At 45.2% G+C, this 72,089-nt stretch overlaps 2 protein-coding genes and 2 non-coding genes across 4 annotated transcripts; 1 reads left to right on the top strand and 3 right to left on the bottom strand.

The window, feature by feature from the left end:
- Nucleotides 1-26,319: 26,319 nt before the first annotated feature.
- Nucleotides 26,320-34,627, bottom strand: LOC136477174 (kinesin-like protein KIN-8B). Its single transcript, XM_066475241.1, has 16 exons — nt 33,943-34,627; nt 33,762-33,839; nt 33,561-33,677; nt 32,662-32,747; nt 31,625-31,769; nt 30,704-30,799; nt 30,155-30,246; nt 29,673-29,774; nt 29,446-29,592; nt 29,218-29,368; nt 29,010-29,072; nt 28,701-28,937; nt 28,298-28,402; nt 28,111-28,224; nt 27,456-28,022; nt 26,320-26,744 (listed from the first exon to the last, which is right to left on the bottom strand). The coding sequence occupies exons 1-16, from the start codon at nt 33,988-33,990 to the stop codon at nt 26,718-26,720; spliced, it is 2,175 nt and encodes a 724-aa protein (XP_066331338.1). The 5' UTR covers nt 33,991-34,627; the 3' UTR covers nt 26,320-26,717.
- Nucleotides 34,628-45,000: 10,373 nt separating this feature from the next.
- Nucleotides 45,001-50,168, top strand: LOC136477166 (probable LRR receptor-like serine/threonine-protein kinase At2g16250). The gene is made up of 4 exons (XM_066475232.1): nt 45,001-47,034; nt 47,846-47,974; nt 48,633-48,655; nt 48,790-50,168. The coding sequence occupies exons 1-4, from the start codon at nt 45,407-45,409 to the stop codon at nt 49,374-49,376; spliced, it is 2,367 nt and encodes a 788-aa protein (XP_066331329.1). The 5' UTR covers nt 45,001-45,406; the 3' UTR covers nt 49,377-50,168.
- A 440-nt stretch (nt 50,169-50,608) lies between these two features.
- On the bottom strand, nt 50,609-50,805 carry LOC136511413 (U2 spliceosomal RNA). Its single transcript, XR_010772697.1, has one exon. It is a non-coding gene; the product is annotated as a U2 spliceosomal RNA (small nuclear RNA).
- A 10,507-nt stretch (nt 50,806-61,312) lies between these two features.
- On the bottom strand, nt 61,313-61,508 carry LOC136511697 (U2 spliceosomal RNA). The gene has a single exon (XR_010772806.1). It is a non-coding gene; the product is annotated as a U2 spliceosomal RNA (small nuclear RNA).
- Nucleotides 61,509-72,089: the final 10,581 nt, after the last annotated feature.

Genomic DNA, 72,089 nt, shown 5'->3' with positions numbered 1-72,089 from the left:
CCATGCATTGAACTTGCGAAGTGATGGAGAGATATGGGTTTCGAAACCAAAGGCACACCTAGAGAAGGCAAATGAAAGGACTAGCACACATGAGGTTATATGCTTTGACCATGCCATAAGAACTTATCAGGTCGAGCATAGGGGCGGCACAACGTCCGACGATGAGGTTCGAGAGTCGAGGAGGTCCGAGAGTCTAGGATGCATGTGATAATCCTCCAAGTTTCACATGCACTTGTGGTAAATCAAGGCAGTACCACTTTCTATGTGTCCCATTTGGTGGTAGCAGCTAGGCATCATAACTATAATATCGAGAGCAGGATACCTCACGAGTTTAGTGTCGACATGCTTGTGTACACATAGAGCCCCCGCTTCGTGCCTTTCTAGGACCCTAAAGAGTTGCCTCCATATGATTTGCTAAAGTACATTGCAGATCTAGCTTATCTTTAGAATAAGCGTGAATCAAGGAAGAGAACGAGGCACGGGATGGTTATGGATTAGATGCCCGGAAGAACGAGGCGTGGGAGAGGAACCCCATTTATTACTGACCCCGAGCAGTACGAGTACGGCAAGTGTGGTAGACTGGGCAACAATTCACGCACTTGCCTTTCGTAGATTAGTGAGGTACGACTATTGGTTGTTTTCATTATTTCATATTTATCGTATTCATTTAATTAATTATGAATGTCTCAATTTATGCTTGTAATTGTGTCAATTACTTATACATTTCTAAGCTCATGTTTTATTGTATATTGAATTTCTATTTCATTGACTTTTTTTAGGATGGCACAATTCCACGTGCTCGATCCGACGTATGAGGAGACCCACCGATGATGTCTCATAGCGGAAGGGCAGGTAATAATCTATACGTTTTGTTCAAATTTTTATGAGCGTACATGTGTTCGTGAAGTAACGGGAGGCTATATTTTATTCCATGCAGAACCATCCGCTCCTTCGTCCTAGAACCCACAATGGGTTCTTGGACATGCAATACGACAATAGGTACACTCTTTTCCTGCAAAGAGCTGACCTGGATGTCATCTCTTTTCAGGTTTATCGTGGGTTGCCTAAGTTCAACTCAGCGGTCATAACTACATTGGTTGTCAGGTATTATCTTCAATCATTGCCTCTATTTATGGCCATTTGTTCATGCGCTGGCTTTTTTGGCATATAATCTTGCTTTGTCTAAAATATAGGTGACGGCAGAAGACTCATAGCTTTCACTTATCTTTTGGAGAGATGACAGTCACGCTCTAGAACTATCAGAAGATGCTAAGTTTGAGGATTCACGGCAACACCGTGACTGGACAGTGCAGGTCAGAAGGTTGGAGAGCACGAGTAGAGGCCTTCCTTGAACGTGAGGTTGGCGAGCAAGGGGCTAGCACTTCTGGAGTTCTAATCTCATGGCTCCAGCAAGAGTTCGCATAGTGTCCCGAGGAGATAGTTGGGTGCTGCTGCAGGTCGTGGATCCTACACCTATTTGCCTGCGTTTTCTTCCCCACCACCCCCACCACCAACAATAGGAGGCTACTGTGGAGAAGGTGCAACACAATTTGCTATATGGCCACACTACTAAGACGACCCTATCTTATTCACATGGTATATCCATGTGTTTGTTGTTTGGTTTAATTATCTAAGGCATGTTAGGTTTAGTCGAAGGAACTATGTACTCTTGTTTGGTATATATTCTTACATGCCATTTCTTGTGCTTATTGTTCGCTACAATTACCTAAGGCATGTTTGGTTTAGTTCAGGACCTCTGTACCCTAGTTCGGTACATGTTCGTACATGTCATTTCATGTGTTTTATGTGTCGAATTATATAATGCCCTATTTCGTTAGGTTTTATTTGCAGCACGCGATCATATTTCACTACGTCCGTAATATTAAACTGAATATTATGACCACAAATAATAAATACAACTACGTAATAAAAAGTCTAATAATATGACACATTAAACAACACAATAATACTAGAAGTACATGCCGACAAAGTAAATAACGCAGTACATGACCTAAGCATGCCCATACTTAAAGTGCATTACATGACAACACAATGAAAAGTCTAACAGTAGACAATATTGTTCATGAATAAACCATAGAACTAGCAAGTCATAGAGACTACTGAGTGCAACGAGGCTACTTTCTCTTCCTTAGGACATCGGGGTTCTCCTTCATCGCTGCTTTCGTTCGGTGTACACGCTTAAGCTTATTCTCTCTCTCCTCCCTATACGCAGCAACACGCCTCATTTTCTCCTCTTTCTTGTGCTCCTTTTTTGCAGCCTCCTCTCCGCGTCTCTTCTCCAGCATCTTCTTGTCCTCTGCCTCCCACCGCAAGAGTTTTTGCATCCATTCCTGGTCTTTAGGCTTGATCTCAGTATCGATCCACTGCTCAAAATCACAGAGCGGTGGAGGGGTCTGCAAAAAATACAATTGTTACAAAACAAAAAAAAATCATGCAAGATGTCATATGACACAAACATCAATTCATCACCGTCTTGTTAATACGGCGCTGACGAAGTGTAGGCTCAAACGTAAAATTGGAACACATCCAATTCATCTGCCTATACGTGTCCTCTTCATCAGACTTGGCTACCTTGCAAGGATCGTCGCAAAAGCACATGGACACTAGAACACCACTAGGCAGAGGCAATTGGTCAAAGGCATTTTCGGTCATCCGTCCATAACTATAATTTAGCTATTTTCGTTCTAAGAACTGAAATCAATTAACATTAAACCCTACACATAGGGTTTCCCATTTGATCGGACAACAATAAACCCATAACATAATAACGTGCGATGAGGTTACCTTGGTTTGCTAGTTTTTTTTCACGCCTTGACATCCTACGGATGTATAATATAAATATTAAAATTGCATGAAACTCTAAGTAATGACGATTCTTAAGTTGAAAAATTCGACTAATATATACCGAATCTATATGAAAAAACTAGGAGGGAGCGAGGATACCTTGCCCTCGAAGATCTACGGATCAAATCAAAAGTTTTCAAGGTCCAATATGTCGATTCGTGAGGTAGGGCGAAGTGGGGAGATAAAAAATCAGAGAGAGAGAGAGGAGAAAGAAGAAGAAGACTTGTGCAGGAAGGTTGGGCGCCGGGTTAAAACACCACCTCGACGCCATAAAATTTGACGCTGTTTTCGGCGTCAATAACCACGGCGCTAAGCTCGGCGCTAAGATCTACGGCGCCGAGCTGCCTGCCAAGTCATTGCCACGTCTACGTCGATCCAAGACCTAGACGTCAAAATATATGGCGCCGAGACGTATAAGCTCGGTGTCACCAACGATGACGCCGAATTAAGGGTCTAAATTTTGAAATCATACCTTCAGAGACATATTTGTAATTTTTTTTAAAAAAAAAGGGGCTAAAAACAAAAAAAAAAAAAAAGGGTGCGTGGGTGATGGGTCGTCCGTCCTCGCGTGGTGGTCCAGGCGTCCCAAGAGCCAGCACCAGGCTGCGATTCCCCGCCGGCGCCCGTGGCGTGCGCGTGGTCCGTGCGACCGTGGCGCTGCCGAGCCGAGTGGAGCAGCGGACCCCCGGCCGCCCCGCCCGGCCCGGCTCAAACTGCTCGAGCAGGCAGCAAAGACCGGAGATGCAGCGCGCGCTCGCGCTCGTTAATCGCATCGCATTCACGGCGGCTTTCAATAAAACCTCACCAACACCTCTGACTCCCAGGACAGGATTCCACTTCTCCGTCCACGGCACCGATACGTATCGCTACGACTGCGTACGTGTGCGGTCTACGAGTAAAGTATCGACACTGTGCTGCTGGTACCTGCAGTGCCCCTAGCTACGCGTGCCTGCGTATCCTACCAGCCGTATGGCGACCGTCGGTGCGTTGTATACCGGTGGTGCATTCAGAGCTACGCTTCATGGCTCACCTGCAAACTTGACCCTGCAGCCGGAGTGAATAAATCCGCCTGCTCAGCTCGAGATCTTTCCGCGGTACACTACACTACTACTACTACCCCGGTACCAGTCTTGTCCGATTGCTTGTATTTTCTCAGCCTTTTTATTACGCGCCTGCGTAGGAGTATCTAATACCGTAATTAAGGGTACATTAACACCAGCAATTTCATATCCTCACCAACAATGTTGACTCGCGGCTCGCGGGAAGGAAAGAAGCAGCGACGACAGGAGAGTGAAACGCCGTACTGTACGTGGCGTTCAGCTCTTCGTCCCTCCGGTCCGGCCCACGTTCCATCAATTTCCCACAGTCAACTTTGCATGGTTGCATGCACCGATGCACGCACAGCTCGATGATGGCGCGTGCAGTGCAGTGCTCCACCATCGATCATATTGCATGTTAATAAGGGGGTGTTTGGTTCTTTAGTTGTTTCTAAAATTTATGTCACATCGAATGTTTAGATACTAATAAAAAATATTAAATGTAGATTAATTATAAAACCAATTATATAGATGGAGGCTAATTTGCGAGATGAATTTTTTAAGCCTAATTAATCCGTCATTAGCACATCTTTACGTAGCACGACGTTGTCAAATCATGGACTAATTAGGTTTAAAAGATTCGTCTCGCAAATTAGACGCAAGTTGTGCAATTAATTTTATAATTAGTCTATATTTAATACTCCATACATGTGTCAAAATATTCGATGTTATGGTAATTTTAGGAGGAACAGCAGAAACCAAACAGCCCCTAAGTACGGTTTGGGACATTCGGCCAGGTGGTGATCATTCGTTTCCTCCCTGCGTGCGTGCAGTGCTGTTTTGTTTCATTCGTAGCACGCTTGCTCCCCGTCGCTGGGCAAACAAGGCGACGACACATCATCATTGTAGCCTTGTAGGGGTAGGGGTAGTGCACCCCTGACTCCTGTCCCTATCCTCCTGCTGCCTTCGTTGCTGCCCTGCCTGACAGTGTGGGCCCCAGCTGCTACTTGTGACGCTTGAGGACACAGTCAAATCGCCGAAGCGGTGGAGCAGCACTCGCTGGCTGGTGGCTGCTGGGGCACAAGCCGGAAGCCGTACCCGTACCCTTCTTCTTCGGCGCGTCGCTCCAAGATGTGCCAGCGTACTCGCTGTTCCATTCTCGTCGGAGCTTAATTATGCGCCTCGTAGTGGGAGAGGGAGACTGCCACTGCTACGAGGGACTGCCGTACTAGTACTACCTTCGTCCCACAAACAAGGTAATGTTAGAGTTTAAATCTGGTCCCAAAATCTATCATACACCATATAATACATCAGTTAGAATAAATCTACAGTCATACAATAAATGTCTGCTCCACAGTCATAATCTATGCTATATCCACACCTATGAATACACCAAGAAAATATAACACTATAAAAAATGGATGCACCAGATTATCTCTTAACCATTCTCTCTTATTACTCATCCAAATCCGACGGCTTATGTGTGTCTGCTGCAATTCATTCGTCCCCCTTCCGTCCCGTCCAAACTCCCTCCATGACAGTAGGGACTAGGTAGAGAGAAGAGAACGCCGCCACAGTGTCCTGTCGGTGGACGTCTGCCCTGCTTTCGGCTACCGGATTCCCCTGCACTGCAGTTACGTTACGCCGACGATCTCCTTGGGTCAAGTCAAGTCGGGGCCTTTCTCTTTGCCAGGTTCGTTCGCTCACTCGCTCGTTCGTTCATCTCCTCTCGACGGCTTCGCCATGGCGGCTCGGTTTCATTTCATCCGATCCTTTCAGAAGGGGAAGGAGGGATTTCACAGCGATCGCCCGCTGAAAGATTCAATTTTTCCTCTTCTTTAGCTTTTCAGTTGGTCGTGCGTGTTGCTATCTTTCCCGATTCCTCTGGTGTTCTCTTCTGTTCTTCATGGCTTTTCTTCTCTCCGGCGATGGTGGCAACCGAATAATCTGGCCCATTCTCGTTCTAGCAGCCATTCGATCTAGGACTGTGAGGAGGTGACTGGTGAGGTGCACCTGGTTTGCGTGATCTCAGACGACAAGCCCATTGATGGCGCACAACACGACGGCCTCCTCCACCATCTCCGCCAGCAGGACCTGCTACACCGGCGTCCCGGCCCCCTCCGCCGTCGCCGCAGGCGCGACGCCCAAGGGCACCTCGGCGCTCATCGCAGAGCGCGGGCGGCACAAACGAGGCCGCGACTATGTTAACACCCCAATCTCCTCTGAAGAGCCCGGTGCAGTGGTCCGTGGGCCAAGAAGAGGCGGAAGGAACAAGAAGCCCAACAGCAGGATTTTCGGAAATGAATGGGCTTAAGCACCTGCGTGTGCATGTCCGGGCCCAGGCCCTGTAAGTGGCTGAGACGTATAAGTCTAGCTGAGAGCTCATGAGGGATTTACCTGATTTGTAAAACCAGACACATTCAACTTGCCTAAGATTCCTCTTCACGCCACCCCAACTCCTCTCGTTGTTGTTCGTCCAACTCGTCCTCGATTTCTTCTGCCTATTCTCGATTGCTCTTCCCCAATTTCCCTACTGCTAACAATTGGTATCGGAGACACCAATTCCTCGGCTGATTTCCTCTTCCTTCCATCGGTTGTTTGAGCAAATGGATTCGGTTGGCTTGATTTGACTTCGAGCAACAAGCCTGATCGAGTTCGAATCGTCGTAATTCCTATCCACGCCTGAGCAATTTGTGGTGAGGAACACTCTGGATCGGCCCGCTCCCGAGCCACTACCGCACGACCATTTTACTCACCGTCAACATCGTCTCGGCGTCATGAATCCCGACACGAAGTTGATCGAGATGCGCAAGAGCTTCGCCGACAACGACATCAAGTTGTGCGACCAGGAGGACCGCTGAAAGCTCTAGTTTGGTTTTGGTGAATTGATGAAACCCTAAGTGCTAACCTAGTTTATCAAGTGATCATGACATAGGTAGCACACTTCAAGTAGAAGAAGCTAATGAAGATCATAGCATGACAATGGTGATGGCATGGCGATGATCAAGGGCTTAAACTTGAAATGAAGAAAGAGAAAAATAAAAAGCTCAAGGCAAAGGTATAAACCATAGGAGCTATTTTGTTTTGGTGATCAAGACACTTAGAGAGTGTGATCACATTTAGGTTTGATAGCCGTACTATTAAGAGGGGTGAAACTCGTATCGGAATGCGGTTATCAAAGTGCCACTAGATGCTCTAACTTATTGCATATGCATTTAGGATCTAGTGGAGTGCTAACACCCTTGATAACTTTTGTGAAAATATGCTAACACATGTGCACAAGGTGCTTGCAGGGTTGAGATGGGTTTGGGTCCCTCTCTCCCTCCCGCCGAGCTTGCGAGGCGGGATTCGGCGCTTTTGGAAAAATGAAATGTCTATTTTCTATTGCGCCGGATGCAAAATTCTTGGTGATTGGCTCATTGGAGCAAGGGTGAAGAAGTTAGAAGTGAAAACGAGTTGGTCGCAAAGATGCCAGCGTCGGTCAACTGACCGGACGCTAGATCTGAATGCACCGGACGCTGGCAGGCTGCGTCCGGTCGTGCTGACGTACGGTGACACAGTAGCTGGAATGTGACCGGACGCTGGCTGCGTCCGATCGCATTCGACCGGACGCGTCCGGTCATGCTCGGGAGCTTACTGGAAACGACCGGACGCTGGGCCTTCAGCGTCCGGTCAGTTTATACCGGAGCGTCCGGTCAGGTCAAGTGACCGTTGGAATCAGGACACGTGGTCGTCTGCGAGCGACCGGACGCTGGGGTCCAGCGTCCGGTCAACACGACTGGAGCGTCCGGTCAGAACGCGTTTTGCCCAGTGAAGGGGTATAACGGCTCTATTTGATGGGGGCTCTATTTATAGCCCCATGGCCGGCTCAAGGGATAGTTCTTGCACATTTTCATTGACATAGCAACCTTGTGAGCCTAGCCAAAGGACTCCCACTCATCTACATCATTGATTCATCATCATAGTGAGATTGGGAGTGATCCAAGTGCATTGCTTGAGTGATTGCATCTAGAGGCACTTGGTATTCGTGTTTTGCTGCGGATTTCTCTTGTTACTCTTGGTGGTTGCCGCCACCTAGACGGCTTGGAGCAGCGAGGATCGTCGAGCGGAGGTGGTGATTGTCTCCGGCTCCGATCGTGGTGATTGTGAGGGGTTCTTGACCTTTCCCCGGCGGAGCGCCAAAAGGTACTCTAGTGGATTGCTCGTGGCTTGTGTGATCCTCATCTTGTGTTGGTTGTGCGGCACCCTATTGAGGGTTTGGCGTGTGAAGCCAATTAGCGCGTGAACCTCCAAGTGAGTGAATCGCCACAACGAGGACTAGCTTGCCGGCAAGCAAGTGAACCTCGGTAAAAAATCATTGTCTTCATCATTGATTCCGAGGTGATTGGTCATCATTGTTATTCATCTTCGTGATTGATTGGTTCATTCATCTACACGGCGGTATAACCCTCTTAATCACTCTCTTTACTTTACCGCAAACTAGTTGACAAGCTCTTTAGTGTAGCTAGTTGTGAGAGCTTGCATGCTTGGTTGGTGTGGCTCTTTAGTTAGCCTTTGAGAGCACACTAACATAGGGTAGTGTCATTGCTCTTGTGTGAATTGACACTATCTAAACTAGAATTGTGGTAGGTGGCTTGCATTTTGAGTAGGCTAGCGCAACACTCGCTTCGCCTCATAATTGTCTAACCATTTGGTTAAGTGGTGTTGTAGAAATTTTTATTAGGCTATTCACCCCCCCTCTAGCCATTAGGACCTTTCAACCGCCTCAGCCACCAGATCCAGGACTTGGAGAAGGCACAGGAGCATCATGTCGTGGCCCTAGAGGACGTGGCCCGCAATATGGATGAGTGGTGCACCATCATCGACGGCACCGTCAATGACTTATGTCTCCAAGTGAAGAAGCTTTCACTCGGCTAGGAGCGCGCGAGCATCGAGAACCCCCGCGACAAATCCGGTGTGTTTGTGTCGTCTCCCTCGGTAGCTCCACACCCATCTGTGGAAACAGCTGCCGCATCGCCCGTCGTTGGGCACCTACGCGAGAACAACCACCGGGCGAGTGGATTTGGGGATGTTTCCACCCTAATCCATTCCCCGATCAAGGGTGAGCACACCAGTCCCAATTTCCAATTCGTGCCTTCCTATGGTGTTCCTGATGTTCAATTGCCTAGAATTGCTTCGCATTCGAAAATTCCCAAAGTAGATTTTCCAAAATTTGATAGTGAACATCCCAAGCTGTGGCTGCATGATTACGTGGATTATTTCAGTTTATACCATGTGGAGTCTAGCTCATGGGTTCGTATTGCTCGTCTGCATTTTGTAGGAGCTGCCAAACATTGGTACAATTCTGTTGAGTCTCAGCTTCAAGGCTGTAGTTGGGAGCAGTTATCTGAACTCATTCTGAGTAGGTTTGGGTTAGAACATCATGAACTCCTGTTGCGGCAATTATTCCAGATTCGCCACACAGGAACAGTAGATGAGTACATAGAGCAGTTCTCTTCTATTGTTGATCAGTTGGGGGCTTACCATAAAACCACTGATCCGTTATTTTACACTGCACGCTTTATTGATGGCTTGAAGGATCATATCAAAGCCGTAGTTCATTTGCATATGCCACCAAATTGGGATACTACTTGTGTACTTGCGAAATTGCAGGAGGACATGGTGGCGTCCCATAAGCCAGAGGTGCGCAAGTGGGATGCGGTTACCGGTGGTCCGCCGTTCACACGTATGGCACCACCTCTACCTCCTCCACTACTTCGGCCTGACAAACCGAGGGGTCCTGCTGAGCCCTGGCCTGCTATTGATTTGGGTCGGGCATTGTCTGCTGACAAGCATTAGGCGACTCTGTGGTCGTACCGCCGTGCTCAAGGCCTGTGCATCCGTTGTGGTGCCAAGTGGTCTCGTGATCACCGATGTGCTCAAACTGTCTAGCTTCACGCCCTTGAAGAAGTGCTAGCAATATTCTCTGATGAAGAAGCCCCTGCTGACCCTATGCAAGTGGACGACGCTGAATTGGTAGTTCTTCAGGTATCCCTATCCACAGCTGCTATCTCTGGTAAATTGGCTCCTCGCACCATGTGCTTTGAAGGTCAAATGGGTGAACTTCCCATTCATATTCTTCTGGATTCTAGGAGTACACATTCCTTTGTTAGCTCTGCGGTGGCAGCCAAGTGCTCAAGGGTACAGACGCTCTATCCATCGTTGAAGGTTCAGGTTGCTAATGGTCAATAGGTTATCTATTCCCAGCATTTACCTGATGCTTAGTGGGCTATTCAAGGTGTTCAATTTCATTCTAATTTCAAGGTACTGCCATTGTCTTCTTATGACTTGATATTGGGCATGGACTGGTTATCTATACATAGCCCCATGAATGTACACTGGTCTCAACATTGGCTAGAAATTCCATATCAGCAGAGCACAGTATTGTTACAAGGCCTGTGGGCTGACCTCTCAGTGGGATCAGTGCTGTAGTTGAATCTAAATGAGAATACACATCCAGATATCGTTTCTGAATGGCCTACTAACATACAAGATTTGGTCAAGCACTATGCCACATTATTTGACCCTCCAACTGAATTGCCACCACCTCGGAGCTGTGATCACGCTATCCCTCTCTTACTAGGGGCTAGTCCTGTGTTCACTAGACCTTACCGATTTTCACCTGCCATCAAAGATGAAATTGAGAAACAGGTCCATGAAATGTTGCAATCTGGATTGATACAGAAAAGTTCCAGTCCATTCTCCTCTCCTATACTCTTGGTGAAAAAGAAAGACAAGACATGGTGATTTTGTGTTGACTACCGCCAACTTAATGCCATCACACTCAAGAGCAAATATCCAGTACCTCTGATTGATGATCTTTTGGATGAGCTGGGAGCAGCAAGGTGGTTTTCCAAGCTAGATCTTTGCGCAGGGTTTCATCAAATCCTGCTGCAACTAGGAGAGGAGTTCAAGATAGTGTTTCAAACACACTTCGGGCAATTTGAGTTTGTGGTGATGCCATTCGGTTTGACTGGTGCTCTGGGTACTTTTCAGGAAGCCATGAACTCTACTCTGGCCCATTCCTCTACAAGTTTGTCCTGGTGTTTTTTGACGATATCTTGATCTACAGTCGTACATATGAGGAACATATCAAGCACATCTCCCAGGTATTGCTGCTACTCTCTAAAAACCACTAGAAGCTGAAATTATCCAAGTGTGCATTTGCCCAACAGTCTATCAGTTATCTGGGGCATATCATATAGGGTGATGGTGTTTCAACTGACCCAGCCAAGATATCCGCTATTGTGAATTGGCCTACACCAGCATCTATCAAGGATGTCCGCAGCTTCTTGGGGCTAGCAGGGTACTACCGGAAGTTTGTCAGACACTTTGGTCTTTTGGCTAAACCACTCACCACACTCTTGCATAAGCACACTGCCTTCCAGTGGGCATTTGTTCATGATCAGGCATTTTAGGCCTTGAAGACGGCTCTTGTTTCGGCACCAGTGTTGGCGTTGCCCAATTTTGCTCGGCCATTCGCAATTGAGATAGATGCAAGTGCTACTAGAGTTGGTGCCGTGCTGACCCAGGATGGTCACCCCTTGGCTTACATCAGCCGTGCCCTCGGTCCTAAATCTCGTGGCCTCAGTACATATGAGAAAGAATATATGGCCATTCTTCTGGCAATTCAACAATGGCGCTAGTATCTATAGTGCTGAATTCACTATCTTCACTGATCAATAGAGCCTAGTTCAGTTAATGGATCAACGTCTTCACACCCCATGGCAACAGAAATTGTTCACTAAGTTGCTGGGTTTGTAGTACCGCATCGTTTACAAACCTGGTAGTATCAACAGGGCAGCGGATGCTTTGTCATGGAATTCTGCTCCTCTCTCGTCCTGCGCCGCTATTTCGGCAATCACCCCTAGTGGATCCATAAAGTGGTACAAGGATACTCCTCGGATTCCCTCACTCAGGCTATGATCGCCAAGCTGCTTATTGATCCTGCATCTGTTCCTCAGTTTGCTCTGCGTGATGGTGTCTTGCAGTATCAAAACTATATCTGGATAGGTGCTAACCCAGAACTTCAACAGAAGATTCTTGAGGCATGCCACTCCAGTGCAATTGGAGGCCATTCGGGTTTTCCAGCTACTTATGCTCATATGAAGCAGCTTTTCACATGGACTGGGATGAAGTCAGCTGTCCGCAAATTCGTTCAGACCTATCTCACCTGTCAACAAGCCAAACCCGACCGTGCTCGTTTACCAGGTTTGCTTCAGCCCCTTCCGGTACCATCCTCTGCTTGGCAAATTGTTTCATTGGATTTTGTCGAAGGCTTACCTCGCTCAAAGCATGGCAACTGCATCCTAGTGGTGATGGATTCTTTCATGAAGTACGGTCATTTCATCCCTCTTTCACACCCATTCACTACTACCCGCGTTGCTCAACTCTTCCTCAATCAGGTGTACAAGTTGCATGGTTTACCTGAGGTTATCATCTCTGATCGAGACCGAATCTTTACAAGTGCTTTCTGGATTGAATTATTCTGCTTGGCTGATGTCCAGCTCAACTTGAGTTCCAGTTATCACCCGCAGTCTGATGGGCAGACCGAGCGCCTGAACCAAACCATGGAGACTTACTTGCGTTGTTTCGTCAATGCTTGTCCATCCAAATGGTCGGCTTGGCTTCCCTTGGCCAAATTCTGGTACAACTCGACACCACACTCGGCTCTGGGGTGTTCCCCGTTCCAAGCTTTATACGGCTACCGCCCACGACACTTTGGCATTCAGGCTCTTGACTCTGTATCTGTACTAGAACTAGGAGCATGGCTGCAGGATCGCCAGGTGATGTCAGACCTCATACAGTAGCACCTCCATCGCTCCAAGGAAAGGATGAAATGACAGGCCGATAAAAACAGGTCAGAACGCCATTTTGCTGTGGGTGACATGGTTTTTCTGTGATTACAGCCCTACATTCATACTACTCTTGCTCATCGCGCCAATTAGAAGTTATCATTCAAATACTTCGGTCCATTCAAGGTGATTGCTCGAGTGGGATCAGTTGCTTATACCCTGGAGTTGCCTGCCACTTCTACCATTCACCCGACGTTTCATGTGTCTCAATTGAAGAAGGCAATCCTTCCTGGTACTCCGGTATCCTCTTCCTTTCCCAATTATATTGAACTGTCTCGTATTCCTGTTGCCATTCTACAGCGTCGCCAACACTATGAGGGTAACTCTTCTACTGAACAAATCTTGGTGCAATGGTCTGGCTGGCCTAAGGAGTTAGCTACATGGGAATCTACCGATGCAGTCTACCAAGCTTTTCCTAGAGCACCCGCTTCGGGGCAAGCGGGATCACAAGAATCGGGGAGTGTTAACACCCTAGTCTCCTCTGAAGAGCCCGGTGCAGTGGTCCATGGGCTAAGAAGAGGCGGAAGGAACAAGAAGCCCAACAGCAGGATTTTCGGAAATGAATGGGCTTAAGCACCTGTGTGTTCATGTCCGGGCCCAGGCCCTGTAAGTGGCTGAGACGTATAAGTCTAGCTGAGAGCTCGTGAGGGATTTACCTGATTTGTAAAACCAGACACATTCAACTTGCCTAAGATTCCTCTTCACGCCATCCCAACTCCTCTCGTTGCTGTTCGTCCAACTCATCCTCGATTTCTTCTGCCTATTCTCGATTGCTCTTCCCCAATTTCCCTGCTGCTAACAGGCTGGGGAGGGGAGGCGGCGGCCGGCTCGGAGGAGGCGGACCTGATGGTGTTCTCCTCTGTTCTTCATGGCTTTTCTTTTCTCTCCGGCGATGGTGGCAACCGAATAATCTGGCCCATTCTCGTTCTAGCAGCCATGACCGTGAGGGGGTGACTGGTGAGGCGCACCTGGTTGGCGCGATCTCCGACGACAAGCCCGTTGACGGCGCACCACACGGCCTCCTCCTCCACCATCTCCGCCAGCCGAGCCTGCTGCGCCGGCGTCCTGGCCCCCTCCGCCACCGCCGCCGCAGGCGCGACGCCTAGGGGCGCCTCGGCGCTCATCGCGGCGCGCGCGACCCGATGGCGCCCGCGGAGCGCGGGCGGCGCAAACGAGGCCGCGGCAAGACCGCCCTTGCCTCTCACCGTCACATGCTACTCCTGTAGCTTTTCAGTAACTTCGGTACTCTTTAAGACATGGTGTAAGTTAGCTTCTATTTTGATTTAGTTATATGTCTCCAGTTCAGATTACACAAAACCGATACAAAAAGCGTTCTGGTTTTAGTATATCAATAAGAGTATCAAGTTAGCAGAGTTGTTTCCCCTCACGTTCTCAAGTTTAATGATTATTACTTAGTCCTCCTGCCTTTCCAACAATGCCTGTTCCAATCATCATGACATATGGCCAAATTTGGATTTTTTGGTGCTACAGGTCCATAACTAGGCCAAATCGTTGTTGATTCCTCATATTAGTATTGCGAAATCATTAGCTTGCAGATTAAATCTCCCTCAAGGCACCACCGTCGGTAAGTTTGCCATTTGCTACCTGGTTAAATTGGATAGGCCAAATCGTTGTTGATTCCTCATATTAGTATTGCGAAATCATTTGCTAGCAGATTTAAAAAAACAGGAAGACATGGCATCTCAGAAATCAGAGCGCACTGCGTTAGGCGAAATAACAAACAACACAGGTATTCCACTCTCATAATTCAGAGCGCACTACTGTCATGGCATTGCTGTCAGTATCTTCTAACCCTCAGTTTGTATTTCTAAACAAATATATAAACACTTGCAGCACCTATGGATGAGGCCGAGCGAAAGAGGCAAGAGAGAATAGAAAACAACGAGAATACCGAGCAAACAGAAAGGCTGAGGAGTCCGAAGAAATAAGAAAAGAAAGGAACAAAAGGCGTCAGGAACAACGATTATTCAATAGGACAAAATCATTAACAAATAACTAGTATAATGCCTGTGCTAATACAACAGATTTATCTTGAAAACATACATGAAAACAACCAATGTTTTTTTTCCATAGTTCAACTTTTACACAATATCTTTGAGCATGTATACAATCCGGGAAAACTAAGAAGTCGTAGTAAAGTTTTTTCTCGTATAACTATTTAAGTTACATTCTGTCTAAGTCCTTAATCATAACTTGGAGATCTTCAGAAAAGTTGTCAAAACATTCGTTTGCATGGCTCTTAAAAATGTCCCCCAAAAATTCCATCCTCACTGAATTTGATAGCTATGCATGGTAGATATAATAAGTTAAGTTATTAATTTTGTATGTAGTGTACGGAATATAGTTAGAGAATATATGCTTACAGTGTTAATCGGTGACAATCTTACACCATCCCATGACTTCATAAAATTGTATACAAGCAAGCCTCCTAATTTCCTGAAGATGAGCATTTCTTTGATTTATTGTACATAAATCAAATTACTATTTTATGATAATAAGAAAGATGAAACATATTATAGGTGATTACCAGTCTTTATGTTTTTGAACTTTTGTAACACATGCATGGAATATTCGTTTCGAGTAATAAATATTACCGTCCCACTTAGAATTTATCAGTTTCATAGCGAGATTGAACCTTTTAGCAATAGTGTGAAATGTAGCTATATATGATATGATTTGAGCATAACCCTTGTAACATACATCATCTGGGAGTGGATCCATAACTATATAAAAACATGATATACATGTGTGCAAGATGTACTGTAAAATAACCAGGCTTTGTAACATGGGACAATACAGTATGGTTGCATGAAGAAATACTAAAGATAGGAACCGCAGGAATGGAAAATATTGTGCTCTATAGATAGAATATCAGTGATCCTGTTATATAGATATTTATGTGTGAGGATATGTGAGCTGATTGAGAGATTGTTACGTACGACATCCTCGTGAGCACGCTTTCGCTTTCTGTCCTCGTCTTGTTCTAGTTGAACTATTATTTCGGCATCATTTGTGTTCGACAATTTTTCTTCACCACATGTATCCATTTTTTTTGTTAGAGGCTGATTACATTTCCTCATCGACAACTATCTGTGCATCCCCGATAGGTTCCATTATTGGTTCAATCTTTATATCTGTTTTCTTCTCTTCTGTATCCAGATGATCAAAGCATAAATAATAAATAATTTTGGAGACCAAATTTATGTATCTTCATTGATGGTTAATATATAATCAAACATATCTTAATTGAATAAAAGCAGTAATCAAACAACTTAAATTGACTTAAACTATTAAATATAGCATTGAGCCTAATTTAAGATGAATTAAGCTGAGTGGAGGCTACCTTTTTCTTCTGGTACTATCTCATGTGTTGCCATTTTGGCAGCAAGAACTTCCTCTTGCACCTCCATAGGTGGGTCAACTAAGGCACATTCACGGTCGATTTTATTGCGCTTGGAGGCAATGTCTTCCACTCCCAGACGTTCTACGAGGGTTTAGGGTGGGTTGCCCTGAAAGCACAACCAAGAACATCGCAATTCACAAAGTATATTTACTTTGTAATGATAGTACATAAAAAAAAGAACAGGGCCGTCTCTGTGGGAGTGCGACCTAAAAATAATTTAGTTAGTAATTAAAGAGCAAATAGAATTAAGTGCTGAGCGAGAAGCAAGAATGACAATAGACAAAGTATTAGTCTATAGCACGGGGATGTGGAGATCCTGCTGGAGCAGCCCACCATGATGTTCCACACAGTCTCTAGAGCTTGCTCACGCCACCACGACGAAGCAGGTCAACTGCAATGTGCTGGGCGCAAGAAGCAGCACGCGTACCTCTCGCCGAGATGGAGCCGTGGGCCAAGGTGTCTGGGTTCGAAGAGGTGGACGTCGCGGCTAGGGATGCGAGGTTGAGGAGGTCGGCGATCTGTTCTGCGCCGTAGCCGGGAGCGGTCACGTCGCTTCTCGCCAGGGGTGCCGTGGCCTCGATGGGGCGTCGATGCGGCTCTCGCGTCGGGCGTCGCTAGGGCAGGGGGCTCCTGAACGTGGCGTTGCGGAGCCGCAGCTCCGACTCCGTCAAGCGCCTCGTCGCCGAAGAAGGGTTGCACGACAACCAGGCGCGTGGCCACGTTGCGACGCTAGGGCACGATCTCGCGGGGGAGCGGGTGTCGGACTCTTCTTCCAAATTTTTGTGTAAACAATGAGCAAACGTGCCATCCTGTCTACCACAAATGAACATGTGGATCAGCTAAATGCAAGTATGATTGACAAATTTCTAGGTGAGAAAAAGGTTTATCATAGCTTCGACTCTGTCGATGATGACTCAAGGAATAACTATCCTAATGACTTCTTGAACTCCATCACTCCAAATGGTCTCCCCCGCATGAGCTCAAAATAAAAACCAACTGCCCTGTGACCCTTCTCCGCAATCTTGATCCTAACAATGGCTTGTGCAATGGAACAAGACTAATGGTTAGAGCATTCCAAGACAATGCAATTATTGCAGAAATAGTTGGCGGGCAACATGCAGGGAAAAGGGTGTTCATACCTAGAATCCCTATGTCTCCATTGGATGATATTTCACTTCCTTTCAAGTTGAAAAGGAAGCAATTCCCAATTCGTTTGAGCTTTGCGATGACAATAAATAAAGCTCAGGAGCAAACCATCCCACATGTTGGGATCTATCTTCCAGAGCTAGTGTTCTCACATGGGCAGCTCTATGTTGCCTTGTCGAGGGGTGTGTCCAGGCAAACAACAAGAATATTGGCCAAACCAAACAAGGAATTAGATCCAACAGGGAAGTGCACCAAGAATATAGTGTATAAAGATGTACTGCAATGGTGACAAGGTGGTAAGTAATGTCCTAAATGACTATATATTTTTAATATTTTTTAATCTCTATAATACCTCTCCTGGGTCTCCATTGAAGGGATTGATATGGCCCTGCGAGCGGCATGTGGGAAACTAGAAAAGCTAAAGCTGCTGGGTGGGTTGAGGTCTGTGCTCTCCACCGAGCTGCTCCAGATGCTACAGGCCTGTGGCTGCCGTGTCTGCTGGGTCGACAAGCCACTTGTCTACAAGGAATGAGCTTGAACCGACTTGGCAAATCAAGGAGACAGCCATCCTTGTGATCAGAGGACGACGTTGGTCAGTAACAGCTGAGACTGATGGTGTCTGTAACCTGTCCTTCAATGGAGTGTGTAAACTTTCAGAGTTCTCAAAATATGATGACTGTCTATTTTTGGAACGCGTCTCTGTAACTGGCATTTGAGGCCCAATCTTCGAATGATCACCTGCACCTGAATTCAGAGTTTATTTACCCATATTTTGGTCCATTTGTTGCCTAAATATTTGCAAACACTCCCCAAAGTTTTCTAATTAGTTCCCTAAACTGGATCGTATTTATTCTAACTGCATATAGCCACGTATTTTTCATCCAACATTCTGGTTGGAATCACAACTAATAATCACAACCAAATAATTAAAATATTGCCCCTGCTTATTTACAAACACCAGGGACAACAAACATTTTCATAAAAGGACGGATTGCATACATAGAGCATTCTAGATATGGCTGGCTGATATCAGGGACAACACACACACTATAGTTGCGATCTCGACAAATGTAGGTCTCGGCCCATATCAACTTGAGGTCGACTGTGAATTCTTTTGGATTTGCATGCCTTGGTTCCGCTCTAAATTATTATGCTCTTGGGCCAAGCCCAGTAGGGAGCACGAGCTTGGTGATCTAAGGATGGGCTAAGGCGCGCCACGGACGATCAGCGCATCCTCTCTCTCATCGCCCACCCTAGCCGCGACGTCCCCCATCTCCGAGCTCGCGTCCTCGCATGATAGCACCCCCAGTCATCGCAACCCGCGGCAGCGACGTCCGACATACGCTCCCCCACGAGATCGCGCCCTAGCGTCGCAACGTGGCCGCGCGCCTGGTTGTCTGCAACCCTTCTTCGGCGATGAGGCGCCTGATAGAGTCGGAGCTACGGCTCCACAATGCCCCATTCAGGAGCCCCCTGCCCTAACGACGCCCGACGCGAGAGCCGCATCGACGCCCCCATCGAGGTCGTGACACCCCTGGGCGAGAAGCGACACGACCGCTCCCGGCTACGGCGCAGAACAGATCGCCGACCTCCTCAACCTTGCGTCCCTAGCCGCGACATCCACCTTTTCGAACCCAGACACCTTGGCCCACGGCTCCATCTCGACGAGAGGTACGTGTGCCACTTCTTGCGCCCAGCGCATTGCAGTTGACCTGCTTCTTCGTGGTGGCGTGAGCAAGCTCTAGAGATAGTGTGGAACATCACGGTGTGCTGCTCCAGCGGGATCTTCACATCCACGTGCTATAGACTAATACTTTGCCTATTGTCATTCATGCTTCTCGCTCAGCACTTAATTCTATTTGCTCTTTAATTACTAACTAAATTATTTTTAGGTCGCACTATCACAGAGACGGCCCTGTTCTTTTTATTTTTTATGTACTATCATTACAAAGTAAATATACTTTGTGAATTGCGATGTTCTTGGTTGTGCTTTCAGGGCAACCCACCCTAAACCCTCGTAGAACGTCCGGGAGTGGAAGACATTGCCTCCAAGTGCAATAAAATTGATCGTGAATGTGCCTTAGTTGACCCACCTACAAGAGGAAGTTCTTACTGTCAAAATGGCAACACATGAGATAGTACCAGAAGAAAAAGGTAGCCTCCACTTAGCTTAATTCATCTTAAATTTGGAATACTAGGCTCAATGCTATATTTAATAGTTTAAGTCAATTTAAGTTGTTTGATTACTGCTTTTATTCAATTACGATATGTTTGATTATATATTAACTATCAACGAAGATACATAAATTTGGTCTCCAAGATTATTTATTATTTATGCTTTGATCATCTGGATACAGAAGAGAAGAAAACGGATATAGAGATTGAAGCAATAATGGAACCTGTCGGGGATGCACAGATAGTTGTCGAGGAGGAAATGCAATCAGCCTCTAACCAAAAATGGATACATGTGGTGAAGAAAAATTGTCGAACACAGATGATGCCGAAATAATAGTTCAACTAGAACGAGACGAGGACAGAAAGCGGAAGCGTGCTCATGAGGATGTCGTACGTAACAATCTCTCAATCAGGTCACATATCCTCACACATAAATATCTATATAACAGGATCACTGATATTCTATCTATAGAGCACAATATTTTCCATTCCTGCAGTTTCTATCTTCAGTATTTCTTCATGCAACCATACTGTATTGTCCCATGTTACAAAGCCTGGTTATTTTGCAATACATCTTGCACACATGTATATCAAGTTTTTATATAGTTATGGATCCACTCCCAGATGATGTATGTTACAAGGGTTATGCTCAAATCATGCCATATATAACTACATTTTATACTATTGCTAAAAGGTTCAGTCTCGCTATGAAACTGATAAATTCTAAGTGGGACGGCAATATTTATTACTAGAAGCGAATATTCCCTGCATGTGTTACAAAAGTTCCAAAACATAAAGACTGATAATCACCTATAATATGTTTCATCTTTCTTATTATTACAAAATAGTTATTTGATTTATGTACAATAAATCAAACAAATGCTCATCTCCAGAAAATTAGGAGGCTTCCTTGTATATAATTTCATGAAGTCATGGGATGGTGTAAGATTGCCACTGATTAACACTGTAAACATTTATTCTCTAACTATATTTCGTACACTACATACAAAATTAATAACTTAACTTATTATATCTACCATGCACAGCTATCAAATTCACTGAGGATGAAATTTTTGGGGGACATTCTTAAGAGCCATGCAAACGAATGTTTTGACAACTTTCCTGAAGATCTCCAAGTCATGATTAAGAACTTAGACAAAATGTAACTTAAATGGTTATATGAGAAAAAACTTTACTATGACTTATTAGTTTTCTAGATTGTATACATGCTCAAAAATATTGTGTAAAAGTTGAACTATGAAAAAAAACATTAGTTGTTTTCATGTACGTCTCTAAAATAAATCTATTGCGTTAGCACGTGCATTATAGTAGTGAATGTAATCGTGGAGTTAAAAATAACTTTTCTAGTGGGATCCACCTGTTAAAAAATTATTGCATGGCTAAAACACTACCATACCCTATCCATCCATGCGTATAAATATTCTAAACTTCTTAAAAACACTCTAGAACATCCAGTAAAACAAGGGGCAAATATGTAATTTTATATCTACACTAATTTAACTCGAAAAGTGAGATTCACGTTCTTTTTTTTTTTTTGGAACGGAAGGAGTCGTCAGGTATTAAACTGTAGCTTAACTAGTGTTAAAAACAATACTCCGTACATACTTGTGTTCTTCGCATTGCAGTTGGAGTGATGAGAACACGAGTATGCATTGACCTCTCTTGAGGCCTGCTTTGGTTCATAAGAAAAATGGAGAAAAAAATATAGGGTTCGAAATTGCTTCTATGCCTCTGGTTCGCAGGATTGGATTGGAGTATATATATGAATAGTGTAGAAAAATGTCCTTTGACAACAACTTTAGAGAGAAAAAATTACTTGAAATATAGCACGCACTCAGACATCTTGGTAAGAGCATTTCCGAGAGACTCTTCATATTCATCCTAAATGTTAGGAATAGAAATTTTGGTGAAAAACTACTCTCCAACAACTCCTTTAAATGGTTATCTAAATATAGGGTCTGTTTGGCAGGGCTCTGGCTCCTCTGAAAATGGCTCCGGCTCTAGCTCCTCTGGAGAAGCTGAAGCCGTTCTGGAAAACGTTTGGCAAAACGGCTCCTTCGCACTGGACGACCTGAACCCACAGCAAGGAGCCGCGCGAAGCTCGTTTTTTAGGCTTCTCCTACGCAGGAAAAAAATGGCTTCGGCTCTTGACCGGCTCCCCATGCGGAGCCCTTTTCAAAACAGGCATTTGGCACAGCTCCTGCAGGAGCCGAAGCTGAAGCCCCTGCAGGAGCCCTGCCAAAGAGGCTCATAGCCATCTTCTATTTTGGATTTTTCGCTAGCTAAAAATAGAAGACAACAATGGCTCTCTAGAGTACGTATGAGATATAGAAGAACGGTTGAAGAATGAAAAGATATAGAAATCGTTTTTTATGCAAATGACTTTCCAAATTATGATTTAGAGAGTGAGATTTAGAAAAGCTCTCGGAGTGCTCTAATAATCCTATTTTACTGTGTCCTATCCAAATGTTCTTTCCTCTAAAATTCTTGTTTTTTCTAATCCTCCATTTTGTAACTGCTTTCCTGTAAAATATTCATGTTTTTTTTTCTTATTCCTGTGTTCGGTGTTCCAATGGAGCTGAATGTCTGATGACAGGAGCGAGACGCAATATCGTCGTCAGTCTACTCGCTACTAGACGGAATCATCCATCTTTTCTGTGTTTGCAACCTTGCATCAGCTGCAATAACACTCACCAAACAACACATCTTTCTATTTTTTCTCGCCTAAACAAAGAGAAAAGGAACACACTGGTCATTGTCAGTAGCAAAAAGGAGAGCTACACTAGTAGCGACACCAAAAAGAACCTCAACTTTCTCCGTTGCCAATCGATTGTTAAGCTCGTGAAGGTGAAGACTGAAGACACATTTTGATCAGCGGCTCGGGCAGGGCAGGGGGGTGTAGACACACACACGCTACTACAGGCTAGGCTAGACAGGACAGGAGCACATGAGCATGAAACCCTACAACTGTATAGGCACACTGCACCTGCAGGCGCCGATGTCCGGTGACGGTGAGGTAGCTAGCGAAAGCCCTGGATGGGGGCATAAAAAGAAACCGGGCCTAACACAACAAAGGCACAAAAGCACAAAAGCTCGTCGGGATCAAATCTCAAATCCTAAACCTTGCACGAGTTCGGCAGAGGAAGGCGATCCGCGATCGGAGTGTGGGTACGAATCGTGATGCAATTTTGAGGCCTCGATCTGGACCGGACCGGTGGAAAGGGCCAAGCCGCCAAGGCCCTTTGCCCCCACGCCCCCCATGTGACGAGTTTCCTTGGGTCCTCCTGCCTTGAGACGGGTGCGGTGAAAGGAGAGGAGAGATTCTCGCTGCTCCTGTGCTAGGCGACCGAGGAAAAACGGGTGGTTCCAAAGCGTCCTAGATTGGTGGTCACACCCACGCCGCGTCCATCGAATTTTTGACGGTCTGCTCGTGCTCAGCGCGACTCATGAGGCGGTCCGCGGGCGGGCGCTTCGGTCGGCCTTCAGCTAGCAGGACAGCAAATGATCGATGCATGCAGTTTCTTTCAGCTAGCAGCATGTATCCGTGTCCTATATTGTCCTAGCAAGCGAAATTTGTGGCTGTGACACGAGTGAAATCTGTGGTGATTGTTGATTGACTGTATTGGTAGTATACGACTAGCTAGTAAACCCTACTAGGAGTGTTGGGGGCTTGGCCAGCGTTTTTCAACGAAATGATGAATTGCACGGCCTAGGTTAGGGTGCTGATTATCAGAGAGCCTAGCTAGGTCCTAGAGGGACGTAAACAAGGGGGTGATAGCGTAGTGTTTGATCGTAGCGTAAACATCTAGTAGCGCTAGCTGCTAAGCATGCATAGGCCTGAATGAAATGAAATAAAAGAGTCTTGGCTTCGTTCGGCGTTAGGGCCGGCGCCACTTGCATTGCACGTCCCGAGTGGGGTGCATTCTGTCCCCTCTCACGTTTACGGGTAGTACACCAGAAACACGAGATGAGGACAGCCATACATATGTTTTGGACCTAAGATTTGTCTCGTCTACGTAAAATATTTGTACTTCTTCCATGAACCAGTAGTAAAATATTTGTACTTCTTCCATGAACCTAATTAGTTTGCCTGCCCTCCTTTGTAGTGATTTGTTCTACTCCAAGCGAACAGGGCATGAGCTGATTCACGTAAAACTATATGTTATTTCAGTACTGGAAAGCTAAGAAATTAAACCATCACGAGTTCAAGGATCGATGTTCAATGACCCTGTTTGGAACAAATAAACCCTTTTCCCCTGTTGAAACCTACCTACCTAAATTACTGGGGTTTCATCCATGTAAAAGTCCTGCATCGAGAAAGCCTTGAACCTGAATCGATCCTACATATATGAGTTGAAGGTTGACACGATCACACGAGGACGAAGGCATGCGTCCAAATCAAACAGGGGCTCGCCCTTACATGAAATGAAACCTTCGTCTTCGTCTGCATGCGCCTCTCGATCGAATCGCTGCTTTGGCTTCTTCTTCTTCGTTCATCCATCACACGCTTGCCAATCGCTAGTACTGCTCTCAAAGTCTCAAACGGGTTGTTTGGACAAAGACATGCACATACAGCCACAGCATGCAACAGCTGCACAGAGGGTAGAGCATGCAGCAGCCTTGATTGCCCGTCTGGCCTGGCTTCTCTGGCTAGCCATATATTTTTGCATGCTGGAGAGCTCCACTACCACTTGGTTTCAGGTTGTTTTGGACTTTGGACCATGTGTAATCAGGCACGAACACAAGTCCGCTACGAAAAATCTTCGGAACAACTTATTAAACACCAAGCCAGACATGGCCATGGCCTGTATACATGCACTCCCTCATCACGTGAAACCATGACGACGTCCTCCAATGACAGTTGAAGTAGCATTAGCATTAGCAAGAGATAAAAAGGCTGCGAGTTGCCGTACCCCATGAGCTATCAGTGCAGTCCTGTATGTTAGATGCTTAGTACCGAGGGCGAATTGTTTACTGGTTGATTCAAATCGAGTAACAATGAACTTGGGACAAGGAAGCAGAGAGAGTAGAGGAGCCATACATTCGGGCTTGGCAGAGGAGGTAGAGGAGGAAGTAGCCACCATGGCAGCGGGTACGCAGTGCGGGCGGTGAAGTCCGACGCAGTGGTGGCGATGCAGAGGCGACGGTGAAGTCGGTGGCGGCTTCCCGTCGCTGGCAGCACCCCCTCTCTAGATCGATTAGGGTTAGGGAATGGTCGGTGGGACGTCTGGTAGCTCAGGGGAACCTCGTGCCTTGTGCCCAGGCCCCCACCTTCCTTTTATGGTGTTGTGCGACGGGGGCCACCAACCATGGAGCGGTTGGGCGCCCCTCGATTAGAACGTGGATCAAGGACCCAATTGACCGTTGGATGAATTGGTGGAGATCAAACTAGTACTGTAGACTCCGGCAGGGGCAGCGGCAGGGGCAGGGCAGGGCTGGGCCAGAAAGCATTGGCCTCTGCTGCCCCAGTATGCAGTTGCAGGTCTGAGGTCTGTAGGTCACGGCTTGCACGCCTTCTTCTATTCCTGAGCCTTTGGCTCTGTTGGCTTGAACTTTTCGGTCGTATCGTTTCATCCAAATAACTGTATTTTTTTCGCAACGAATCAGCATCACCGTCGGCCGTTTTTCACCACGGGCCTCAACCTGACGCCCTCACCCACCAGGCCACCAGTGGTCTCGCTGCTCTCGCTTCCGACGCAGCACCGCACGCCTGCCAGACGCAATGGGCCAGGCTAGTTGCCTGCCAGAGCCCACAGTCTACTGTACGTGCCAGCTGACGTGTACACTACTCCACTCGCTTGTGTTTTACGGAAATGCCTAGTATCTCACACTATCATCTTACCACGGCACAGTACATGATAGTTCACTACTCCACTCGCTGCAGCTTATTTGGCTGCAGCTGCAGCTGTTTTTAGTGTTATGCACAGTACATGACAGTTCAGTTCTTGCAGCCACAGCGAAAAGCCGCAGCCGAAAAAGTTGCAGTATAAACCAGCTGGGCAACTGCACCATCTTAGGCTGTGTTTAGCCGTAGAATTTGGATTTTGGGTTACTGTAGCACGTTCATTTTTATTTGGCAAATAGTGTTCAAACATGGATTAATTAGGCTCAAAACGTTCGTCTCGCAATTTCCCACAAAACTGTGCAATTAGTTTTTCTTTTCGTCTACATTTAATGCTACATGCACGGGCCGTAAACATTCGATGTGACAGGTACTGTAGTAACTTTTTAGAAGTTGGGGTGGAACTAAACAAGGGCCTAGTAGTTAGTACCAAGGATGAAGGATGTATCACTCATTGTCACGCCACGCCACGTTGCCATCGTAGCAATATCAAAGCCCCCGGAACCGGAACGGAATGTCAGACGGAGCCAGCCCTTTGGTTGCGCCGGCGACAAGCTACAAGCCTGGCATGTGGAACGTGTAATGCGACTGCGATGTGCGCGCCGTGCGGCCTCGGCTGCCTGCCGCCGCTCCAGCGTAGCATTCAGCACAACTTTTGTGCAGAAGCAGACACATGAATGAGAGAGGAGGACCATGCCCAGCGCTGCTCCTGCTTGAATGTGGTCTCCAGGGCAGGTGAGCCTCAGCAGGGCTTATTCAATGATCTGGAGGGGGAGATTGAGATCCTATTCCTACCACATGCTACTGTAGCCATAGCCTGTTCATCAATCACCCAACTCTATCCTGATCGTCACCCGGTAGATTTGGCCTCAGGCAGCTAGTCATACTTACCAGCATGCAGAGGATTAGCGTACTCAACCTGATGATCAGTCGTGAAAGCTTTACCATTGGATTTACTGAAGAAGGGCGAGAACCGCGGCAAATTTACAGAGTTCTTGGTCCAAAAATCAGATTCACCCCCCAGCAACCACTTTACAAAGTTAGGAAGAGGAGGATATCTTGAGAGGACTGACTAGCATCTACTACTGTACAGGCTTGGAGTGAGGAATGTCAGCAGGATCAATCAAAATGGCAGTGGGCGAGGCAACAGCTCCGGCGAAATATACTACTAACATCTCTTCAGATCTCAGGAACCCCGGGAACGTCGGTGGTAGACAGAAGATGGTGCACACGGCGACCAAGGTTAGGAACATCAGACAGGCCACATTGTAGCCATCACAGATGTTTGTGTACCAGAAGGATCTCGAGGCCCGTCACTTCCTTTCCATGGGCCACAGATCCTGCACAGCAAGAAAAATCTTGGTCAGCTCATGCAAACTCAAAGGTCTCCATGGTGAGGGTCTACTTTCAAAAAAAAAAAAACCCATGGTGAGGGTCAAACAATCTTTACATTTCGATGGCAAATCTATTTATTATGAGCTACGTCCGCAAGCATCATTTCTGTGGTCACACGTGATAAAATAGTAATTTCCCATGTCAATCCATCAGTAAGTTGCATAGAACGATTTGCCATTTTGACACTCAAGGAACATGTGTGAATATTCTTGTATCTACAAATTAGTAGTCATAAAGCATAATGTTTATATGGTAAATCTTTGTAAGCCATCTTTCATTGAAGTCTATTAGTGCTATGAAGGGACTAACAATTATGGCAAGTCCAATATTTGATTCTCCATATTTAAAACTCATTTGATTCTAGAAAGCTGGAGCCATTCCATGTTTGGTAACGTGTTTTACTTGGGAGCAACATTAATCAGTATGTGTGTTCTGAGGATCACTGCACAGTGGAGGCGGCTTAGAATTTAGATACAATGCAAAAAGTTGAGAAATTAAGCAATCCGAAAAAGAACACTAATCAAATAATAGTAAGGCGATGCCTCTCTTTTTTTGTATTTTTTCCCTTTGGATTCTTGATAGCCGGACTATGTTTACATGGCGTGATATGCATCATGACACTTTTTTTAGCAGCTTGTGTAAAGGAAACAGTTTACCTTTCTATGCAGACTGAAATCATGACTGCCAGAATGTTCCTTGTTGTGTTGGGACTGTGCATTCTCTGTTTCCCGATATACACTGCTCACCTCCTTAGGTTTTTCTGGAGTAGAAAAGAATGTCATAGGTCTTCCACTTGACCACTGTTTTCCATCACCAGAGTAAGGCGAGCAGCCAGACATCATGTAGTAAGAACTGAGGTGCTCCTGCCTACATATGGTGGGCGTCTCATGCTGATTTTTCAGCAAAGACATAGTGCTGAAACCATGTTGGAAAAAGCAAGCAGACGGAGAATAAGGCTCTGACTGCGGACTAGGAAATGACATAAACGATGGAAACCTTCTATGAGGTGGAAAGGAAGGTGGTGTGGTAACATCTGGGCTTGAGCTAGGCAAAGGACAGCCTTCTACGGTTAATCCTTGCTTTGCAGCCAATTTAAGAATCTGCTTCTGGTTTAGCCCCGTTCCATAGAGAATGTTCCACAGGCTCCTTAGAGCTTCCCTCTGATTATGTATAACTTGATCCCGCATAGCCATCTCAATTTGAAGCTCAGCATTAGTCATTCCCTAAAGAGTAAATTACACATATATAGCATGTGAGGTGTCACGTTCTTATTGCTTAAATCGGGAAAGACAAAAGCTGTGGGTTACTTACAAGTAGTCTGTACTGGCTGAGAATGTGCAGGTAGGTTTTATTGCCATTGTTACTGACGGCTTCTTCAATCATATCCTGGAGTTGTCGCCTGCGACTCTCATTCATTTCAATGTCCTAAGGGGAAAAATCTCCATATAAGTTTGGCATTCAGGCAACTAAACAAAAGTAAACAGAATAAGATTAACACCTTTCTATATCCAGAACCAGCTTCATCATTATCACGGATGTTGTCAAGAATAACTTGTCTCCTTGATGTTAAAGCTTGGAGAACTGTAGAGTCCATTTCTTTCACCTGAACACAAAATTCTCAGTGTTCTGTTGCAAGACTGTTGTCAACAATGATATACAAAAGGTATCTACTGTTACTCCATTATATGATACTGTAGATTTCAAACCACTGCCTTGGCAGTCTGTTTTGAAGGGCTAAAGATATCAATAGCTTAGGATGTCCTATAAACCGCGCACAGTTTTACCAGAGAAAGAAAGGGGAAGGAAAAGGTCTCCAAAGAGGTTGTTGGGAATAGCACAAAGGTGCCTTTTGGTGTACTAAGATCTGCAGAATAGGAACTTGTTTGAAACTGATCACCAACCTGACGCCTTGCAATAGAATCGTCAAGATGCTGGAGTTCCATTCGGTTGCGCTTATTGGTTTCTTCAAGTTCAAACAGAGCCTTCTGAAGATTTATGCGTTCTTGAACATTCTCACCAGTTTCCTGGCTCAAGACATTTAACCAAGATAGCTCACTATCTGCAGCTTTTTCAGTAGGCTTTATACTTAATTGATGCTCCTTCTCAGCTAATTCCTTTTTCAACTGAGAAACCTCAACCTGCAAAATCACGTGACACATTTAACTATGATGAAATTTGAGTTAGATAATTTGTTTCTCATTATGGCAAACCTGAAGATTGTCGATCATCCTCTGATAGTCTTCAACATGAGTGTCAAGTGTTCCAATATTTTTCTACAAAGAACAAAATAGGTGACATTCAGAAGTTCTATTGGATTGGAAATGCTTATGATTAAGCAATAGGCATAAAATCTGCTGTTTGACCTCTTAATTTGAATCTTATAAACCTATGATTCAACCAAAAGAAACGAACACTTACATGGACATGTGTTTTTATCTCTTTAGCACGGTCTGCGTACTTGAGTGTATTTGTTGTGTGATGATACTGATCATCAGCTGGTGATATTGTAGCAACCATAACAGTTCGAGAATTACCAGACAGCCCATCCTTTAGAATTCGAGTTAATTTACTGCAAATAGCTGCTATTAGCTACCGCATAAATTAAAAAAAAGTCCCATTTGAGTAAAACCAATACTTGAAACATACCTGTTGCGATAGGGAACATAGGCAAGACCTTTCTTGTTTTGCTTGCCTAGGGCATTGATGCAATTTGCTAATGCTAGGAGTGACCGATTGATGTTGGCTCCATCTCTAAGCTTTTGCCCAAAGTTGTTTGTTTCGGAGGCCCTCTCACTGCTCACAGAATGTAACATTACAACTTGCTTTTTCCACAAGAATGAATTACACTAGCAATGAAACAGAGTATCTATTACCTGCCCGCAAGATCAACCAAGGCAAGCTTTCCACGAAGAACTTGGTTACCATATTGGCCTTTCTGGTTTCGCTTTACAGTAATCTCAAGTACAGCATGTGACCTTGACAAATGAAAAAAAGAATAAATGATTAGAATCACATTGCTAGATATGACAATAGATGTGGTTATATCCAATATCTACGATTTAAAAACTACCATACTTGTTTTAGAACTATATCCATCAATATTTGTATAATTTGCTCTTATCTGGAGGCACTAACATCATAGTGTGTACATCCTTCTTTTCTCCCATGTTACAATATCTAGGATTTTCTATTTTTACAGATTATTGTGGGAGTTTCTATCCCTGGTACTATTGTGGAAACAGCCTAGCAGGAAGAAGTCCTGGCATGCAAGATATCAATAAATCCTTCAAAATACATAAGTAATGAAGGCATGAACATTTAGAAAAGAAAGAAGATTTGAAAATTATTAAATTACCGTGAAGAAGTAGCATTTGCTTCTGTACTCTCTGTCTTGCGCCTACTGTTGCCTATGTTCAACAGCTCAAGAATCCTATCTGCGGAGTGAACCTAACAACAAAATAAGATTGAAGTTCAATCATGCTTTCATATTAAAGGAAAATGAGACAGTGGTGTATTCATTTTTACAGTACAGCATGGTGTATAATATCTAACTGAACAATGACAGAATTTGGGAAAACACATCCCTTCGCATAAATGAAAGGCACGATCAAATAGTTCTTTTAAAGAAAAAAAATATGAGGCTGTCATGGCAAGACATTAATTTCTTAAGAATGGAAAAAAAATGAAAGTACAATATATGTATCAAGGGTTCAGGTCCTCTCTGTCAGCTACTTAAATGCAGTGACAATGTTCCAGTCATAGAAAAGATGCCGATAAAGTTGGGTGTTAAAATAAAGTAGATACAAAAAGTTAAAAAGTAGAAAGAGAGGCAACTTCCACTAGCAGATGGTATTTAATTCTCATTAACATGAAAAAATAACAGAAAGCAAAAGTATTAAAATACCTTAATGCTTCTCAATCCAGCAACTATTATGCCATGCTCAGGATCTTCTCGAAGCTCCAGGTGTCCAGATGATCTCTCAAGCAAATCATAGATAACCTAGAATTCAGGAAAATACCAACGGTACTATTTCAGAAAGGTATACACTGTACAGTTATAAATGGCTGACTGTCTGCCTAGCGCATAGGCATGTCTAGCCATTGCTAGCAGCTTGTACATTTTATGGCCTGTTAGAGTAACACTACCCCCTCAGGGGCGATTTATGCTGGCCGGAGGGGAAAAAAATCCCCTCGCCTGCCCTGCGTTTCCCAAAGCACAGGTTGCGGACCGGCCCACTCACAGGGTTACGGGCCCCTGTGAGCGGGTAGGGTATGGGGTTCGGGGGGTTTTCTCGACCTGCGTGAGAGGTCTCCTTCTTAAAGCGCAAAGCTCCGGGGCTGTCTAGCCATCCGAGGGTCGAGTTTCTTAAATAAAGGTAATTTAGCATACTAAAATAGAAAAAATGGTATTATCATGCATCCATAAGTAATATGATAGTAGTTTATCTTTCTTCATTTCTATTTTGTCCCAGTTTTATGCATACATCAAGTCGAAAACATCTCTAGAGAGGGAAATAGCCTAGACAAAATGCCTACGACGTGCTAGGCGAGCAGTGCAACACCACCCAGTGCCTAGGCACCTACTCCATCTGTTTCTTTCCTTTAAGGCGTATTAGGATTTGGAAATGTCTTTAGAAATGTACGCTGACTGTCGATTTCTCTTACAATGTATAACCAATTGCTTCAAAATCAATGTCATGTTAGAATTACGAAATAAAAATCAATTGTAACTGCATACACTAAACATGTATATAATTCAATAATAATTGTCACAATTTATGATGTTTAGCTCTTTCAAATCCTACAAAAGGAACAGAGGTAATACCTCATTGTACACTTCCAGATATGAACATGAAACTTCAAATGTATCCTTACTGTCATCCTTTTTTATCAGCTCAAAAATTGTACGGAAGCTAAGAACCATCAGACCAGGATCACTATGGGTTCCAACCATAGTGTAAGTTTTGCCACTGTACAACCACAAAAATAAATATATATCAAACAAAACATTAAGATGGACATTTAACTTCAAAACTAGTACCAAAGAGGTACTCCCTGCGTCCATGAATGATAAGTGTATTTTGTTCAAAACAAAGGCAAATTTTATAAATTTTGACCAAAGATTGGTCAAATTATGTACAAGTTTAGGACTTTCAAAGTGTCTTTGAGATGATATTGAATTTTTAGAAACTGACAACATATTGTAAGAGAAATTAAGGTTCAAAATCTACTTTCTATGACTTTTCCATGGTTAAAATATGCTTATCGTTCCTGGACGGAGGGAGTACAACAGATCAGGAAATACGCTATCTGACATTACTAAATGTCCCATTGATGAATGTGGACATATGGTTTAGCTGTTTTTCCATGATGAAAGTTTCAAAGAGTAGCACTGCCACAGTTTAAACTATGTTATGAGGAAGAAAAGGAGGATAGAAACCTAATATATAAGTTAACTGGAAAAAACATCAGTAACAACAAGCTAATTTAGTTAACATTAAACAGGATTAGGTTATAGATTTAAATAAACATAACCAATGTAATGTGAATGCATTCTAAGACAGCCATGATTATTTTGATTGAATATGATGAAATTTCAATAAATACAGTGCAAGCCATGCATCACATTACTACAAAGTATTAGTATTATAAACACAAAAGGCAAGTATAATGTGCTAAACTTCAAAGGGCATATCAGAATGAAATTCCATACCAAACTCTATACTTTTTATTGGGGGTTGCAATTTGAAATGTGCGCCATGGTTATTAATAATATTAACATAGAAAACATTCTCAACTGCGAAGCAGCATATCACACAATGTTAAGCAGACAGCAAGTAACACAATACAGTTAACTGATACCTTCCAGTAGAACCATAAGCAAAGACTGTTGCATTAAGGCCTTGGACTACACCAGCAATTGTAGAGGATATATTCTTATACACGTCCTGAACATGAATAGGATCACAATAATGAAAATGTGATGGTGTGGAAAGTACAAGAACATGTGACTTGTTACCAGTAATTAGCTGGCAAGCACAAGTGTGTAATCACCCAGAGTAGGATTAGCCTACATCTTATACTATAAGAATAAACAATTTATCTCTATTCCTTGTACTATTCTGTCCTCACAAATAAAAATAATATAATTAATTCGTAAACCTAGAAGATTAACAAGAGTTCAAGCAACTGATTTGTTGGGTCAGTTTCACATGCTTCCAGTCCTGGTATACATTCACTGGAAGAAACATCTGAATTGAAGTTTAAGGATCATAGTGATCAATAATTCAATATATGCAATAGTACAACAAAACTACTGCTTGGAAGACGCCTGCATTAGGTAGAGACCTAACAGTAAGTCTACATCAAGGGTTAGCTACAGTACAGACCGAACAAAAGCAGCTCATTGGCGCTTTAGATGCCGTAGTATTGCTCCAACTGTCCAAGCACGAGATACCCCTAGTAGGCTAGTACCAGCAACTAGTAGTTTGTATATGTCAGTACTCCGTAGTATTGTTTTAACAACTGTCCAAAGCACGAGACACTCCTGATTCAAGCAATTCATAATGAAATTAGTTGGTGGTTTGGTCTTCCAGAGCATCATTTCTAGGGAAGCAAGAGAATAGAAGTTAGGGAAGAATCCAAGCTGAGATGAAGATTCTGGAAAGCTGCTATGTTGAGCATCTGAGCGACTGAGCCTAATGTCAAAAGCAGGCCAAGCAATTATTGATGAGAGCAGAGCAAACTTCACTATCACATACCGAATTGGAGCATCCAGGCGCGTACACATGATCGAAGGTATATCTCCTTTCCTTGGTCCGGTTCTGGATGAGGTCCAGATAGTCCTTTGACAGATCAGGGTCCAGCACAACCACAGTCTAGGAGAGAAACGCGTGTAAACCATCACATTGCCACCACCAATTGCAAAGAGCAAGCGCATCAACACGGCAGAGCACGGGTACCTTGTCATCAATGACCTGTATGATATGCCGCGAGCGCCGCTGCTCGGTGTCGGTCAATGGCCTGCACTTGACAGCCACCTGCAATTGGAATGCATCGGGTGAGCAATGCTAGCAATTAAGCAGCCAGAATGCAGTTTCCCAGTGACTAGGACCGTCCCACAGGAGAATGGGAATGGCGTACCTGTAGCGTGGCCGTCTGCTTGGACGCCGGAGCTCGGATGCTCGGCATTGTCAGGGAGGAACCTTCGTGTCAGCTGTGAGCCTGGGACGAGGCCTCCAAAAGGATGCGGTGTTTTTCTATATCTACCAGAAGAAACCGGTACAATCCCGGCAACGCTTCGGAATCACGCCACGCCGAGGCGGCGGAAAGGCAAGGCGCATCCCTAACAGTCACCACCACCAGCGGCCGCTCCGGAAAGGCGGCCGCGAAAAGGAGGCGCTGCGCTTGGCCGGCCACCAACCTCGAGTCGCGCCCGCCGCCCGCCGCAAGAGAGAAGAGAAACAAACAAGCAAACGCCTCGAGCAGCCACGGATCCCACGAGCGAAATGCCGCGGTGACCCGGCCGCGTCCGCCACAATGCGTTCTCGCGGCGCCGTCCCCGTGGCAGCAGGAACGGCCGGCCGGTCTGAATTCTGAAACGCTCCCGGTTCCGCGCTTTGCTTCCCCGGCCGAAACTGCCTGCCCCCCCACGACACACCGGTTACGCCTCACGCGAGGCCAAAAGGAAAATGGGCAGTTCAGGTGTGGTTTGGTGGGTGGCACGACGGCGAGGAAGGGGAAGGTACGGAGATACTGGAGCGGGAGTAGATGAGACGAGTGAGGCAAGGGAAGACGGAGGGTGGAGTTATGGAGAGGAGTTGGGGAGGAGGAGCAGGAGGTCGCGAATGGGGCGGAGGTGTTTTAATGGTGGGCGAATAATTAATTGGCGGCAGCTGTCGCGGCCACGGGGGGAGAAGGCGACACGGAACGGGAAGGTGGGGCGACGTAGGGGTGGGACCAGTCCCCGCCCGGGCCCGCCAGCGCCAACGGCCATCTGCGCCTCCGGTAGGGATGAAAAGATATGGATACCGTGGATATTATATTTGTTTTTATATTTTTGTTTGGATTTGAATTTAAATACGGATAATGTTAACTATGTCGGATAGGATATGATTGGATATCGACATCATAAATATGTGATTTAAGTATTTAGATACGGATACGGTATCAGATGTTGGATATTCAGACTCGGATATGGACAGATCTCAACCCCTCTAAATAAATTTGGTTTCAAATACGATCGAAAAATATCCATACCGTTTTCAGCCTCCGGTACACGACGCCGCGGCGAGCCTGCCCGGGACGCGGCGCTGCCATTCTGCGGTGAATGGTGGTGATCCCCTGCCACTGCCCAGTGCCAGGTCTCGCCTCGCGGGGCGTCTCTACTCTCTACTCTACTCGCTGCTGGTCTGGTCTATCTCGTCGCCTTCGTGTACGTAAGGGTAAAAGCTGGAATTGGATGCTACAGCATTAGGTACGGGAGTATTACGCTACATTTCCGTTACGTTGTGTCCTCGAATGTATTGAAACGCACAGCACAGATACCTCTCCCGAAAGCGACCATTAACAGACCTTATTGCTCCAGCCACGAACGTTAGCGTGTGGGTGCCAACATTAGCGGTAATAAAAGCAGCCGTAGTAACATAATTGAGCGGAAGAAATTTAATAAGGTCATTAAGACATTATTAACCGTTGGTGTCATGTTGCCATGTCCATCCATGCAGTGTAGTTGCGTCCATCCGTAAACACTTTAACACTATGCAGTGCAGGCGCTGATTGGCTGCCGCTCGACGAAAATGTTCAGAGATGACGGTGCACCACCTCACCAGCAATCCATCGTGCATCTGCTAATTTTATTTACTCTTATTAAGTGTTTTTTTAGAAATATTCTTATTAAGTGTTGATTACCTTGTCCATCTCGCTTTTTAAACTGCCTGCCAGTACTGCAGCTGCGAAGCGGTACGCCTACGCTGATTTCGTGGATCTCAGCGAGGAGGCTGTAACTGTAATTGCTACTGATTAGCCGAAGAAATTACTATGTTCGTGTCATCGTGTGGCCTGTAAAAATGATCAAAAGCGAGTAATGTCAATTTGTTTTTTTTATACGAGCATTTTGAAATTATTTTTTAACCAGCAGCCAGTCGGTCAATTACCTGATACTATCTCTCCTCGCGGTAGTTTATTTTGAATAGAGGAATGTTGCATTGCATTATAGTGCACCTAACACGAACCTTTTTCTGGTGACGAGGCGATGCAACTGTGCAGTACACGTGCACTCTCTGTTCCGGACCACTTGATGAGCTAGCCGATGCCCCAGCGCGCTGTACCTGCCCGGTTGCCCGCCCTCTGAACTTGAACTTGAACTACTGATGATCAAATCCTTTTGAAAACACCCGCGAAGAAAAGTTAGGCTTTTTTTTTTCTCTCCTCCTAAAATTTACTTCATATTACATCGGATGTCTGACACATATATGGACTATTAAATATAGACTAAAAATAACTAATTACACAGATTATGACTAATTTGTGACACGAATTTTTAAGCCTAATTAGTCCATGATTCGACAACGCGGTGCTACAGTAAACCTATGCTAATGATGAATTAATTAGTTTTAATAGATTCGCCTCGCGGATTACGGACGGATTCTGTAATTTATTTTTTTATTAATATCCAAACACCTCATGCGACATTCCCACATAACACCCGATATGACATATCTAAACTTTACTCCCTGGATTTAAACACCACCTTAAGCGTCCAAACTCCAAACTGGACCGTAGTCAATCATGTTCGTGTTTTCAGAATTCAGAAGATGAAGGCGTCAACAGAGCTGGCAGCCACAGCGAAATTCGAAGTCAAATGTGCTTGGAGCCAACAGCAAGGCGAGCACGTCCGCCCACATTTTGGGTTCGGACTTAGCACAGGAACGTCTAATCCGGACCCTGCCCGCACAGAAAGTGAACGAGTGCCTAACGTGTCGGACTCGTGAGAGAGTGCACCGGAGTGGGCCCGTGCCATTCCGGACGTCATCCTCCTACCGGGTGTTTTTCATGCGTATCTTATTTGCAACATCCGATCTACTTTTAAAACATCCAAATGTAACAATTGCAACATACAAAAGAAGACATTTGAAACAAGCGTCTGAATCACTTGCGAAAATGGCTAAAAAATATTTGCAAACCAATACAAATATATGCAACATCCTTACATCTAGATGAAACACTTGCAAGCATACGTATGAAACACCTAAAAACACTTGAAATATATGCTTGCAACATGCATGTATATCCAACATCCATATCTACTTTAGCAACATACAGACAAAACACTTGCAACATTCGTCTCGAACAGATAAAACATTTACAACATACACTTGAAACATACGTGCATAGCCATTACAACATATGCAGCACCCCGATCTACTTTTGCAACATCGATATAACACTTGCAACATGCATCTGAAATATCCGAAATATTTGAAACATACTATTACAACATGTGCTTTCAACATCGCGTTTGCTTGCTGCTTGGACGAATGAAGACTTGTAGACGCAGAGCTCGAAGCCGCGAAGGTTGACGGTGTGGAGCTCGTCGGCAGCACATACCTCGGCAGCGGCAGAGGTAGGCGGATGGAGCGCGACTACGAAGAGAGTCGCGAGTTCAGGAGCGAGCTAACGAGCCGTGCGCTCCCTCTAGTCACAGCCAACAGGTCCAACAAAAAAACAATCATCGCCACATAGCTTTCGAGTTTCGCCTACGCCGGGCTCATCTAGGCCTTGTTTAGATGTCATCCAAATTTCAAGTTTTTTCACTCTCTCTCTATCACATCAATTTTTAGCCACTTGCATGGAGTATTAAATGTAGGTAAAAAAAAATAACTAATTACACAGTTTAGTTGGAAATCACGAAATGAATCTTTTGAATCTAGTTGGTCCACAATTGGACAATATTTGCCAAATAAAATGAAAGTGGTACTATTCATCGGGTTAAAAAAAATTTGGAAAGTGAACGAGGCCCTAATCACAGCCGAATCATGACGCCGGTGGCAGCGGTGCTGGAATGGAATCTAGCGGACGCCGCCGCTTTCTGCCCACCGCTACACTACTCATATTTTACTGCCTGCCGCCGCCGCGACCGCGACGGTGTACGTAGCGTACGGGCACATCCACATATCCATGATCCATGTTTGTCGGCGCACCGCGGTGGGGGGCACGGTCGGATGCCCAGATTCTTTCTTCATTCGTCGCCGTCCCGTGGTGAGGCGCTGAGCGGCGGCAGTAAAGCATCGCGCACGCCTGTTTTCCGTGCCTGCCTCTGCCTGCGTGGTTACCGGCTGATCCGCCACCCGCCACGCAATCCGCCGGGGACAGGTCACAAAGAGCCCTCCCTCTTCCTGGCTGGCATCCGTCAACTCACGGGCGCCGACCTGCGGCCGTGTCGTGCCTGAGGTGCGTTACTCCGGTCACGGGAGGAGGAGGCGGCGAACCGGGACGGCCCGGAGGCTCTTGGTAGCGGTAGGAGTACTAGCGAGCGCTGAGCCGGCGAGGGCGAGAGCACATGACAGGAGGACAGCACCGCGGGAGCAAGCGCGCGACAGGATCGTCCCCGGGCGAGTAAACAAATGGAGCAACTTGACCTGCCGAGATCAGCACGGCAGCAGATGCGCGCGGTGTGCCTGTGCTCGTGCTGCCACCGCCTGGCCCCGTTTGCGCGAGAAGGTACATCCGGTGAGTTGGACACGGGGGCACCCGGCAACCGGCATCGCCCAGTGGCTCGATTGGGATCTTGCTAGCAATTTTCTCAGGTTTTGTTATGGCGACCGTACGCCCACGGCGATCTCACTCGGATTCCGCCGATACGATACCCACCGGCCACCGGCACAAGAATGATTCCGCCCTCTTCTCTGCCATTCGGGATCCGGCAGTTGGGCCGCCGTGCACGATCGACCCAGGATTTCCGAGGCCAGCCCGGCCTCCGGACAGCGTCACGGTCCATCCCGCCCACCGCACGGCCCAGCCGGTCGTTGCCTGTCGCCCCGCAGCTCCCGCGAGGGGGTTGGCACCACAAGTCCCGTCCGCGCGGCCAGGCACCAGGCGCCGCCGCAGCGGCAGCACGCTCGTTCTCGTTCCTCACTCACCCCAGTCTACAGATAGGATAGGGGTCTCCTGCACGGCGGCCGGCGGCTCGAGGGGCCTCTGGGATTTGGGTGCCCGTTTCGTTTGCATTTACGCCGAGGGCCGAGGCCGAGTATGCCCCGCCGGCTGTCCTTGCCCGATCGAAGCCGGCGGCTATTGAAGCGGAAGCGTGGCATGCAAGCGAGCGCGGACCAAGGACGCAACGCACGTACGTACAGTATTCCTACGATCGAGCCAGTTGCCTTGAGTCAGGGTTTATCAGCCATGGTACAGTGTTTTTCTTTCATGACAAACCAGCGCTAGCCGAGCTTATCACTCAAAAATCATGCAGCGAACAGGCTGAATAAAACGAGACCGTTAAGCTGGGTACGTGCGAGCAAGATACACCTCTGCGTGCCGGCTTCGGATCGGGCCGGACGCGCGCGCGGTACGGTAAGGAAGGTATAGCAGGGCTTCTTGCTTCGAAGATGTACCAAACATGTACATCAAGCGGTCCAACAGCTCTTACACTGTGTTTGGACGCGGCTCTCCGGCGCTGAGCAGCGAGCCTACTCCTGTCCACCTTTGCTTGCTGTGTCATCCAACGTTGCTTGTGTTCGGAGAAACGCGAGACTAGAGCCCACAGCCCAGCTCATCAGTCATCACCGTCTGTCCTCGCGCTCCTCTTCTTCACTGCTTGGGAGTTGGGATCCGTTATTCCGTTTCCTCCACGGCGCTCACGCCCAGCAGGCTGCGGGCAACGGAAGGTCCAAAAACTCTTGGCGGGCTCGCCTTACTGGGCCTCCGAAAGAAAATGAAAGAAGGTGAAAATTCCTAGGCCTTTTTCTCGGGATGCATTTCACAACTCGTGCTAATTTCTCATTCCCAAAGAAATATAAAAACCCAGCACAGTCCTTCATCGGGGGGGGGGGGGGGGGGGGGGGGGGGGGGGGGGGGGGAGAGCGCATAGGTTAAGGGCCTGTTTTTTTTTACAAGGACACACAAAAAAATGTCTCATATCTGATATATATTGAAGAAAACAAAGACTATTACAGAAGATGGATAATAAGACATAAAACGATCTTTAAAAAATAAGGGTACATAAAAAAAACAAATCAGCCGTCTCGTTCCTTCAATCATCAACTGCTTGTCGGTAGACGATAAAAAAAAGGAACAGCTACAAACATCCTCGTTAAACATGACTTTGAAGACCACAAGAGTAACTTGCTGATGACGGGATCTAGTACCCACTGAAACAATTTTGGCGGGAGGAACCCTCCAAAAAAAAAAAACACAAGCTTGCAATTCTTCACCACCGTTAAGGGCCTGTTTGATTCTTGATCACTCGCCGTGTCGGAAGGGCACTGCTTGCTTATTCACCTTTTTTTTTGGTACAAAATGGCTAAATCATCAATCACGTCCACAGTCGGACAGGTACTGTTTCCACTTGCCTGAATGCATGCTTGCGGCGACACAAACACATGCATGATTATAGACAAGACTTGCCCATAGTACAGAATCTAATGTTCTATTTAGATTTTATTTTTCATATTAATTCTAGAGAGTACTTCCTGTATTTTAAATTATAACACATTTTTTCTATATAAGATTTTATATACACCCATTCCATTCCACGGTGTAGGATGCTGCTCATGCCAGCAACCAAACCGACACACTACGATGCCCGCAGAAACGCTGTTCCACCGCATGGGCTCGTACGTGTACGCAGGCCGCCGGGCGCCCAAACGTCCGTGCGTATCGCCCAAACTGGTCCCGCGAGCATCATCTTCGCGCGCCATCGCGATTGGGAAAGGAGCATCCGTCGGATATAATATGGGCTCGTGGGCCCATATAATATTTAATGAATTAAATAAAACCCTATGATACGTAACATTAAGTTTTGTATGGTTTAATATCATACGAGATTTTGACTGAACGCTGATTCAGCTTATATGGTTGAAAATTATTCATCTAAATTGAGAAGCTGAAAAAAGGATAAAGGTGTGCCACACGCGCGCGCGCCGCCGCCGGCCGTGCCGTGGGCCGAGGTAGGCGGCGGCCGGGCGTGGCAAGTCTTTTGCCACTTAATCTACGTAACAACGGGAGTTACTCCCCTTGATGGTGGAGGCAAACTGATTGAGACAGTTACTGTCTCTTCCGCTTCCGTCTCCTCGGATTCTCTGCTGTCTCTCTTCTCCCCGTCCATATATCCGAGTCATCCGTCAGTCCAGATCAAGACCTTCTGCAACCACTCCTGAGAGAAACCACACTTCCCGAGAGAAACCACACTTCCGTAGCCTTCTGGTTTCCCCGTCCCGTACCTCTCTGGTTTCCCCGTCCCGTACCTCTGCGCGCACGGAGTAGCGGGAGAGCAGGTGCCTCCGGAACCATCGTTCGTATATCCGAGTTATCTGTCAGTCCAGATCAAGACCTTCTGCAACCACTCCCGAGAGAAACCACACTTCCGTAGCCTTCTGGTTTCCTCGTCCCGTACCTCTGCGCGCACGGAGTAGCGGGAGAGCAGGTGCCTCCGGAACCATCGTTCGTATATCCGAGTTATCTGTCAGTCCAGATCAAGACTTTCTGCAACCACTCCCGAGAGAAACCACACTTCCGTAGCCTTCTGGTTTCCTCGTCCCGTACCTCTGCGCGCACGGAGTAGCGGGAGAACAGGTGCCTCCGGAACCCTCGTTCGCCTGAGAATCCTACACAGGGTGAGCGGCGATTAGGTTTTTGGGAGCGATCCGCGACTGCTCGTTCATCTTATTCCTGGAGATCGCTCTTGGATCCGTCCTCTCCCTAGAACGTCAAGGCGTCTTCTTCCTGGTGATCCGTTCGTGGGACTGCACTGCAAACATCTTCCTGCATCGACTGTGGTCCGCGACTTCGAGCAACGCACTATGTCTAGTGCGAATGGAGCCTCCGATGCCCTCGGTATGGGACCCTCTCCACTGGGTACAGTCTAATCTATGTGATTACTGTATTTTGTATTCTTACTGTATTAATCAGTATGTCATCTATGCATGCTGTAGCGTTCATAAAAAATATACACATGCACATATATGTTGTCACAAACCTGCTGATGTTATATTTCTGGATTAAACTGATAATGAAAATGCCTAAATTCCTAACAGCATCTCGCCGCGCTGAAAAAGGGCAATCGTCCGAGCACCTGAGAAGAGAACACGTGATTAGGTAGGTTAGTAGCATGTTCGCTGGTCGGTTTCTGGACAGATAAATTCGGTTAATGCTGATTTATTATAAAAGAAAAACACTGTTGACTGACTAATAAGATCTGGCTGAAACCAATAAACAAACATGCCGTAGAATGATTGAACCAGCAGCCAGAACGAACGTGACAGGCAACTCAGAGCAAGATAGGCTTATCTGAAAGGGAACCCGCGCCGGACTGCATGCACTACCGATTGATTGATTGGCTCGATGGTGCGTAGCGGAGCCGCCGCGACGTGACGTGCTGGACTGCTGCTGCTGCGGTAGCGGTACCCATATCGTCGATATGGTGATGCTCTACCTCTACGGGCTCAAGTTCGATCAGATCAGCTCTACCCTGAGATAATAAAATTCAGAGTGCTGTTTGGGTGCTTTCCTATCAGTCAATGATCGGAACCCCCCCCCCCCCCCCCCCCCCCCCCCCCCCCCCCCCCCCCCCCCCCCCCGAACGTGGGAAGTTTTCTGTTTTCTATAGTTTTCATATGATTTTTTACCACTCCTATAAAATTCATGCATTCCAAACGGATCCTAACTACTTTGTAATCATTTCTCAGTCCGACTCCCCCAATTCCACTAAACCACTCTCTCCTCCTTAAATTATTGGCCGTTTATTAGCTTTACTGGAGATATATAACATTCTTTTTATGTATGTGTTGACACTCAAAATTGTCTAAAGTGTATAATGGACTCCACCATCATGTTTCTATCGTCAAGACGATCAGAAAGAATACTAATCATCGCATTTGGAGCCCGGACGAAGAAAATGGCTTTTCGTGAGGCTGAACCAGCTAGAGTCGGCTTAGCTCGGTTAAGCCGACTTTCTCATGTTGCTCAAATGCAAGAATGAACCGCACCATTGCGTTCCTCTCGTCGCGCTGATCGAAAAACATATATGGATCGCTTCGTTTGGAGAAATAATTATGAATTACCCGTGCTGGAAACCGACTCGGGTTGTTTCTAGATTGGTTTTTTATCGTGGGAACTTAGAGATTATGAATTGGACTTATTTTCTACTGGGATAATACCACCTCCTTTCAAAAATCAATCTACAAACACCCTTTTACACTCTTTTGCGACTCTATGTTGTTCATCCCTTAGTTTAAATCCGACGATCAAGGATAGTGTTCTAGGCTCGTCGACCGACCTAGGGCAATCCGGCGACGTCTTTGCCTCGACATGGTCCCTTCCGGGCGAGATCTTCGACGGTTTCTTTACTAGTTTACCTGAAAACTAGCGTGTTCTTCGTTACGCAAGCACGTTGGTTATTCTTTGGTGGTTCGTTTGTAAACCTCTCTATTCTTCACCACGAAAGTCTGATATCCTCGCTGCGTTTTCAGTCCGTGACGGCCCGGGCGATCTATCCCTGGCTAGTGTGTGATCTGGGATCAATCCGATGTCAATAATATGTAGATATATAGTAACTTAATAGTAACTTGTTACCTACCTAGAAAAATCAAAACAATTTATAATTTTGAACATAGGAACTTCTTTTCGAGAGCATTTGATCGGCTCGAGTATATTTGTTGAACGGGACGGGCGCATTCAGGCAAGAAGTGACATGCTCACATGCAGTTTAGAATTGCCTACTACTCCGTATGATTATCAGTTTTGCCGAGGACAGAGGATTGAATCTTATAATTTTGAACATAGGAACTTCTTTTCGAGAGCATTTGATCGGCTCGAGTATATTTGTTGAACGGGACAGGCGCATTCAGGGAAGAAGTGACATGCTCACATGCAGTTTAGAATTGCCTACTACTCCGTATGATTATCAGTTTTGCCGAGGACAGAGGATTGAATTCTAACGTGGACCAACTTTGAACGTGTGGCATCTTCTAATAATGTGAATTTGAGACCACTTAGGATTAATTTGGAATCTGAACTTGGCTAGTTTAATATAAACTCATCTCGTCGACAGCACGCATGACTGAACTTTCCTAGCGACACCTAGCTTGTCACAATCTGGAATAACCAGTCGTCATCAGCCATCGTTCTACAAGACCCAAACGACACACCGGAGACTTGGACCCGGCGGGCGGCCAGTCGGCAGCATGGATCATTCGCCGACACGACGCATCAAATCATTCACGCATCAACTGGTACCTGAAACGATGCATAGACTAGAAAACAGCGAAGAAATTAGCAAGAAACCTGACGGCACTGGAGCATCGTCTGTCAGCTTCTTCTTCCACTTATTCCACAAGCGTTTGTCATTTATCGATACTTTCTCACGAACAAGCAGTTTTGACTGGTTTACTCGTTCTATTTATTTGAGTAGATTTTCGTCTCTAACGTAAAAGCCTAAAAGGGACGTACAGTGTCTAGAGACTAGAGACATTTTACAAGTTCCAGTCTTCTCAGTGCTCTCGTTGGTCAGGAGAGCTGAAGTGAAGAACAAAAAATATTACTGTATTAGTTAAGCAAAACCAGAAACCCAACACACTTGCCTGGAGTCACGACTCATCACCGTATTTGTGCAGTCCAATAAAGAAAGCCGTGCTCTTCCACTTAATCAGCATTTTTCAGTCTATTCACGAAAAAAGAAGGGCGTAATCCTAACACGTCCACACATGATGCACGTTGTGTTGTACCCACACGGCGCTGTTCATTTGTGCACTGTTGCACAGGGACCGACGGCGACGCAACCTTTCGTTTGGTTTGCTTTGCGAGATGTAAAAATCGGGTCTGTTCGGCTGATATTAAAGTCGACTGATAATATTTTATTGTAAGAAAAAAAATACTAGCATGCGGTTGGGGGCGTGTGACAACATTCCATACACGCACGGCCGAAAAGGAGTCGCGCCTTCAGATCCACATGTCAGCGGCACGAAACCATGGTGCAGTTACAGTAGTAAAGCTGGCACAAAGCACTCGCGTAATCGCGTTCAGGGTCAGAATCCACTCGCGCCGCCACTGCCGCGCGGGGCCCGCCACCAGCGGAAGCGGAAGTGAGCGACGTCTCCACGCATATGCATCCGCCGTTGGCGCTTGCGGGGCTTCTCCCCGCCACCCCACACTCCCACTCGTCCCGCACCCGCATTCCCGTGGTCAACTCGCTGCCTCTCCAGCGACGACCGCGAGGGGGCCGAAATAGGCAGGCAGGCCACCCAAAAAAGCGAGCACCCTGCGCGCACCACCTCGGCTGCCATCGCCATTGCCATGGCCATGGCCACGCCATGACGCCCCGCCCCGCTGCACGCGCTCACACCCCCACCGCTCCACTCCGCTCCGCCTCACCCTCACCCGCCACCACCACCCCATGCTTCCTCGCTGCTGCCACCGCCGCCGCTCGGGTGCCTTCTGCCTCGCCGTGCTCCTCCTGCTGCACCTGCACCCGCACCTGCACGCGGGCGCCCAGGCCGCGCTCGCGCTCGCGCGGCAGGACGTCGCGGCGCTCCACGGCCTGCGCGCGTCCCTCGGCGTGCGCGCCAGCGACTGGCCCGACAGGGCCGACCCCTGCGTCTTCTGGTCGGGCGTCGCCTGCCGCGCCGGCCGCGTCACGGAGCTCCACCTCTCCGGGCTCCGCCGCACCCGCGCGGGCTCCCGGCGCGCGGCCTTCGCCGTCGACCAGCTCCGGCGGCTCACCGCGCTCGAGGCGTTCAACGCCTCGGGGTTCCCGCTCCCCGGCCGGATCCCGTCCTGGTTCGGCCGCGGCCTGCCGCCGTCGCTCGCCGTCATTGACCTCCGCTCCGCACGCGTCAATGGCGAGCTCCCGACCGATCTCGGGATGTCTGGGAACCTGACCACCCTTGTTCTCTCCGGTAACAACCTCTCGGGCTCTATCCCGCCGTCGCTCTTCTCAATCCCTGGTCTCCGCGTTCTCGATCTCTCCGCCAACAACCTCACCGGCGCGCTGCCCAACGTGTCCTTCGCTGGCAGTGGTGGAGCTGGAGTTTTGTTCAACGCCTCTGGTAATTCCTTGTACGGCGCTATCGGTGATGCCACTGGGTCCCTCAGGAAGAGGTTCTGGGTTGTTGACGTCTCGGACAATTACTTCGATCAGGTGCTTGGAGCTGGGTTTCAGAATGGGACCGATGGTGTAGCGGATTTCAGAATGAACTGCTTGTCTGGTGCAGCAAGCCAGCGCAGCCGTGGGGATTGTGAGGCGTTCTACACGAGGAACGGGGTGAGGCTAGCGTTGGACCCCATGTCATCATCGCCATTGCCGGAGCCACGGCCACCACAGGTGCGGCCGATGCCGTCAACGAGCAAGAGAGGGGGCAAATGGAAGTTTGTATTGGCCGGGGTCCTTGGAGGTGCTGCGATTGTGGTAATACTTGGCCTTAGTGCGCTGGTGATTTGCTTGTTGAGAAGAAAAGGAAGGAGACCGAGAGGAAGAGGAGTGGAGCAGACTGAGGAGGGCATTCGGTCTGGGCGGAGAAGTAGTAGTGTGAATCCCATCACAATGTCACCCATGGCATCCCCCGGAGCCAGTGGTTCACAAAAGGGCTTTCCTGTTATCATAGATGAATTCACCTATGAGCAGTTGCACCATGCTGCAGGGGGCTTTGGGGATGATAACCTTGTCAAGCGTGGGCATTCCGGTGATATGTACCATGGTGTCCTGGACAGCGGATTTCAAGTTGTCATCAAAAAGATTGATCTGAAGAGCAGTAAGAAGTGTCAGGTCGAGTTGAGCTTCCTTACAAAGCATAGCCATGGGAGAATCGTTCCATTGCTGGGCCATTTGGCTAAGGATGAGGAGGAATTGCTAGTCTACAAGTACATGGCAAAAGGTGACCTCACAACTGCACTGCACAAGAAATCAGTGGAAGTTGAACAGGGTCTGCGCTCATTGGATTGGATAACGAGGCTAAAGATTGCAATTGGTGTGGCTGAGGCCTTGTGCTTCCTTCATGACGAATGCAGTCCTCCGTTGGTTCACAGGTATGCTAAGCAATCTTCCCTTGTTTAATCATTTGCTAATGTATTCCATGAGCTGTTAGTTGGTGTATGGTAGTTTCGAAAAAATAATTTGTTGCATAAAGTATATGGCTGCTTTCAAAATTAACATGATGGAACAGGTAGTGGAAATTACACGTAGCTAAGGTCAACAGATTCCTGCTATTTATTAAATAATTAAATTCCACAAGAGGTGACAAGTGGGATAGTGATAGAAGGTACTTGTACATTTAAAATAATTAGTAGTTGCACATTTTGGTGGGGGTCCTCTACATGGTCCCTTGTGGTCCTGCATCAATTGGCACACTATGTATTTCCAAGAACCATAGCTTAAAGGAAAATAGCATGTGCTGGCTTCCATTGAACCTTCATTTACATGTGAGGACATCAAATCTCAAAGTCTAAAATAAACGAACCTTGATACATTTAAGCTTAAATGCATTGGTTCCATGTCAACAATAAATCCTAACATATTTTGGCAATGAAATAGATTGATTGTTTTGTGAAAGTGTCATGTCCCTGTCATGGTACTGAAGATATTGTTTTTATAACATGTCTATTGATGGTATCCCCAGTCATTCCAAGAAACTCTACATTTGTAATTTTAAGTTTTGGTGTGCTTGATGGCAGTCATTTTTAATTGAAGTTTCCCATTTTGGTTGCCTTATCTTTCTATTTTATATAGTTTTGGTCATGCAATTCTGAATATCTGCAAGTTGTTCAAGTTCTTTTGATATCTTGATAACTGTTAGTGCATGCATTATTATTCCGACTTATGTCTTCATTGTAAATGTAGAGATATCCAAGCTAGCAGTGTGCTTCTTGATGACAATTTTGAAGTGCGCCTTGGGAGTCTGGGTGAAATATGCACTCAACAAAGTGCAGGAAGCCAGAGTTTCTTCTCTCGGATTCTAAGATCATCGAGGTGAGATTTCTAAACCATCCTCTATGCTTTTATTGGCCTCAGATCCGCATGGGTGTTAGGGTGTAGAACCATTCTTGCCCCCAGAACTGATTTAATGAACATGCTCCTTTTAAAAGGAAAAAAACTAGTACTGTCTGATCACCTAAATGGTATTAACCTGGCAACTGCATTAGTGTGTTACCACAAAAGGCAGGCTAAGTAATTTTGGGTCAATGCAAAAACAGACTACAACTACAAGGCTATAGTGCTATCAGGTGCATGTACTGCATTTTCTAACTAGAATCTAGTGTGGCTACAAAAGTTCCTCCCACCAAGAATGTGTAGCTTAATTCTTATCTAGAGAATCCTCATAATGAGTTTTTTAGTATCACACTTGTAAATTACAATATTATGTCCCTGAACCACATTCACATTGATAAGACATCTGTAAAAAATTAAGAGAGTTCATGGTAGGATAATGTACTGATACTTCACCCTGGTTAAACACCTGGCCTTTTGCCTATCTTAACATATATCGGTGTTCCTGTAAGGTAGGTTAACTTCAACCATTTCCCCTAAGAAAATGTACTGCCAAGCAACACACCTACTCTACGAGACTTCTATTTATATGATATATGAGGGTCGTTTGGTGACAGTAGTATTTTTTTCTTTCTGGCAGATCCCTTGACAAGAACATATCAGGTGTGTAAAGCACTCATCAGCTCTCTTTTGTTCAATATTTGCAATTTCTATATATACATTCAGGCAACTAAAAGAGTTTGTGTGCAAAATAAAGTTGTGTTGTAATATTATGATATCTGCTTCTCACTTTACAGGTCCACCAGCTACCTGCTCATACGATGTTTACTGTTTTGGGAAGGTGCTACTAGAGCTAATCACCGGAAACTTTGGTGCGAGTGGCTCAACTGACGCAGACTCAGAAGAGTGGTTAGCAAGAACATTAGGTTACATCAATGCCAATGACAAGGAGGGTGTCTCAGGTATTGTAGATCCTACCCTTGTTGTGGATGACGACCACCTAGAGGAAGTATGGGCAGTGGCCATCGTCGCGAAGACATGCCTGAATCCAAAGCCCTCTAGGCGTCCACTCGCCCGTTACATCTTGAAAGCACTGGAGAACCCACTAAGGGTGGTGCGGGAGCAGGAAGAGCTCCAATCCAACGCATCTCATCTCAGAAGTACCCCATCTCACGGCTCTTGGCGTTTTGCCTTCCATGGAAACAAGTACTGCAGCTGGGAGGTCATGCCAACGTCGGGGCAAGCACTTGCTCGGAAAAATACAGCAAAGTCTCAGGGAAGCGAGGCAAGCAATGAGGACGAAGAGAATTCATTCTCATTCAAGTGGGCTTCACGGGAAAAATTCCCGGATCCCATAGAGTTTGAAGAAAGTGTTGTTGTGTAGGAGTACCCGCAGATTAGCGATACTTGGTGTGCATCTCTTTGATGCCTCTAGGTGAAAAGTTGTGTATACAGATCTTTCTTTTTTCTTTCTCTTTCCTTCCTTATCTCAGTCATTTGAAATGGAATAAATGGCGCACTGGGTGTGCGATCCTTGAAATGCAAGCCAGTAAAATTCTTAGATAGAGCCATTTGCCATTCAAAACTCTTCTGAAATTTTAGTGGTTGATCCTGCTGTGGACTTTCAGGTTGGGGTTCAAAACTCTTCTGAAGGTGATCATGATCATTGGATTGAATGAGATCATACTTCTGCAGCTGAAAACTTTTGAGCATAGCCACCGGTGCGTACCGAGTGTGATGGAGCATTCTGCAGTTTCATCTGGTGAGCTTGAACACCGAAGGCGAAATGGATGGTACCTCCATGGTCTGTTGTAGCTTCTGGTGAGTTTGAAAACTGATAAAAACAAGCAATCTGAACTTTATGGAGGTCGGTGACAACAGAGAGGAGTTCCTGGCAGCCAGCACTACCCGCGAGACGGCCTATCACTTGCTTTTATTCAAATTCAAAACAGATCTGGTGTTGTATTCACAGTTTGGGTGTAGGGCCTCTTTGGGTTGAGAAAAATAAACGCTCCAATACATACGTGTTGAGACTTGAGAGGGACTGGGAGAGAAAAGACAGCTTGTTCCCACTCAAATCCATATGGACAGTAGCTTTAAAAAAAATCCATATGGACAAGTGGGAGTCGAAGCCTAAGCGCGGAAACTGGCGAACCCAGCTGCCCTCTGTTTTCGTTTTATAAGAATATATTAGTGGATGAGAACTGCCAAAAAACGATCTAGAAAATAAAATAGTGGATGAGAACTGCCAAAAAAACAAACAAAACAAAATCCACAAAAGTAAAAGGTCCCACCGAGATTTGAACTCGGCGTACTTGACCATTTGTGGCCAGGTGCACAAAACAATTCAATTTATATAAGACTTGGTTGATTGTAATTCCCTAGGTTTAGGCCATGTTTAGATTGAAACTTTTTTCAACCCGATGAATAGTAAACTCAAAAGATTTGATTTTCAACTAAACTGTATAATTAGCAAGCGGCTAAAAATTAACGTGATGGAGAGATATCTAAACAAAGCCTTACTCAGAATGGCGAGCTTGAAGCCACGGTTACATCTAAGGCAGATTCCACTTCGACCAGGCTGTTTAGGCCGAACAAAATTTTATTTTGATTTGGCTGGGGTGCGCCAGGCTCGGGCAGTAGTGCAACGCCCGAATGACACGCGAGGGTCCCAGTGGCAAGCCACTGTTGTGAACCCTCCCCCACAAAAAATTAATTTAATATCAAAGTGGGCACATGGCCCACATATCAGATATTAAACTGATAAGAACAAATACTACACTTGATCTTAGCCAAAAGGCCGAGAAAGGTATGAGTTGCTATCCTGCCCTGCGTCTGCTTTTATAGGCTTCCTCCGCTCCTGCGCGCTCAAGGCGGCCGAGGTGGGGCTAAACTGAAGCACCGCACGGCACAGGCAAGTCAAGCGCAGCGCGGCGCAGCGCCTGTGCCTCTGTTTGGTTATTACCTTGGCCTTTTGGGCTAGCAATTGGCATCACGCACCTCGATGCTGGCCCGGACAGCCCGGTCCGCAGAGCCTCTCCCGAGCCCGTGTCCACCGCAGCGGCGCCAGAACGGCCGCGCTGTATTGTACATTTGTACCACGGCGTCTCGTAGTCCGCTTTGTTTTTGTTTCCCAGAGGTGCACGTCGAGGGTGCGTCCGCCTCAGACTCCATGTGTGCATGTTATTTGTCCTCGCTCATATTTGAAACAAAATCTTTCTTTAGCATCTGATGACACTTGTGATCTACTTCCTAGATTTATTACAGATTGTGCATGAATGAAACCGTTCCGGGCGCGGCACGGAATCTGATCTCGAGGCTAGTCGGAACCCGCGACGCCAGGCCAGCCATCGTTCGATATATACACCTCGCATAGGCTCCAGGTAGTACAGTACGTGGTGACGGTGCAACCAAACGTACGTGAGTCCAAGCAAACCGCCGACGCGACGCGAAGATCAAATCCGCGTTCCCGGCCAGCTTCGCCTTCGGCTAGTACAATAATCCCCGGCGGCCATATGCATCACCATGACTGCCCCTGTCCGCCGGCGCACCACTGCCACACCGACGACGTCTCGCCGCACAACTCACTACACCACAACACTGCATCACTGTCAGACATCTGTCGCTAAAAATTATATTTATCGATGGATAATCTGATGCTAAAAATAACTCACAGACCATCTGTCGCTAATTCCTCATTTAACGATTTATTGTCTGTCGCTATAGATATTGATATTTAACGTTGAACTGTCTGTCGCTAAAAATAAGTATACCGGCACTCTGTCGCCAAAAATAAGTGGGCCCCACCACGCCGCTTACATTGAGCTCACGCGCAAATTTTGGCCCGACACATGTACAATGAAAACCCTAGACCCTTCCCTTCCCCAAATCCCAAATCCAATGAAGCGCCGCTGCAAGTTCATCCTCTCCCGTCGCGCGCCATCGTCGCCTTAGCAGGCCAGGGCGCTAGGGTAGTCATCGGGCCGCCACCGAGCCTGCCACTAAAATGCGGGCCATGCTGTGCCAGCCCGCGTGCCTGGAGTGCGGCCCAGGCACGACCCTGTGCATCGGGCCGTGCCGTGCTTGGGCCGGGCAAAAAAACCGTGTTTCGGGCCGTGCCGTCGGACTGCGGGCTGCATAGACATATATACATCTCATAGTCTGGTTAAAAAAATATAACGCACGCCAACACAAACAAGAAAAAACATAAAAACAGAGCGCACACATCCACCAGGAAGCCGCGCTCCTTATCCCCAAACTTTGGTAGCTCAGGCGCTCGGCGTCTCTCCCCAGAAGCCCGACGCGGCTCTCGCTCTCTCCCTCAGTCTTCTTTTCCCCGGCTTGCGCTCTCTTCTCGCGCCTCCTCCGGAAGCGCCAATGCCGGCTCCCTCCGCATCCTTCTCACCTACGCAGGGCCCTGCTCACCCCCCTCCCCCCGGCTACTTGCGGCAGGGCCGCGCGCTCCGGGATGGGGTGACCGAGAGCCATGCCTGGCATGCGCCACCACCGCGCCATGGCCCCCGCTAGCCGGCTGGCCAGCGCCGTCGTCCCAAGACTGGGCGAGCTGTCTGAAGACCGAGCGCCGCCGCGCGGGTCGACTGCAGCAGCAGCTCAACGCCACATTCGTCCTGGCCCAGGATGGGCCTGGATGCGGGCTCGATCCATGTTGTCTCCGTCCGATCTACATCGTCCAGTCGTTCTAGTTGCTCCTCCATCCCGTGCGGTCTGCAGATCTGATATGCATGTCCACGGTGAGCCGTTTTCTGCCTCAGATGTGTGTATATATGTTCCTATGGATGAGTATTGTGTATGTATGGATGTTTAGGTGCTGTGTTTAGAAGATCTAGGGTTAGAGTTATGAGCCTCCTGGTTCCTATTCATGAGTATTGCGGTTCAGTAATGTCGCAAGAAGGATTTTTAAAACTAGCGTCATATAATGGATTAGATGGTTAGCTAATGAGTCTCTTATAGAAACTCAAAGACCGTATGTATTATGTGTGATTGGCCAAGTGCCTAATCAGCTAGAGTTGTTTTGGAGCATTGCTTCCATGTCTCGGTCATCTTTATATTTCCACTTCCTATATGATTGTTCTATAAGAATATTGATGCCATCTTTCTTATTTGAGATGGCTGCTATTTTTATATCCAGTTAAAAAAAGCTGCTTATTACATTTCTTATTCATTTATTATATTCTAGAACAAGGGATACAAGTTGAGAAAATCAACTGCAGCTAGAAACTTTGCATGATTTAATGGATATGATATATGTTTGTTCCTGCTTGAAGACACCTGCTTGAATCCCAAGGGATCTTAGATATTTAATTAGTTAACGCTGTGGTACTGGAGTCTTTTTGTCTATTCAGAGAAATAACGCCTATGAGTTTTATGTCTGAAATTTTGGTGGACTTTGTGCTGTGTTAACCTCCACACTCATATATATTGCAAGGAGAAGATTTAATAGTGCTTTGTGTATCGCTTTCTTTTCACATTTTTCATTGTTTTGGTTTGTGTACTTCAACTCAAAATTTAATTTACCTTGCTAGCATACCGTTATTTTTGTTGGATTCCACTTGTAGGTCTTCTAATGTATACAGCTGAGTGAGGCAACCAGTTTGTAGTCCTCAATGGTGCACTTAGCTCATATATAGGATACCATGCTACTAACTTCTGGACACCATTGGTACCCCGTGCATTAACAGACTGTAGTGGCTCTGAAGCTCTTATATTCTCCTACACATAGGATAGGCAACATCGTATGAATTAGCATTACTGAATTCTCACATGTGATTCAGCGAAATATTCTGCACTACTGCTGCCTTGATGTTGTTTCAGGTAATCGACCATATATGCACTACTGCTGCCTCAGATGTGTGTGTGTATATAAATTACTGAACTGCAATACTCATGAATAGGGTTAGAAGATCTAGGGTTAGAGTTATGTGTCCACGTTGTACATATGTCCACGGTGAGTTAAGAGACTCATGAATTTTCAGAACCAGGAGGCCTACTAATCCTTCATCAACTTGTTCTAATGGCGCACCCGTTTCTAGGAAACAACACATGTATAGGCACATGTCTAGACCTTTTTAGTGCTTGGGATCCCTGTACTTCACTGTCATCTCTGTCAATCGCAGTTTCCTGAAAACTTGGAGATGTGAGAGTAAGAGTCCTGATTAGATGTGAGAGTATTCAATAATAGAGATGCAAGAGTAAGCAAACAGTTTAGACTCCCATCAAAAAGACATTACCTTGAGTCCTGATTAGATGTGAGAAGCCTGTGAATGCTAGGATTAACTGATAATTATAAAGAAAGTACATTGATTACCTTGAATTTACTTCTGAATAACATTGGATTCACTGAATGCAAAACATCTATCCCTACTCTTTGCTCCATCTTTTTATGGTTCTGGCCTAAGAATTAATTTTTACTGTAGGTAGAGACTCAGGAATTACAAGTGGAAATCAAGACAGGTATATCTACATCCATGAGCTGCTTAGCTAAAGCAGCTTGAGCTCGTGCTAAATTTTTCAGCAATGATGTTGATGCTATTCTGGTTTTCAGTAGTACATAATACCTTATTAGTTAGTGCCCTGTAACCTTATGGTATTATTCTGCTATTTTTAGGATTAGTTTGTCAAGTGCAAAGTGTAGGAAAGGGGTGTATCTGCATCTCTTTTTTCTAAAAATCTTGTTCCTGCTCTTCTCTTTTAATCATTAGAGGAGCAAGATTGTCTTGTTCTCAAGTGGAAGGAACTATCAATAACATGTGAGGTTCTCTTCCCACAGAGGCCAAGTGATTGTTGCTAGCACATTTTATTTAACATGGCCAACCGTTTTGTGAGTGCCAGTAGCGTAAGTGTCGGGGACCTAATACCGGAGTACCCAAGGAGGTAGAACTAATAACCATCGAACGTTAAAAACTTCTGGACAGACAAGAGCACTACTACGCTTCTTGCTTGAGCGACGGGAGTTTGGTTCCACCTCGCCCGATGCCCGTGGGCCAGCTTCGCCTCGCCCGACGACTGAGGGATGACACCGCCTCGCCCGAGGGCTGAGGGCTAGGCTCCGCCTTGCCCGAGGGCCGAGGACGGGGTCCGCCTCACCCAAGGGCTAAGGGCGGGTGAAAGCTCTAGTTTGGTTTTAGTTAATTGATGAACCCCTAAGTGTTAACTTAGTTTATCAAAGTGATTATGAGATCATCCTTTGGACACTATCATTGGTGATATTTCTAGAGGTATACAAACAAGATCAAGATTGGCATCATTTTGTGAACACTTCTCATTTATGTCATCCATTGAACCAAAGAAGATAGATGAAGCATTGAAGGATGTTGATTGGGTGAATGCTATACATGAAGAATTGAATAACTTCACAAGAAACCAAGTATGTGAGTTAGTTGAGAGGCCTAAGGGTCATAATGTGATTGGAACCAAGTGGGTCTTTCAGAACAAGCAAGATCAAGATGGGATAGTTGTAAGGAACAAAGCAAGATTGGTAGCACAAGGATATACACAAGTTAAAGGTCTTAACTTTGGAGAAACATATGCCCCGGTTGCTAGATTAGAAGCAATAAGAATCTTACTAGCCTATGCTTATGCCCACAACATCAAGCTCTATCAAATGGATGTTAAGAGTGCATTTCTTAATGGCTATATCAATGAAGAAGTATATGTTGAGCAACCTTCCAGTTTTGAAGATGACAAGAAGCCCAACCATGTGTACAAGTTGAAGAAGGCATTGTATGGCTTGAAGCAAGCACCTAGAGCATAGTATAAGAGATTGAGGTATTTTCTACTCTCTAAAGGATTCACCATGGGCAAGGCTAACACCACTCTTTTCATCAAGAAGATTGGAAAAGATCTATTTGTATTACAAATCTATGTTGATGATATCATATTTGGATCAACCAATCAAGAATTTTGTGATGAGTTTAGAAAGATGATGGCTAATGAATTTGAGATGTCCATGATTTGAGAGTTAAGTTACTTTCTTGGTATTCAAATCAAACAATTAAAACATGGTATATTTGTAAGACAAGGCAAGTACATTAAAGACATGATCAAGAAGTTTGACATGAGTGAAAGTAAAGCCATTAGCACACCAATAGAAACTAATGGCAACTTGAATAGTGATGCAAGTGGAAACATGGTGAATCAAAAGTTGTATTGGTCTATGATTGGAAGCCTACTCTATGTGACCGTATCAAGGCTGGATGTCATGTTTAGTGTATGCATGTGTGTAAGATTTCAAGCCTCACCAAGAGAAAGTCATTTGAAGGCTACAAAGAGAATATTGAGGTACTTGAAGCATACACCAAATGTTGGTTTATGATATCCCAAAGGAGCAAAGTTTGAGCTAGTTGGTTACTTTGACTCGGATTATACGAGATGCAAGGTTGAAAGGAAGAGTACCTCGGGCACATGTCAATTGTTGGAAAGATCACTTGTTTCATGGTCATCAAAGAAGCAAAATAGTATTGCATTATCAACCGCCGAAGCCAAATACATATCCGTCGGTAGTTGTTGTGCACAAATACTTTGGATGAAGACCACTTTGAGTGACTTTAGAATCAAGTTCAAGAAAGTGCCATTGCTATGTGACAATGAGAGTGCAATCAAGTTGACCAACAATCCAGTTCAACATACAAGAACAAAGCACATTAATGTCTGCCACCATTTTATAAGAGATCACCAATAAAAATGGGACATTTGCCTTGAGAGTGTAGGCACTGAAGATTAACTTGCCGATATATTCACCAAGCCATTGGATGAGAAAAGGTTTTACAAGCTAAAGAATGAGTTGAACATATTGAATTTCTCAAATATGTGTTGATGCACCCCCACTCATATGACATGCCTCTCCTTCGTGTAATCCAAGGTAAAAGTTGATTGGCATGACATGCATCTTTGCTAAGGATATGATTAGTGCATCTAGTCACATTTTCAATTTTATTAGGACCTTTCAAGTGGTTCTATTTTATTAGCCTCATTCATGAAAATCAAATAATTTTGATGTCTATATGGTATCACTATTGCTTCTATGCTTGACTTGATCTAGTGATAGCATATGATATGTTTATGGGCTTGTAAACCTAGTGTTTGATCTAGAAATTTAGCTCTAAGTGTTTAACTCAACATGGTATAAGATAACCCTTATTTGGAGGTATGAAGAAGCTTGTCCTTGGATCAAATCGAGTTAAATATCTTTGGTAAATGATCTAGACTAGACCAAATCTGGGAAAATGATCCTCGCCTCATTGATTGATATTAATAATCTCGATCCTACAAGTAATACTATCTATATTTAGAACATTTGTGGTTTTAGTGAATTAATGAAACCCTAAGTGTTAACCTAGTTTATCAAGTGATCATGAGATAGGTAGCACACTTCAAGCGATGAAGCAAATGAAGATCATTGCATGATGATATTGATACCATGATGATGATCAAGTGCTTGGACTTGGAAAGAAGAAAGAGAAAAACAAAAAGCTCAAGACAAAGGTATAAACCATAGGAGCTATTTTGTTTTAGTGATCAAGATACTTAGAGAGTGTGATCACATTTAGGTTTGATAGCCGTACTATTAAGAGGGGTGAAACTCGTATCGAAATGTAGTTATCAAAGTGCCACTAGATGCTCTAACTTATTATATATGCATTTAGGATCTAGTGGAGTGCTAACACCCTTAAAAATGTTTGTGAAAATATCCTAACACATGTGTACAAGGTGATACACTTGATGGTTGCCACATTTGATCAAGGGTGGTGAAGTTTAGGAGCAAGGGTAAGAAACTCCACCGGCGCTGGTCAAACGACCGGACGTTGGGTTGCTCTATGACTGGATGCTGAAGGGCTGTGTCCGGTCATGTTGTCGGTCAGCACAGTAAGAAGTCACAGTGTGATCGGACGCTGGTAGGGTTCGGTCAAGCATGACCGGATGTGTCCGGTCGGCAAAAATCGGTTTTGGACTCTTACTGTAAACGACCGGACACTGAGGGTCTAGCGTCCGGTTAGCTCTGTCGGAGCGTCTGATCAACATGTCGACCGTTGAGGTCAAACGTTCACAGTTGAACACAGAAGACACGTGGCCGCCATCAGGCGGCCGGACGCTGAGGAGCAGCGTCCGATCAGTTGGACCGGAGCGTTCGGTCAGCCCGTATTATGCCCAGTGAAGGGGTATAACGGCTCTATTTTGTGTGGGCTTCTATTTAAGCCCCGTGGTCAGCTGTAGCTCATAACCTTTGGTCATTTCATTGACATAGCAACCTTATGAGCTTAGCCAAAGTCCTCCCACTCATCTCCATTATTTATTCATCATCATAGTGAAATTGGGAGTGAATCGAAGTGCATTGCTTGAGTATTTGCATCTAGAGGCACTTGGTGTTCGTGTTTCGCTGTGGATTTCACTTGTTACTCTTGGTGGTTGCCGCCACCTAGATGGCTTAGAGCAGTGAGGATCGTTGAGTGGAGGGTGGTAATTGTCTCCGGCTCTGATCGTGGTGATTATGAGAGGTTCTTGACCTTTTCCCGGTGGAGCGCCAAAAGGTACTCTAGTGGATTGCTCGTGGCTTATGTGATCCTCATCTTGTGTTGGTTGTGCAGCACCCTATTGAGGGTTTGGCGTGTGAAGCAAATTAGCGCGTGAACCTCTAAGTGAGTGAATCGCCACAACGAGGACTAGCTTATCGGCAAGCAAGTGAACCTCGATAAAAAATCATTGTGTTCATCATTGATTCTGAGGTAATTGGTCTTCATTGTTATTCATCCTTGTGATTAATTGGTTTCATCTACATGGCGGTATAACCTTCTTGATCACTCTCTTTACTTTACCGTAATCTAGTTGACAAGCTTTTTAGTGTAGCTAGTTGTGACAGCTTGCTTGCTTGGTTGGTGTGGCTCTTTAGTTAGCCTTTGAGAGCATATTAGCATAGGGCAGTGTTATAGCTTTTGTGTGAATAGACACTATCTAAACTAGAATTGTGGTAGGTGGCTTGCATTTTGAGTAGGCTAGCGCAACACTTGCTTCGCCTCATAATTGTCTAACCATTTTGGTTAAGTGTTGTTGTAGAAATTTTATTAGGCTATTCACCCACCTCTAGCCATTAGGACCTTTTAACATTTTGCCCTTTGCAACTCACTGTATGTAAATTGCATTCTTGTTAGGTAGATTGGGGAGGAGATGAGCAGACACTCAACTCAGGTGAACACACACTGAACTTGAGCTGATAGCTTCTCTGTATTGCATACAAGTGTACATATATTTAGTGAAATCTACAACTGGATGTTACTTCTTTCATGTGGTGTAACTAGGTTCAGCTAGTAGTGATATATATAACAACCCCAACTAGATTGTTGATTTATTGATATGTTGTAGCTGCTGCAGCTATCAATTCTCTGTTTTTAGTTTTAGTATGTAACATGAGTTTTTAGCATGTATGAAAACTGTTTGTTTTTTAGCATTAGTTCTATGTAAGAACTTCTTGTCATCTAATTAATCTACCAGAACAATTGCTAGTGGACAGAAAATTCTACCAAGTATTTGCGCATGATTTAAAATGGTATTCTTCATGTGCTTTGCTCTTTTTATATATAAATACTAGCACTGATTCTCAAATCTCAACCAGTATGTCTTAGTTGGAGTCTAGCACTCTAGCTTGAATGATGGCACTTAGATGGCTAGCTCTTGATTCTTATACTGTTTGTGCTAATCTGGTTCATGGACTTGTCATTGTTGCTTATAAACTCTTTGTTTCATCTTATGTTTTAAAAGGAATGTCGACTGGAAAGACATTCTTGTCCCTTATGATCATTATGTTTTGGAGGATGTTCTTATTGTCTCTAGAGGAAATAGATGAGATGGTGAGTTTATCTATATAAGCTGTTGTAAAGAGTTGGTCAAATTTGTGAAGATGCATGTTTGTTGAAGTTGAATCTTAGTTGTGTAGTGACATTTGTATTATTGTGGACAATTGTTGATGGATTAATTTTTATTTTTTTAACCATTTAAAATTGTCTCGTTGGACTGTCTGTCGCTAAAACCATATGTACCATCGCATAGTCCATCGCTAAAAAGTAGCAATGCACTATCTGTCGCTAAAAAGTATCAATGGACTATCTGTCGCTATAAATATTCGAGGCAACAGTATCAGTTGCTAAAAGCACTATCTGACGCTAAAGATTTTTTACGACAGGACTTATAGCGTCTGCAGAAGTCTGTTGCTGTAAGTTTTTAGCGACAGATTATCTGTCGCTGTAGCCGCTTTTAGCGTCAGATTGTGTCTGCAGAAAGTGTTGTGTAGGAGTACCCGCAGATTAGCGATACTTGATGTGCATCTCTTTGATGCCTCTAGGTGAAAAGTTGTGTATACAGATCTTTCTTTTTTCTTTCTCTTTCCTTCCTTATCTCAGTCATTTGAAATGGAATAAATGGCGCACTGGGTGTGCGATCCTTGAAATGCAAGCCAGTAAAATTCTTAGATAGAGCCATTTGCCATTCAAAACTCTTCTGAAACTTTAGTGGTTGATCCTGCTGTGGACTTTCAGGTTGGGGTTCAAAACTCTTCTGAAGGTGATCATGATCATTGGATTGAATGAGATCATACTTCTGCAGCTGAAAACTTTTGAGCATAGCCACCGGTGCATACCGAGTGTGATGGAGCATTCTGCAGTTTCATCTGGTGAGCTTGAACACCGAAGGCGAAATGGATGGTACCTCCATGGTCTGTTGTAGCTTCTGGTGAGTTTGAAAACTGATAAAACAAGCAATCTGAACTTTATGGAGATCGGCGACAACAGAGAGGAGTTCCTGGCAGCCAGCACTACCCGCGACACGGCCTATCACTTGCTTTTATTCAAATTCCAAACAGATCTGGTGTTGTATTCACAGTTTGGGTGTAGTGCCTCTTTGGGTTGAGAAAAATAAACGCTCCAATACATACGTGTTTAGACTTGAGAGGGACTGGGAGAGAAAAGACAGCTTGTTCCCACTCAAATCCATATGGACAGTAGCTTTAAAAAAAATCCATATAGACAAGAGGGAGTCGAAGCCTAAGCGCGGAAACTTGGCGAACCCAGCTGCCCTCTGTTTTCGTTTTATAAGAACTGTTTTATATTAGTGGATGAGAACTGCCAAAAAACGATCTAGAAAATAAAATAGTGGTTGAGACCGGTCCTAAGCACTTTTGTTGCCATGTGCACAAAACAATTTATAAAAGACTTGTTTGATTGTAATTCAGAAAGACGAGTTTCAAGCAACTAACATCTAAGGCTGATTTCACTTCGACCAGGCTGTTTAAGCGAAAAAATATTCATTTTGATTTGGCTGGGGTGCGCCAGGCTCGGCAGTAGTGCAACGCCCGAGCGACACGCGAGGGTTCCAGTGGCAAGCCACTGTGGTGAACCCTCCCCCACAAAAAATTAATTTAATATCGAAGTGGGCACATGGCCCACGTATCAGATATTAAACTGATAAGAACAGATACTACACTTGATCTTAGCCAAAAGGCCGAGAAAGGTATGAGTTGCTACCGTGCCCTGCGTCTACTTTTATAAGCTTCCTCCGCTTCCGCCCGCTCAAGGCGGCCGAGGTGGGACTAAACTGAAGCACCGCACGGCACAGGCAAGTCAAGCACAGCGCAGCGCAGCGCCTGCGCCTCTGTTTGGTTATTACCTGGGCCTTTCGGGCTAGCAATTGGCATCTCGCACCTCGATGCTGGCCCGGACAGCCCGGTCCGCAGAGCCTCTCTAACTCCATGTTCCCGAGCCCGTGTCCACCGCAGCGGCGCCAGAAGCCCAGAACGGCCGCGCTGTATTGTACATTTGTACCTCGGCGTCTCGTAGTCCGCTTTGTTTTTGTTTCCCAGAGGTGCACGTCGAGGGTGCGTCCGCCTCAGACTCCATGTGTGCATGTTATTTGTCCTCGCTCATATTTGAAACAAAATCTTTCTTTAGTATCTGATGACACTTGTGATCTACTTCCTAGATTTATTACAGATTGTGCATGAATGAAACCGCTCCGGGCGCGGCGCGGCGCGGCACGGAATCTGATCTCGCGACGCCAGGCCAGCCATCGTTCGATATGTACACCTCGCATAGGCTCCAGATAGTACAGTACGTGGTGACGGTGCAACCAAACGTACGTGAGTCCAAGCAAACCGACGACGCGACGCCAAGATCAAATCCGCGTTCCCGGCCAGCTTCGCCTTCGGCTAGTACAATAATCCCCGGCGGCCATATGCATCACCATGACTGCCCCTGTCCGCCGGCGCACCACTGCCACACCGACGACGTCTCGCCGCACAACTCCCACACCGACGATATCGCGCCGCCAATGTTCTTCGGCCTCACGACCATGTTCTCTTGGCCGACTGCCGCCAGCAGCAGCAGCCGCAGGTCCTACAGTGACAACGCCAGTCGACGTGCCGCCGCCCTCGACGACGGACGACCCGTCCTGCGAGGACACCCCGTGCGCCAAGTGCGCGGTATGTGGTACTAGCTCCATCGATCGATCGATCCGTCCATGCATTTGATACATCGATCCGTCTCAGCTGACACCACGCTTTTACTTTTCGTGTGCAGTTGGGCTGGCTCTTCTGGGGCATCATCATCGCGTTGATCATCTACGCCGTCAAAAAATAAGGACATGTTTGGAGTGGACTACCCTAGGCCTTGTTTAGTTGGCGAATTTTTTTGAAAAATGGTACTATAGCACTTTCGTTGTTATTTTGGTAATTAGTGTCCAATCATAGTCTAATTAGGCTTAAAAGATTCGTCTCGTGAATTTCGTCTAAACTATGTAATTAGTTTTATTTTTTATTTATATTTAATGCTTCATGCATGCGTCCAAAGATTCGATGTGACGAAAAATTTTGCAAAATTTTGCAAAATTTTGGAAACTAAACAGGCACCTAGTTGTCCAACTAAAATTTAGAGAAAAAATAGTTCTTTGGAGAAAAAAGAAATTTATTTAGTCTTTCTACAAGTTTTTTTAGATGCAGATGGTCACAACACACAACTTCAACTACAACACCGTAGACGCTATACATGCACAGGAATGAGCCGTATACCACGTGATTTTTATTTAGGGCACGTGCGCCATTTAGATTTCAATTGATGGTTTTTAATTTAACTCTTTCAACCTACTACTTTCATTGCATAGTCGATTAAAATTTTCTTTTCTCTCGTAAATATCTTCGGTTCTTTGCATGACGACATTTTCTTAATCTCTTTTCTTTCATGCATCAACGGCAATAAATATCTATGATTACTTTATTCTCTTAATTAGTTTTCTGGTATGACTAATAAATTTCATTTGTTGCGAGTCTTTAGCAACGAGTGAGCGCGCACGATAAGAGACTCACATCCATCATCGCATCGCATGCATGCGAACATGGTGTCCAGTTTGAGACCACGAGTGCGGTGATGATGTCACCACATCAGAGTCGCTCATGTTTCACTCCAAACCCTAATCCCCAAGCTCCTGTCCCCTCACTCAACACCCAACAGCCTGTCATCACCATGTTTGCCACATCAGCTCCCCCTCCTCGCCCCGAGACGCGCAAGTACAAAGGGAAGGCAGAGGGGGAGACAAGGTGTGCCCACCGTGCGAAGTTTGTCCAATCTCGTGTTGACGTGCATATGAGGATTGCTTCAACAGCAAACACGAGCGTGGTAAATAAAGATTATGGGCCCGTGGACGTTAGTACAATTTTTGTTGAATGAATAGGCTTAAACCATGTTTTATCGTATGTCCATCTAGAAAGCATGTTCTCGTTTGTGGTTTGAGGAACCGTATTTGCAACAAGTTAGGGTGCGTTCGCTGGTCTGATCAGCCAGTTTCAGCCGGCTGCTCCTCCTCACAATAACCAGCCAGTTTCAACCGCTAGAGTGTTTCTTTCTCACAACAACCAGCCAGTTTCAGCCAAGTTTTAGACCAGTAAATGGGGCCTTAGATTTTTATGAGAGTTCCACGGACATTAAATAAGCTGATATGATATATAGCATGTTCGCTTGTTGGTTTCAGCAAGCCCAAACCAGTCAGCCAACAGTGTTTTACTCTCACAACAAAACAGCACCAGCCAGCCCAAACCAGCTCAGAAACCAACCAGCGAACAGGCCGATAGTATAAATGATGAGAAAACGATGAAAAATTCATAAAATAAAGTGAGTTTTATGAGAACGGGACTTGTCTATACCATTTTCAACATATGTGAGTCGGAGCACGCATGCTAATTATATTTATATATATACAGGTGGTTTGATCATGATGCTTCTCGTGCAAGCCGGAGCACGCATGCTAATTAGACCAGAACGCAATGCTAATTTGCATGTAATCTTTATTTTCTTTATAAACATAGGACATGCAGATGTCAATTGACTTTACGTGGTTGCCGGTAATCTTGGCAGGGGTTTACTATACTTTTTCATGGACGCGATCTAGTTAAGAGCAAGACTTGCTTTTGACTTTACCAGTGAGATGCATACTAGTGTAATGCACGAATACAAGAGGTAGCATGCAGTTCAGACGCTAGCTATTTAGTTTGTACAGAAAATTATAACTAGCCAAAAGATAAATATATTTATATACACTTATATATGCAGTACGTTGTCAATGTCTTGTTTTTATATAATTTCATTTGCACATATGATTGTTTCTTTGATTTAATAGAAACACATGCATGATCTTTCTTCGTGGCAGTAGCATGCGAGTTCTTTGTGTTTCTTTGATGCATGATAAGAACGGGTCGGCGTTGCCGTGGCCAAAACACATGTAGATTTGTTTAGATATGAAGCCGATTTGCGTCCATATTAAATTTACCATGAACGGGGTGGAGCGCGTCCACCAATTTTTTGCCATGATCTTTAACTAGGTTGGAGCCAAGATCGCGTCCAACCGAATTTTCACTATGAACGTAACCGGGGTGGAACCACAGCGCGTCCGACCCAAATTTCACCGAGCCATATTTGCTGGCCTTTCACACCTTTACCAAGGCACGAAGCCCATACGCATAGCGCGGTCACGACACTGTTGGCCGACCTTTTACCAGGGCTTGCAGCCCATACGCATAACACAACCATCACCATTTCTTTTACCTTTTACCGAGGTAAGACCTACGTGCACTGTTCATCCCCAATGACATGGGCCAGCCGTATACCGGGGCACGACAAGTTGCCAGTGAAGATTTGGTTGTCGCCGAGCACTGTGAAGCCGTGAAGATGGAGAGAGAGGAAGCGAATCAGATGAACGCCATGATGCGCTTCTCACCTTCCCTGAAACTCCAACGGGTGCAGCAACGACGTCGTAGGCTTCTGGCCTCTGGTGATGCGGTAGAGAGGCAGTCTAGCAGTGTTCGCCGTGACGGCAGCAGCTTTGGAGGTGGTTGGGAAGATGAGAGCGGCAGCCTAGCGACGTATCTGAGCAGCGCGGCAGCCTGACGGAAGAATCTGATCCGGGAGCCCGGGGTGTGTGTATGTCCGCCTCGAACATTCGCACTATCCTGCTACTTATAGAGCAACCGACCAATATTTTAAAATTTCGTCCAGGTCGCAGCTGCGGGAGTGGTTACCACAAGTTTGCGCGTGGCCACGCTTTGACTCTGTTTGAATACCTAAGCGCGCACATGAGTTTCTTTGTCTAGCATGTGGGCCGATTTTGTCTATAATTTATGAAATAGAAAACGATTTATTTCTTGCCTAGGCACTCCTGTACACACGCCTACATGGTATACGTGCAGCCGTAACTAGCAGGCGTGCATGCATGGGTGTATTTATTTCTACTTTATTTTATTACTTCCTTTTTTTTACTTTTTCATCGTGTTAACCACTCCATAATGGACTTGGTAGGTCGGTTATTTGTGCATTGAGACATCTTTCGCAGCCGACGACTGCGTATCTGCCCGTGGAGGTTGCATGACTCGGTCTCGCGGCAGTGATTTGCAGACGTAGCCATCCTTTGACTATGTTTGAATATGCCAAGCGCGCACCGGAGCTGCTTCCTCACCTGGCAACGGGCATTTGGACCATTTGTTTATTCTTTAACTGAAGTGATTAAGGAGAACAGGAAATAGCTTATTTTCTGGTTGGAGTACACGTACGTGCTATACGCTTACTGTGTGTTTAGCACATACGTACTTGCATGGCCATATTTTTTATTAACCCATGTGTATGTATATGCGTGTATGTATTTATGGCCGGGTGTATTTATGGGACATGTGATTGTCGTGCTTTTTGTTTATTTGTCAAGGCGTGAACACGCTCATGCATATATACACATGTGTCTCCTTTTTCTTTTTGCCCCATCTTCATTTCCTCTTTAGCGATGTTATATTATTCCCTATTTGCCTATATCATATTCATATGAAACTGGATCATCTATACCATTTTATTTAATATGGTATAAATATTTTGACACATTTGGGATATGTCAAAATTGGTGTCAACAACATGAAACTCCAAAGTGGCTAAACATCACTCTTGAAAGCCTCGTGTTTCATAAAGGTTATGCAGGTCACCTCGTTGGTAGCGGTGACCGGTGTGGGCTACACATGCAACGAAATATCAATGAAACAAGGTAGCGAAATATACCAATGAAACAATACACCTGTTTTCAAAAAAAAAAACTAAACCACATCCTTAGCCTGTTCGTTTGTTGATTTCAGCCAGAGCTTATCAGCTATGATATAATATTTTCTCTCATAACAAATCAGCACCAGCCGAGCTTATCAGATCAGAAACCAACCAACGAACATGCTGCCTATATATGGAGTAATTAAATGAAAGGAGAAGGATGAGTTAGACGCCTCTTTTTTTTAAAAGGTAAGCCACATTTTGTACTGAATAATTAAGGGAAAGGAGAAGGTCGAGGTGGTCAGTAGTTACGCGACAGTTTTGTTGTCATCTAAATCGCTTGAACTCCTATCTATTCTATATATCGCAAACGTGAACTAACTATAACAAATAAGAGCATCTTTACTGCTCCCTTCGTTCCAAATTATTAGGGTGTTCGGCTGGTCACATTTCAAACTGATTTCGGCTGGTATCGGTTGATTGAATAGTGTTCTATGAGAGAATAAGCTGAAACAAACTGAGACTAGAGAAGGAGAACAAGTTGTATAATTCATTTGACTTTTTTTATCCAAGTTTGACCGCTCGTTTTATTCAAAAAATTTGTGCAAACATAGTCAAATTTAAGTCATTTTTGAAGAACTTTTGTTAATAAAGCAAGCCACAAAAAAAGTGATATTTAGCACAAAATTTTGAATAAGCCGAGTGATCAAACCCGGGGTCAAAAAAAAGTCAATCGAACTATAATTTGGAACGGATTTAGTAATAAATAAACATTAAAATGAGACCATATAAAATTTAAATTATTCCAAACTAGATACCATAGGATAGAACACTGTTTTATACAAAAATCAAAACCGATTTCATATTTTTAGTTAGGTTAAAAATAGCCTAATATATTAAATCATATTTGAGATGTACGGTATAACCTTTCTGAGGAAAAGACATTTCAATAGTTTCAAAATTTTACCTCCTATAAACAGTTAGCTCGGTTTGATTTAGCTCCATCGCATGACATGGCGCTATGTAAGCGGAACCGATATGACACTATTAGTCAAAATGATGTCGAGACCGTCCCGTGGATCGAGTTTTTTTAGAGAGCAAAATCGAATGAGTTTTGATTGGACAAATGGATTTTCTTTTTTCTGGAAGAATAAAAAAATATGACAGACCGGGCCAAGCTTTGGCCCAATATGGACACCAAGATGGATCAGTCCACCTTGTCATCTTTGTTGGGTTGGTCCAATGAAAAGCCCAGTGAAGCGATGCCATCCGTCTTCCTATAGAAGAAGCCGAACGTTCTCGCCACCGCTCAGAATCACAAACCAAGTCAGACAAGGTTAGGGTTTACTCGAGAGGCCTCCTCCTCCCCTGCCGCCGCCGCCGCCGCCGCCGCCGCCATGGGACACTCCAACGTGTGGAACTCGCACCCCAAGAACTACGGCCCTGGATCCAGGGTTTGGTAATCCTCTAGTTCCTTCGCCCCACCTAATCGCCGATGTCATTTGTGCTATATATATGTCTTCTGTTTAATCCTCCAGATTTGTGGCATGAGCTTGGAGTTAGATTTTGGTGCTTCCGGCCCAAGCAGATTTGTTTGCCCTTGTGCTTGTTCTTATTATATACACTTCGTACTTGGTGATGGTGATTGCTAATGGATGCCGCGGTGTGTGATTGCAGCCGTGTGTGCGCCAACCCCCACGGCCTCATCCGGAAGTACGGGCTCATGTGCTGCAGGCAGTGCTTCCGCAGCAACGCCAAGGACATCGGCTTCATCAAGGTACGCGCCAAAATCTTCCGGCCTCTGCTCGCTTCCCTGGCCTGTGTTAGTAGTGGTTACCGGTTTGCCTGATTGGGTAATCCATAAGCGTACGATTTATTCTGCTATGCCATGCCATAGCCCAGAGTATGCCTCGCCATGATGTATCTGTGTTGGTCCAACTGGGGCGAGTTTAAGTAGTCTGTTTCGTGGTTTCTTAGAAGTGGAAGCAATGCCCATGATGCCCATATTACTGTGTTTATATGGCCGCTGTCAATACTTGCTTGGATTTTCATAATTTCTTATCCTGTTCGGTAGTATAGGTCTTAGTCTAGCTGTGTAGTTGTTTGCATTCGAATTAGTGTCTTGCTGGATTACAGAGTGTCATCTCTAGTCGAATTTGTAAATTGTTGTGATTGGCCCAATTTTTTAATTAGCAATATGAAGATACTAGCAAGACTATGGTAGTGCTGTACAGCTTAATTCTTCATTTGCAATATGAAGATACTAGCAAGACTATGGTTATCAGATTCTTGGTATTAGCAATATGGAACCTGTGAAGTTTCTTATTGTAAGAGTTGGTCTATAATTGACAACTTGGGTATAAGCTCTGAAGCATGGTTGTTTCCATATCCAGCCAGTGTTTCTTATGATCTAGAGCTTCCGAATGCCTCTTTTATGACGAAAATGTTAGGCATTTTAGTTGTAGGTAAACAGTTGTGCTGTGGCTTCTGATGCTGAAAAGTTGGATCAGCAATTTGGAATGTAAAATCTTCTGTTATAAAATTAAGGCCGTAATTCTCATATTTGTGCTTTGTACACTGGCACAAGCTTTGAGACATGTCTTGTAAAAAGTGAGTTGGTGTTTCTACTTCTTGTATGTATATATTTAAGCGATGTAAAACAATTATAGTTAAGGCATACAGTTGTTTCGATTTTGAGGCTCACAATGTGCATTCGTATTATGCAGTACCGCTGAAACTTGAGGAGCTCCAAAGCACGAGAAGAATGGAGGCATGGATGGGAACCTGAAAGACAGATTGTACTCTTATTATAATACCATGTAATGAATTATTTAGCTTTGAGTGGACGAAGTTGGTGTATTCTGGATGGTACTCTTGAAGCTTCCTGCTAGTTGAGCATGTCGAACCACTATGATCAGACAATACAGTATCATTGTTATAACTCGTCTTGTTGATATCGTTCTGTTCATGCTGTTTTATTTGCTGCTGCATATGGAGTGATGGAGTCCCAAGTCTTTTGTGCTGTGCCTTGATTATCTTTTTTGTAGAGGTTCGAGTGGATTTGCATAATCCTAAATCCAATTGGATCCGTCCGATTCCAATTGTATGTTTGTGAGCCATGATCCCTATCAGATGGTTTTAAGCGATAAAGGACAGAAAAACCTTAGCGTTGTGTTAATATTAGGATAGATTGGACCATGCTGGATGGATTTGGACTTGGATATTAGTCATTTTTGTTTTGGGGCAGGATTGGAATCGGATTTTTATCCCTTGGACTGGATTTCATTGAGCCCTTGTTTAGTTGGCCAGAGTTGGCGCGCGCCGGATTCCTGTAGCGCACTGTCGACCACTGTAGCGTTTCGTTTGTATTTGGTAATAATTGTCCAATCATTGACTAATTAGACTTAAAATGTTCGTCTCGCAAAGTACAACCAAACTGTGCAATTAGTTTTTTATTTCATCAATATTTAGTATTCCATGTATGTACCGTAAGTTTGATGTGACAGGAAATCTTCTTTTTGCATAGTGTTAAAGTTGGGAGTTGGGGGTGAACTAAACACCCCCTGAATATGTCCACATGGAGTAGATCAACAAGGTCCAGGTGTGGGCCTGTGCGTCACAACAGAATAATGACGTTGTATTCAAACCTTTTCGTGTGAGCAAGGCTTAAAAACACCGCAATTCATGCATCGATCGCGCACAACTTTTTTCCCATAGACTTTTTATCATAACATCACATAGAACATAGTGGTGGGTTGAGGGTCTAGGCTGGGCTGGGCTGGATTGGTGTGGGCTGTTCTCCGGCCTGAAGGATTTCAAATCAAAAGTTTTACATATGCCAAGTGTGACGAGTTGCATTGCTTGAGATAAAAACTGTACACTAACCGTGTGCATCGTCGCTTGATAAACTGCAACGGAACTGCAACACCATACCCAGCATTCTTCTTCGCACAACAGCAGCACCTGGCGAGTCCTCGTCACGTGTTCTAAGTTAACTGGTTGCTTTAGGATTGGAGCTTATTTTAGAAAAGTGAGCAGCGGAGCATTTCCGCTCTTTTTATACTTCTGTTTAATTGGAGTCCCTTCAATAGGAAACTGATGCGGATTCGTTTTCACTGTCAGGGGCTCAGGGCCCAGAAGCAGCAGATTAGGGTGTGTGTCAATATATCATTGGTTGCTTGGTCCAAACCCAGCTTGGGCGTGGGCCTAAGCCTAGCCGGTCCAACCGTCCAACCATTGGCTCCATCAATATTTTTTGGTGTGCCTTCACAGCCCAAGTTGCATTGTGACAAAACTGACAATTGCGTCTGGTAGACTTTAGTGAAAGCCTGGAGATATATTGGGATTTGGAATTGGAATACTTTCTCCGTCAAAATCAATTGTTATATTTTGTCTTAAATCATTTATCTTTCTGTTTGATCGAATTTAGAGAAAAAACACAAATATTTATCACACCAAATGAGTTTATTATGATTTTTTATGATACATCTACTGACACTAATTTGGTGTCCTATGTCTTCGCGCTTTTTTAATAATAAATTCGGTTAAATTTAAAAATGTCTATTTAAGACATTTCTAGAAATTAATTTATTCAGAGAGCCACTGACACCTTTCTCCAGGCCCTGCATAGAGCGGGAGCTCTCTGCACTGGGTACGTCCTATAAAAAGATTATTATTACTTGGTGTTTGGTTGCCTTTCTTCGACTGCGCTGGCCGGGTTAGTTTGAATGTTCTCGTCCGGTGGTCTGGTAGTAACACGCCGCTGGATCGGAGCGCTGGGCACAAGAATCGCGGTGGAGCCGGTCAGTGTGAGCCCCCGCGTAGAGGTCTCTAAGTGACTGTTTAGTTCTCAAAATTTTGCAAATTTTTTCAAGATTTCTCGTCACATCGAATCTTTGAACGAAGCATTAAATATAAATAAAAAATAAAACTAATTACACAGTTTAGACGAAATTCACGAGACGAATCTTTTAAGCCTAATTAGACTATGATTGAACACTAATTGCCAAATAACAACGAAAGTGCTACAGTACCATTTTCTAAAAAATTTCGCCAACTAAACTAGGACTAAGCATAGGGTTCTCTAAGCCTCTCTACAAATTGATAAGTACGAAAGCTCGAAAGAAGATGCTAGTTGTGGACGATAATAGGAAAAAAAAACTTCTAGCTTCTGGCACCGTTTCAAACTTGCTTCGCCAATCTCCAAAGGTGTGGGCCGTGTGGAGGACCATTGTATTGCATTCCAATCGCTAGACATTCGTGCCATGCGCTGGCAAGCCGCGCTCCACCAATTTCAAAAATTGCCGGATTTCGCTGCCATGGACAATGAAAATGGCTGGCCCAGCGGCCTTCCCTCATCCGATCAGGTGATCACCCACCTCAACAAAAAGAGCACCCCCGACCCGATCTCCATCCATGGCCATGGGCCATCAACATCGGTTGATTGGTTCATATCGTTGCTGGTTTAAAAAGAAATACTATTGGCTGATTTACCCCTGAGAAAAATATTGTTTCATGCAATGCAGGTCGTCGCA

Source organism: Miscanthus floridulus, chromosome 1 (genome assembly GCF_019320115.1).
Source record: "Miscanthus floridulus cultivar M001 chromosome 1, ASM1932011v1, whole genome shotgun sequence".
In the NCBI taxonomy this organism is placed as follows: Eukaryota; Viridiplantae; Streptophyta; class Magnoliopsida; order Poales; family Poaceae; genus Miscanthus; species Miscanthus floridulus.
The sequence above is the reverse complement of the archived record's forward strand: the minus strand, read 5'-3'. Positions and strand labels throughout refer to the sequence as shown.

What these genes read in the sequence shown, in the direction of transcription:
- LOC136477174 (XM_066475241.1), bottom strand. Translation starts at nt 33,990, where the DNA reads ATGCCGAGCATCCGAGCTCCGGCGTCCAAGCAGACGGCCACGCTACAG. An exon ending in CGCCTGGATGCTCCAATTCG is followed by an intron (nt 32,748 to 33,560) that starts GTATGTGATAGT and finishes ATTCATGTTCAG; the next exon opens with GACGTGTATAAGAATATATC. An exon ending in TTGGTTGATCTTGCGGGCAG is followed by an intron (nt 29,593 to 29,672) that starts GTAATAGATACT and finishes TTCTGTGAGCAG; the next exon opens with TGAGAGGGCCTCCGAAACAA.
- LOC136477166 (XM_066475232.1), top strand. Translation starts at nt 45,407, where the DNA reads ATGCTTCCTCGCTGCTGCCACCGCCGCCGCTCGGGTGCCTTCTGCCTC. An exon ending in AGTCCTCCGTTGGTTCACAG is followed by an intron (nt 47,035 to 47,845) that starts GTATGCTAAGCA and finishes TTGTAAATGTAG; the next exon opens with AGATATCCAAGCTAGCAGTG. An exon ending in CGGATTCTAAGATCATCGAG is followed by an intron (nt 47,975 to 48,632) that starts GTGAGATTTCTA and finishes TCTTTCTGGCAG; the next exon opens with ATCCCTTGACAAGAACATAT.